Source organism: Lepidochelys kempii, chromosome 23 (genome assembly GCF_965140265.1).
Source record: "Lepidochelys kempii isolate rLepKem1 chromosome 23, rLepKem1.hap2, whole genome shotgun sequence".
Classification (NCBI taxonomy): Eukaryota; Metazoa; Chordata; order Testudines; family Cheloniidae; genus Lepidochelys; species Lepidochelys kempii.
Genome location: NC_133278.1, coordinates 8,160,226 through 8,231,097, shown reverse-complemented (window position 1 = coordinate 8,231,097; position 70,872 = coordinate 8,160,226).

Below are 70,872 nucleotides of genomic sequence, written 5' to 3'. Positions count from 1 at the left end.
CAGAGAGAATGAACTGAAAAGGGAAATTTTGAGTGATCCATCCCCTCTCATCCAGTCCCAACTTCTGGTAGTCAGAGGTTTAGGGTCATGCAGAGTCTGGGGTTGCATGGCCTAATTATCTTGAACCCAATTATACTTTTAGGCTTCACAGCATCCCACGGCAACAATTTCCACAGGTTGCCTGTGCATTGTGTGCAGAGATACCTTCTTTTCTTTGCTTTTAACTTGCTGCCTATTAATTTCAGAAAGTGACCCCTAGTTCCCGTGTTATGTGCAGGGGTAAATAACACTTCCCTATTCACTTTCTCCTCCCCAGTCATGATTTTATAGACCTCTGTCATCTCCCCCCTTAGTAAGCTCTTTTCTAAACTAAATGGTCCCAGGTCTACACTGTAGACCTATATTGTTATCACTCCATTGCTCAGGGCTGTGAAAAATCCACACCCCTGTTGGCAGAAGCACCCCTCCCACTGACATAGCTAGCGCCTCTCCGGGAGGTGGATTAAGAGCTTGTTGGCAGAGGACCATCTTCTCTTCAACACTACAGCACCGGTGCAGCTATGGCGATAGAGTGGTTGAAGTGTAGACTTGCCCCCAGTCTTTTTAATCTTTCCTCATATGGAAGCTCTTCCATACCCCTAATAATTTTTGTCGACCTTCTCTGCACCTTTTACAATTCTGGTATATCTGTTTTGAGATGGGGCGACCAGAACTACACGCGGTATTCAAAGTGTGGGCGCGCACACTGGATTTGTATCGAGGCATTATGACATTTTTCTGATTTATTATCTATCCCTTTCCTAATGGTTCCCAACATTCTGTTGGCTTTTTTAACTGCCACTGCACAGTGAGTGGATGTTTTCGGAGAACTCTTCACCATGACTCCAAAATCTCTTTCTTGAGTGGTAATTTAAACCCCATAATTGTGTATGTATAGTTGGGATTGTGGTTTCCAGTTTGCATTTATCAATAGTGAATGTCATTTGCCATTTTGTTGCCCAGTCCCCCCCCAGTTTTGTGAGGTCCCTTTGTAGCTCTTCGCAGTCTGCTTTGGATTTAACTATCTTGAGTCATTTTGTATCATCTGCAAATTTTGCGACCTCACTGTTTACCCCTTTTTCTGGATCATTGATGACTATGTTGAACTAGACTGGTGTCAACACAGATCCTTGGGGTGCCCCGCTCTTTACCTCTCTCCACTGTGAAAACTGACCATTTAGTCCTGTTGTTTGCTTCCTATCTTTTAACCACTGACCCATGAGAGAACCTTCCCTCTTATCCCATGACAGCTTACTTTGGTTAAGAGCCTTTGGTGGGGGACTCTGTCAAAGGCTTTCTGAAAGTCCAAATACATTATATCCACTGGATCACCCTTCTCCACATTCTTGTTGACCCCTTTCAGAGAATTCTAGTAGATTGGTGAGGCATGATTTCCCTTTCCAAAAGCCATGTTGACTGTGCCCCAACAAATTGTGTTTACCTATGTGTCTGATAATTCTGTTCTTTCCTATCATTTCAACAATTTGCCTGATACTGAAGTCAGGCTTGTCAGGGATCACATCTGGAGACTTTTATAAAATTCACTGTCACATTCGCTATCTCATACAGAGGCCGATTTAAACATTAGCTTACATACCACAGCACTGCACGTAAGTATGTTTGGATGTCTCGTGAGAGCTGCAACCTTTGCACCAGGCAGGCAATTTACCATGCGGTTCTCCCACTCATCACAAACCCAACTGCTTATATGTCTATTGATTGAATCCCCCATTACTATTACCTGGCTTTTCTTTGTAACTGGGCTTCCCGCCTCAGGAGGGGCAGCCTCAGTGTGAGAGGATATCCTGACTTCATCTGGCAGGTGGGTCCCAACTATGGGATCGTCTCCCTCTGCTCCAGCTCGATGTTCTCCTTCCCAGAAACTTTCACCCTCCTCAGCAGCACAGAGGCTGTCAGACTGGGGGTGGGACCACTCTACTGCATCCCTAAAAGTCTCCTCTCTGTACCTCGCTGTCTCCCTTGGCTCCACCAGTTCAGATCCTCTGGCCTCCTGGTCTCCGAGGGCAGTAGCTCCTTGGGCCAAATGCCCAGATGTGCTACCTGCCCACAGGGCTGGGAATCCTACATGCTGCGTTCAGTGCAATCAACTGGAGACCCTCACACTGCTGCTGCACTTCTGCCTGGTTTATTTTTACTCTTCCACGGGGGTTAGTTTGTTTAGTTTTGTTGGGGAGGGAGGGGGAGTTTATTGGCCTGAATTTACAGTATGTTTCTTAGATGTACTTGTCTCTAAACTTCCTTGCAAAACTCCCGTTTCCAAAGCTAACCTCTGATTTATATTGCCTGCTGTCTGTTTCCCCTCCCTGGTTCAGGCACGACGCTGGCAAAGCAGAGTGCAGAGTATCTGCAGGTCTTCAGGGAGTGGCGAGCGGAGAACACCTTCTGGGTCACCTGGTTCACCAACACCAGCAATATCGCCATGGTAACTACTTTCAATGCTTCCTGGGATTGTTGTGCCCAGAGTTATCAGGAGACAGAAATTAAGACCCTAGGAGTCAGGGGGAAGGGAGAGACCCAGGCGTGTGACTGACCCCATCCAGCTGGGCCGGAGCCCTGCCTATGGCCCACTCCACCTCACAGAATCATAGACCTCAGGAGGTATCTAATCCAACCCCAACTAAATCATCCCAGCCAGGGCTTTGTCAAGCCTGACCTTAAAAATCTCGACGGATGGAGATTCCCCACCTCCCTAGGTAATCCTTTCCAGTGCTTCACCACCCTCCTAGTGAAATAGTGTTTCCTCATATCCAACCTGGACCTCCCCCACTGCAACTTGAGACCATTGATGCTTGTTCTGTCACCTGCCACCACTGAGAACAGCCGAGCTCAAGCATCTTTGGAGACCCCCTTCAGGTAGTTGAAGGCTGCTATCAAATCCCCCCTCATTCTTCTCTTCTGCAGACTAAATCAGCCCACTTCCCTCAGTCTCTCCTCATAATTCATGTGCTTCAGCCCGCTAATCATTTTCGTTTTGCTCTGCTGGACTCTCTCCGATTTGTCCACATCCTTTCTCTTGTGGGGGGCCAGATGTGACCTCACCAGTGCCAAATAGAGGGGAATAATCACTTCCCTCAATCTGCTGGCAAGGCTTCTACTATTGCGGGCCAATATGCCTCCCTCCATGCCACATCCCAAGATGCACTGGGTCTCATCCAAACCTGATCCCAGCTCCTTGTCAGGTGTGGTGGGAGCTTCCCCAGAGATTAATGCTCTCCAAGGCATCATTGCGTCCACGCACCATTGCCAGCCCCTGCTGAGCACTAGAGAGTGTATCCGTGCTGTGCAGTATTGTGCCCCCGTGCACTGCCACGCTGGCCTGTGCCATGCACGACAGCTCCTGATTGCTGGCTGGGTGCTGTGCGTCCCAGGTGCAGTAACCCAGCCCTGTCCCGGCAGAGCGGGCTTTGCCTGCACTCCTGGCTGGGCCAGTCCTGGCTGCTCGGTCCAACTGGAACCGCACTGGGCAGCAAAAGGGGTTTCACTGGCAGGTTTGTTTCAGATGTTTGGGAAGTACTTCAACCCATCCGAGCGCATGGACGTCCTCCTCACTGCTATCGAGGGCATGAGAGACACCAGCGTCCATGACTCGGTGGCAGCCAGGCACGTGCTGCATGTGATCCTGTGGGTCCCCAGCCCAAGCTTGGAGAGGGTAAGAGCTGCAGTGAGAACAGCCTGCTGGGGGAGCCCATCTGTGGGAGACTCTGTCTCTGGGCACTCGGCATTACTGCGGGGCAGGTCCTGTGCAATGCGGGGGGTCAGTCTGGGTGATCTCCATGGCCGCTTGTGGTCTTGCAGTCTATGAATCGATAGGCCGGGAATTGGCCCTGTATTCTAGGCCTGGAGCTGGAGAAGAGGATGTGGGAGGGCAGATGGCTCTCAGGTGCGGCAGGTCCCTGGCACCCCAGATCAATAGCAGCGCGAGGAAGCCAAGGCTCCCATCTCCCCACTTCCCTTCCAGGTGTCGGAGGCTGTGACGAGCGTGTACCACAACCTGGACTCCATCAGCGAGCCGCTGGCCCAGCAGCAGCTGCTCAAGGCCCTTGTCGTGCTGGGCGACCAGTACAGCGAGGAGGTGGTCACAACCCTGCTGGGCTGCTCGCTGTCATGTGACAGGTACGGGGCTGGGGCTGCTGCCGCTTGCGCTCCAGGTCCCCCGGACTGGTCCCGCTGCCAGGGACAGGGGCGTGCAGAACCTTCCAGAGACCTCCTGCTCCCTGCAGAGCTTCTGCTTGTTCTGGAGGGTTTTGCAGGCTGACATGCCGTGGAGACAGGCCAGCCTGCAAAACCCCATATGGCAGCCCTCGGCCTCCCCCGGGGCTGACACTCAGACCCGGCCCCCATTCAGCCCGTGCCAGGCAGTGGGGGCCCTTGCTGCAGCAGGAGGGCAACAAAGGGCCGGGCGGGGGCGGGAGACCCAGCAGGGTGCGGGTGGCGGTGGGTGCAGGAGGCTGGCAGGGCTCTGGCCAGGTGAAATCGGCTCTCTCCCTTTGCAGCGTTTCTGTGGAGATGTGGAGGGTGCTGACATCCCACCCCAAGACCGCAGAAAAGGTCCTACGGGAGCTGCTCGACAGGCTGCAGGAGCGGCCGCTGCGCCAGCATCACGACATCTCTCAGCGAGAGGCTGGCGTCACCCCCTTGGCCGTAAGTTCCAGCCCCTGCAGCAAGGGAAGGAGCGCCGTGTGTCCCCACCGTGGCCTGAGGGTGTCTCTCTGTCTCCCACTGGGTATCGCCATTGGGCCGAAGAGAGAGAGCGTGACTCTAGCCAGCGCTATAGTCGAGGCAGAACACGCCGAAACCCTCTCCTGGTGCTCTGGGACACCTCTCATAGAACCGCAGGGTGAGAAGGGATCGCAAGGTCAGCTTGTCCAGCCCCCTGCCAAGATGCAGGATTTGTTGTGTCTGTCCCAGCCCAGACAGATGGCTCCAGCCTCCTTCTATAAACCTCCAGCAAAGGGGCTTCCACAAGCTCCCTAGTCGTCTGTCCCATTGTCCTACTCTTCTTACAGTTAGGAAGGTTTTCCTGAGATTTAATCTAAATCTGCAGTGCTGTCGTTTGAACCCATCCCCTCTTGTCCTGCCCTCTGTGGCAAGAGAGAACAATTTTTCGCCATCTTTTTTTTGGCAGCCTTCAAAGAATCTGAAGACCATTAGCACGTCTCCCCTTAATCTCCTCTTTTCCAAACTAAACATAGCCAGTTCCTTCAACCTTTGCTCGTATGGCTTGTGTTCCATCCCTCGGATCATCTTTGTCACTCGCCTCTGGATCCATTACAGTTTCTCCACATCTTTTGTAGACATTGGTGACCAAAAGTGGACACCTTACTCCAGCTGAGGACTAACCCTCAGGTTAGAGTAGAGTGGTACTATCACCTCCCATGACTTGCAGGCTATACCTCTGTTAATGCAACCTAAGATTGCATTTGCTTTTTTTTTTTTTTCTTTTTTTTTTCTTTGCAACACCATCGCTTTGCTGCCTCATGCTGAGGCTGTGATCCACTGCAGCTCCCAGATCCTTCTCAGCAGTACAACCGGTTATCCCCCATTCTGTTTCTGTGCATTTGCTTTTTCTTCTCTAAATGTAGCACCTCAATTTTGTCTTTGGTGAGTTTCATTTTGTTGTCTATAGCCCAGTCCTCCAATTTACCATGATCCCTCTGAATATGAGCTCTTTCCTTCAAAGTCTTGGCAACTCCTTCATCAGGGAGCTGATGCAGGGCTGGAGTCATTGAAAGCTTCCCAGGGGACCTGGCCCTGGCCTGGAGTCAGGAGCCCTGGTTTCTCTTCCTGGCTCTGCCACTGACCTGCTGGGTGACCTTGGGCAAGTCCCTGCCTGGCTTTTGTCTGTTGTTCTGCAGGGCAGGGCCTGGCTCCTGCAGAGTACATCTCTGCGTTTGTGATCCAAAGATCCCTAGCACTAGAGTAGCAGTAGAGCTGTGGACTCTAGACCTCCAGGGAATGCTGGTGACACCAGTGATCCGGGACGCCCGGACAGAGCCATTTTGCTTCAAGTGGAACCATTTTTTCCTACGAATCCCCTTTTTGAGCCTCGTAGGTTTTAACTGTTGACGTCACAGCTCTGTCCCGCAGCACTCGCTCCTCTGAAGAGCTCGAGAAAGGCCTTTTGCTGCTCAGACCTCATACCAAGTGTGATAGACACGGTATAGTGAAGGCAGAGAAAACCCTTGGGACTTAAATACACAGATCTGGCAGCCTGGTCAAAGAGGAGACCATCTGAAGGCAACTCTCCCTAATGATAATTTACTTACCCTGAGAATAGCAGGTCAGTCCGGTTTATTAAAGCCGGACGATGAATCGATCAGACATGGAGAGGGCATGACTGTAATTCTCTTTGTTATCCACCATTCCCATTGTTCCATGTCCTCAGCCTGGTTTTCACTTGCTTGTGTTTTATTTTTCCTTCTGAAACCGGTAAGTCTGTATTGGACACTTTTTCCCCTCATCCCGGTTGAGGTTTTGTGGGGCTGTCTTTGAACAGTTCAAAAGCCAAACACAGAAATGATTGAATCTGGCTTTTAGTAACAGACCAACCCTAGAAGTCGTGTACAAAATCAGCTCCCTCGCCGAGGCTGGGCTGTAAGGCCCGGGACTCAGGAGAACCCAAGTTCAGTTTTGGGCTCTGCCAGACTCCCTGGGTGACCATGGGTGAGTCACGTCGCCTCTCTGGGCCTGAGTTCCATGTCTGTACAACGGGGATAGAAATCCTTCCTTTGTGTGTCTGGCCTGTAAGCTCTAGGCCAGGGAATGTCTCTTTCTGTGCTTGGAAAGCTCCCAGCACACGCCCTGATTGCAGATAGGCACTGGAGGTGCTATTCTAACCCTTCTAACAATAATACACTTGATTTGTTTGGGGTCAAGGTGTTGTGCAGAGAAGTTTCCACAGATGATACCTGCTAATAAATACCACCCCCTGAGATCGGGGGTACAAGGAAGCAGCTGCTTATGTTGCAGGTAGCCGGCTCCGCTGCCTGCGATCCTACCTGGGGCTGTGCAAGGGCTTTGAGGCTCTAACATGTCATCTGGAGGCGGGGCGCTAGAAGACTTTTTATAGTGGAGGTGCTGAGCACCCCCTTACACCTGTCCACACACCCCACCACCCCTAGAGCTGGGGTCAGGAGCAGGGCCATGGCTCCAGGGGGGCGGGAGATGGATGGGGCAAGGGGGCCGAGGCTGGGGCCACAGCTGGGAGTTGGCGCAGGGCCGGCAGCTGGGACCTTGTGTGTGGGGCCAGGAGCAGAGCCCCGCGAAAAACCTTGGAGTGCTGCAGCACCCCCTGCACTCCTAGTTCCCGTGGCTCTGTCTGCAGGGGAGGCAGACGATGTTTTGGAAATGGCTTGTTGGGTCACCGGAGGGTGTTTCGTAAAGCAGCTCCTCCTTTCGCACAGGTGGGGAAACTCCAGCATCAACTGCCAGTCGTCGTGGAGCAGCTACACGGGGCAGACAGGGACATCATCTCCAACGCCATCACCGTGCTGAGAGACATCCTCACCGGCATGGACAGGCAGAGCGCCAGCCCCGTGGCTGTGCGAGTGGCTGAGAAACTCCTGCCGTTCTTTCATGATGTAAGGCCTGGCGGCCCGCGGGAGACCCTTCAAGCCACAGACGTGTGAATGGGGGCTGGCGGGTGGGCTAGCGGGACCTATGCTATGGCCCTAGCCAGAAAAAGGATTGTCGTAAATGATGTGACCCCATTCCCGCCTTCCTCTGCTACCCCATTCTCCATCAGAGCAAATGGCAGTAAGGGTGGGAACCCTGGTGTCCTGCAGGCCTGCTGACAAGGATCAGGGCAGCCTGGGGACGAGGCTCCCCTTGAGGGAAGAACATGCATTACTGAGCCTGCATGCAGCGAGGGGGCGTCTGCAGCACAGGGGGCCGCAATGCTCCTGCTGGCTTCCAGGGTAACAAGTGATGGTACCCTGGTGAAAATCCTGCCCCTCCCCTCCCTGGCCAGGAATCCCACAGCTGGTCTGTCAGCTCCATAAGGAAACGGCTCCATCTGTAGGTTCTGCAGCTACCGCCCTTTCCTCTCCCCTTCGTTCTCATGGCAGGGCAGCATCAAAGGAGGGGCTAGTTCTCCCCAGGCCTTTTGTAACCACAAACGAGCCCCCGCCAGCTTGTTCACCAGACTGATGTTCAGTCCCCCACTGCACGGCGAGAGCCAGCAAAGTGGGCGGGAGAAAGGGACCCATCCATGACTGCCTTCCAGGGGTAACGCCCCAGTGGGGCTCCTGGAGGGAACACCCACCTCCCCAGCTCTCACAACTCTAAATCCTACCCTCAGCCCTCCCGAACTCTGCTGGGACCCGGCCGCTCTTTATTTAGCAGTGGCACAGGCCCAGCTAAAGATCAACACCAAGAGCAGCTCCTGCATCTAGTCCAGAACCCGCTCCTGATGGAAAGACAACTGAGAACTACTGTTCCAAGAGCCTGTCTCCAAAGTGGCCAGACAGGAGAGCGCAGCCAAATCAGATAAACAGACTAAAAGAACTTATGACCACTTTTACAACAGACGTCACTCAGAGAACTGCCTGCTCTAGAACCTGGTGCCCAGAGGCGACATGTAACTGCTGATTGGGGGGGCACCATTTAAAGGTTCAGCCACTCTCAGAACAGCTCAAGTCAACCCGCCCCCCACAGGCTGTCCCCCCTTACCCTCAGCCTCACCTCCCAGAAAGCAGTGGCCCCTCCCTACAGCCCCCAGCTATTGCTCCTGGTTCTCCCTGCTGGGCACAGCTCGCCCGGCCTCCCAGGTCACTGGACTGGTCCGGCTCTGCCAGCTGCCATGCAGCGAGGGGGCATCATGTGACCAAGTGGGGCCGACCCTGAGTTAACAAGAAACCCATGTGTAGGAGTGGGGCAGCCCTTGCCGAAGCCCAAGACCCTGGAGGCTGGGTGGTTTCCAGTCATGGCTTCCAAGGCCCCCTATCTGGGAGCTCCTGCACATTTACCACCCCTTGGTCCTGGTTAAATCCCCCCCAGGTCCCTGTGCGTGGCCCGAACAAACACCAGTGTAGGAATTTGCCCCCCATGCCTGGCCCCCTTGGCCTCGCTAGAGGGTCGCTGTGGGTCAGCACCAGTATGAGTCGGGCACGCAAAACAGGAGGACAAAGTACTCACATCCCTTCGCTCTTTGAATCTTTCCTCATCGCTCCCTCTCTGCCGCCCCTGTCCTGATGCTGCTCTGCCCTGAGTGTTTCCCCTTGGCTTGACAGGCGGGTGCTGATGTCAGTGTGCCCAGAGCTGGCTGTGAGATCCCAGGGGCTGTCTCACCCCACCTTACTGCTCTCTCTGGCCAAGAAGTTACCAGGCCAGCCCCTCAGCTGGTGGAAACCTGAATCTCTATTGCCTTCAATGGCGCTATGCCTATGGGACTGCGGCCCCCAGCTGTGCCTGTAAGACTGGGGGTGAGTTAGCAATACCCCCTGCAGGGCAGACATCTCTGTCACAGTGAGCACTCACCCAGCTGGGTGGGCACGACCGTCACAGCGTCTCCTCCCCACATCCTCTCTTGCAGGAGTCCAGCAAACTCCGGGTGCTCTCCATCACCCTCTTTAAACACCTGCTGGAGCTTGTAAGGGGGCCCAGCAGGAGGAAGATGAAGGAGCACGTCCTCCGCAGCCTGGTCCCGCTGCTCCTCCTCCTGCACGATGAGCGTCCCAATGTGTCCCAGGTGAGGCCAAGAGCTGGAGCCTGCAGCTGAGATCGTTACAGAGTGACCAGGAATTTGTTGGGGGGAGCCAACATGTGACACCCCCCTTTAAAAGGTCTGGCCGGCAGAGGGCAGGTGCTCAGTGCTGTGACAATCACGTGCTCAAAACCACTTCAACGTTGAGTCCAGTAGCGCCATGACCATGGCGCCCCACCCAACTGCTGAGTCTTCCCTGCCTCCTCTGAGGCCAACACTCCCCCCCCGCAGCCAGGCTGAGAGAATGGGTGGGCGGAGGGGTCAGCTCACCACTCCTACAGCCACTGGCCTCCGCACATTCCCCTGGCTGTGCTGGTGGGAAGAGCACAACCCTGGCCATGGTCCCTACCAGGAGCAGAGCTACCCAGCCTCCGGATGGTGCCCAAGACCCAATGTGCCCTTGGCCAAGCAGCCCGGACAGCTCTTACTCGCCGTGACATGCCCAAGCCCCCCCTCCGCCCCGCCCCAGGTGCCTGTGCACACGCTCGCTCTCATGGCCCCCATCACTTGGGAGCCAAATGCCCCCAGCAGTAATGAATTCACCGTCCTACCCCCATGAGGTGGGGAACTAAGGCACAGTGTGAGGCCTAGTGCCTCAAAAGTATTGAATGCCCATGGGCATTAGGCACCTAAATCCCTTTGTAGCCCTGGGCCGAAGCAACTTGCCTGAGTTCCTGCAGGAAGAGCTGGGAATTGAGTCAGGTCTCCAGCCATGGCCTTAGCCACACCTCCGCCCTTCCGCGAGCAGCCGCGGGCCGGGAACCGTTCAGCACACACGGTCTCCAGTAACTATGTTAGTGGCTTCAAGCTGGGCTGTCCCTAGCCATTTGGGTGTCCTATCCAGCCCCCCGGCAGTGGGGCTGTGTGGGGTCCCAGGCCTCCCCCTCCCCCCCACCAGGGTCTGGGAGGCAGGAGCTGTGTGGGGCCACTTTTGGGGGGCCCACAGGCCCAGAGTGGCCTGGGGGATTAGCGGAGAGCTGGGAGTAGCCCGCTCTGCTTCCCTCGCCCCGGCTCCAGCCGTGTCGCTCGAGGGAGGGGGTTTGGGGAAAGGGATCCCTCCCACACACACACTCACTGACAGCAGCGGGAAGCGGAGCAGCCTGGCCCCAGCCCGCTCTACTCTGCCAGCTCCCAGCCGTGGCACTCCGCTTCCCACCGCCGGTGAGTGCGGGGGGCAATCGTTTTGGAGGAGAGCGGGCTGGGACCAGGTTACTCCACTTCCTGCCAGTCCCGGTGAGTGTGGGGTCGCTGGGGGAAGAGGCTTGCGGAGAAGAGGTGGAATGGGGGCGGGCTGGGGATGGAGCAGGGGGGAAGGGGAAGAGGCAGGGCGGAGGGAGTTGTCTGGGCCCCCCGCAAGGATGGTCCTGCCCTTTCTAGTGGGCGCAGCCTGCGGCGGGGCTGGCCAAGATATAGGGCGGGTCACTGGGGCTGGGGCTGCTGCATGTGCAGCATGCAGCCGCCTAGTGACACCATGAAATTTGGGGCAATTTGGTGCCCCAAATTTCATGGTGCCCTATGCAGGCGCGTCTGCCGAGGGACAGCCCTGGCTTCCAGCTCCCATAACCGTTGTCGGCTCGCCCCGGCCCCTCTTGTTTTGCAGGTGTGTTGGGACACCCTCAGGAGTGCGGTGAAATTCCTAAGGTGGAGCCAGCTCAGTGCCCTTGTCCAGAAAAAGGAGCTTTGGCGAGGCTGTGACTGCCTGGTGAGGGAGCCCTCCATTGCCCGGCTCCGTGCCCACACCGAGCCCCAGCCCCGGGACCACACCTGGCCCTGGCTGTAGTCCCTCTGCGTGATCCCCCCGGCACAGGAAGGAGGGCTGAAAGCAGGACACTCCACAGATCTGGAACCTGGCCTGCAGGATGGAAAGGCCTTTAATAACCTTGTGCTCTCTTGTTCTGGCTCCAAGGTGGCGTGCTACAAGGGGAGGGCAGAAACCTTCCTCTGCCAGGCCATGGCCTTTCTGGAAAACCCGCAGGCTCCCATTAGAGAAGCGGCCATCAGGTTTCTAGGTAACCACAGAGCAGAGGGGTCCCTTAAGCAGAGGGGCTGGATCCAGTCCCAGGCTCTCCTCAGTCCCTGCCGGCAGCGAGAAGTAACCCCTGGGCTCCTGATTGCCGAATGAAGGCTCAGGGGTGTCAGAAACCCGCAGGAGCAAGCTCACCCCAAACTGCCCTGATCGGCTGATGGGCCCCTCGAACCCCACTGCTCCCCATGCAGTCCCCATCCCCCCTCCCCCACCCCGCCATGGGCTCTTGGTAGCGGAACCTCAAGGCGCTATGCTCTCCTTTGGCAGCCAGCCCCACAGCCATCCCTGGGGCCTCGCCCTTTCCCCTGGGGACTCAGGAGTGCGTCCTGGTCAGCGAGGGGCAGGGGAAAGCCCCACTGCTTGGAGGGTGACAGACGCTTTGACACCCTCGCTGGGGACGCAGGGATGTGACGAGCTGTTTGTGTGTGTAGGGCTCACTGCCCGGCAGCTGGACCAGCAGAGCCAGGAGAAGTTGGAGGCCATCTGCAACGGTGAGCGGTGTCTGCTTTGAGCACTGAGCGCTAGAGGGACGAATGGCCCAGGGCCGCGGGCTGGGTTCAATCTCCGACGCCAGCAATGTGATCTTGGGCAAGAGCCATAAAGGGTTGCAAACTGTAGATCCCCAAACCCCTGATCAGCTTCCCCCTCACCCTGTGGTGTCTGCTGGTTGGCATGTGCCCAGGCACTTACCCTGACCTCAGAGCTGTGGCCTGGCAAATCCCCAAACTGGGCCTGAGCTGGCTGGCCTTCGCAGACGATTGCCCCCCACCCCCAACACAGCAAAGGTGGGGTCCTGCCTCCCCCCCTTGCACTCACTAGCCCAGGGTTTGTTGCAGTCACCTCCAGGTGGGGTGCCTGGTGTCAAGCCACTGCTCCAAAGGAGACTGAGGTGACGTCCGGTCATCTACCTCCCTGCTGCGTGCCCGGACCCCTGGGCCAGCGCAGGGCAGAGCAGCGTCTCCTCCACATTTGTTGGGGAAAAGGGGGAGGGGGGGTGACATAGCTCAGGCTCCTCACTCCCAGAGCAGGTTCACAGCTGGGCCCCAACCAGAGCTAGAGAATGGCTGAGCTCCCTCCTCAGCATTTCCTGGAGGGCAGCAGGGCACCGGAAGTTAGGCGTAGCCTAACAATGCCCAAGTCCCCTTTGTGAATCTCCCCTCTCTGGGCTTAAGTGCCCACCTGTGCACTGGGGGAAAGGGGGAGCATAAATACAGGCAGGGATGAGGCCAACAGATACTGCAGGGGTGGGGCAGTCCTAGAAATAGTGAGTGAATGGGGTTCATTGTGACTTCTTGCCTGTGTCTGGGGGCTCCCCCAGCTGTGAAGGGCAGCGGGGATGTTTAGTGAGGGTTGGTGGTTGTTCCTGTTAGTCCCCTGCCTCCCGCCTCCCAGCCTTGTCGCGGGCCAAGAGGTACAGCGCTGGCTTGGTTTGCCAGGGCTTTCCAGAGCACCATGGCTCTGATCTCCATTTCCTTCCTTTCAATCTTAGTCCTGAAAGGCTTGCAGCAGGACAGCAAGTCCTCCGTCAGGTGCCTGGCTTCGCAGACCATGCTCATCCTCAATGCCTGCAAGAAACACCGTCCAGCCCGCGCCAGCCTACGGACACTCTTGCACAGGATGAGACTGATGTGTACGAGGGAGAGCCCAGTCATTGAAGCTGCCCAGCTGCCCTAGTAAAAGCCAGCCTCCCTACTCTGGGGGTTTGGTGCACCAGAGCCCGCCTGGAGGAGGGTGGAACACATCATGCCGGACCATGGCTTCCTCCCCATTGGCCGCCTGCCCTGCCCAGCCACGTGAGTAGTTAACCGCTCAATAGCTTTTATCACCATGTACTTTTTGACAGGTTTCCATGCCCCGTGTAGCGTTTACGTCCCGCCCTCCGTCCCCATTTCCGGTCCTGTATATTTTTGGCACCATCAGCCCTTTTGAACCTTTATTTTGGATTATTTTTCTGTGTCTGGCCGGGGGAAGGTTGGGTGCTTGTGCTACAGTCAGGCAGCCAGAGCAGCAGAAGGCCTCCTGACGACCACAGCGGGAGGCTGCCACTCCTGACGGGGGGGTGGCAGGGATAGGGGAACCCAGGCCCTCCCGCTGCACTGCGTCCCCGCTCAGGGCCTAACAGCGTGCTGTGTTTTGACATATTTCGAGAAAAAGTATGAACAAGTAGAAAGAGAGGCTGTAGGGGGTTCGCGGCTCCCTCCCCGTCCGTCTGGGCGGGAGACCATGCCCCTGGCTACGATACTTCCGGGGTACCTTGGTTCAGGGGAAATAGCTCAGTGTTCATGGTTCTGGCCTGCAGTCAGGTCGACCAACGGTCAAGAGTCTGTTTGCCCGGGGACTTCATTCAGGGCAGGGCTGCTCTCGAGTAGGGGCTCTGGCCTACAGTCTGGCAGGCAGAGCAGCAGAAGGTCCATTTGTCTGGCCCTTGATCAGGGCAGGGCAGCAATCAAGTAGGGGGGCTCTGGCCTACAGTCCGGCAGAGCTGTCGCCGTCTAGGGGAGGTTAGCTGTCTGGTGGGAGAGTCAGCACAACCGTCTGGCGTCCTGATTCAGGCGGGTGCCAGACCAATCAGGCCTCCTGACAACCAAGTGGGGAGGCTGCTACTCCTGACGGTGGGGTGCTGGTGGTCTGGGAACCCAGGCCCTCTCGCTCCACTGCGTCCCCGCCCAGGGCTCTAACAGCTGTGGAGCGGTCCGCCACTGCGTCAGTGGGGAAAATCTGACCGCAACACGCTGGACGGCTTGTAGTCAATAACACAGCTGAACCCAATTCGGCTGCCCTGGGCTCCTTGCTACAAGCCCATTCCGTGTGTACATGGGTTCAGGGGTGGCAGGTTTGTAGAAATTTTGGTGGTGCCCAGAACCCGCCCCTACTTTGCCCCCCACCTGCCCAGGGCTCCGGGAAGGAGTTTGGGTGGGGAAGGATGTCTGGGGTGCAGGCCCTAGGTTTAGGCAGAGTATTGGGGTCCAGGCTCTGGGAGGGAGTTTGGGGATTGGAGGAGGTGCAGAGGGAGGGGGTGCAGGACTGAGGGGTTTGGGAGGGGCTCAGGCCAAGAGTAGGGGTGTAGGGGGTCAGGGCTCTGTCTGGGGCTGGGGGGTTTGAGGGGTGAGAGAGGCTCAGGGCTGAGGCAGAGGGTTGGAGTTCAGGGGGATGAGGGCTCTGTCTAGGGCTGGAGATGAGGGGTTTGTGGTGTTGGAGGGGGCTCAGGGCAGGGGCAGAGGGTTGGAGTTCAGGGGGATGAGGGCTCTGTCTAGGGCTGGAGATGAGGGGTTTGTGGTGTTGGAGGGGGCTCAGGGCTGGGGCAGAGGGTTGGGGTGTGGGGGGATGAGGGCTCTGTGGTGTTGGAGGGGGCTCAGGGCTGGGGCAGAGGGTTGGGGTGTGGGGGGGATGAGGGCTCTGGCTAGGACTGGGGATAAGGTGTTTGGGGTGTTGGAAGGGGCTCAGGGCTGGGGCAGAGGGTTGGGATGTGGGGGGATGAGGGCTCTGTCTCGGGCTGGAGATGAGGGGTTTGTGGTGTTGGAGGGGGCTCAGGGCTGGGGCAGAGGGTTGGGGTGTGGGGGGATGAGGGCTCTGTGGTGTTGGAGGGGGCTCAGGGCTGGGGCAGAGGGTTGGGGTGTGGGGGGGATGAGGGCTCTGGCTAGGACTGGGGATAAGGTGTTTGGGGTGTTGGAGGGGCTCAGAGCGAGGGTTGAGGGTGCGGTAGGGAGGTGAAAGCTCTGGCTGGGGGTGTGGGCTCTGGGCTGGGGCAGGGCTGGGGATGAGTTTGGGGTGCAGGCGAGCTGCTCCGGGATAGGGGCCAGAGAGGAGGACTCCCCCCCAGCCCTTTCCCCGCTGGCAACAGCGAGCTCTAGGGGAGGACGGTGAGTGGCAGCCCCACCAGCTCCTCGGCGTCCCCGGCGTCTGGCATCCTCTCTGGGTCTCTGTCAGGATAGCGCTCTCCATTAGCTCTGTACTTCCGCAGCAGGGAAGAGACGTGCTGCTCAGCTGGAGGGCCGGCCTTTTATAGTGCAGCTTCCAGCCCCGCCCCTCTGCTGCCATGGGTGTCCCAGTTCTGCCCACCAGGGGGCGTTCGCGGCTCCCTCCCAGGCTGTCAGGGCAGGAGACCATGCCCCCTCGCGACCCTCGCGACAGAGGCCTTAAAGGAAAGGAGTTTTAACAAAAGAAAAATTGCTTAGCCTTAGAAGAAAAAAGGAAAGAAAGGTTCTTTTAAATAGAAGGAAGAGGGGAAACTATAGAAAGCAACAAGAGAGAGGAGTGTTTTTTATAGATTAGTAAGAACATGGTAAAAGGTTATTTTTGTTGGGTCTAAAAAATAATAAGAGTCAAAAAATTGAAATAAATTTTAAAAAGCAAAGGCTCATTAAAGAAAAGAGGAAAAAGGAAGGTTGAGAAGGTCGGGTGAAAGAAATCACACGGCCGAAAAATGAGCTAGAGATCCTATGTCAGTGACACAGGGCTGTGTAAAATACAGAAAACAGAAAGAGAGAGAAAGATCCTTTTTTCTTAGTAAGCAGAACACAGAGCTGTGCAAAAGAGAGAAAGATCCTTTTTTTGGTTAGTTAGAGAAGGAGAGTATAGAAAACAGGAAAAGATCCTTTTTGGTTGGTGAGACAAGGAAAGTATAAAGAAGAGGAGTCCTTGTGGCACCTTCGAGACTAACAAATTTATCTGAGCATTAGCTTTCGTGAGCATCCGATGAAGTGAGCTATAGCTCACGAAAGCTTATGCTCAAATAAATGTGTTAATCTCTAAGGTGCCACAAGTCCTCCTTTTCTTTTTGCCAATACAGACTAACACGGCTGCTACTCTGAAACCTGTCATTATGCAAGGAAAGTAGAGCAAGCTGCAGGGGGGTGGACGGGGAGGGGGAAGAGAGCTTACCCTTGCGGCTGCCCCCCCCCCCCCCGTCCCGGGAAAAGAGGGAGCTCCCAAGGCTCACAGCCCCCAGCATGGTTATCTCCGCCTCTCGGGCGCATCAATCAGAAACTGTTCTACAGCTGCATCATAGAAGGCATTTTCCTGAACCAATCCTATCAACCCAAGATTTTTAAACAAGAGCCCTCTCCCTCCCCTCCCCGCCCCTCCCCTCACTACCCACCCCCTTTAACTGCCTTATTCTTATCTAAGAAAACGGGCCCCAAGCACCTTTCCCACTAGATAGATAGATAGATAGATAGATAGATAGATAGATAGATAGATAGATAACCCCATTGGCTTTAAGCCCTTTTAAATTTTATGGAACTTTTCCCACCGGGGCTGACAGACAGACAACAAAAATGATTTTGGGGGTTTTTAGAGAGAGTTCCCTGTTTTAAAATTTCACAGTTCAATTAGGGCTTGTCTACACTGCCACGTACAGTGCTGAAACTTGCCCCGCTCAGGGGTGTGAAAAAACACCCTCCTGAGCTGGAGCCGCGAGGACACTGCCTCCTTAAAGTGCTGTCGCGGCAGCGATTTCACGTGGACAGTGTAGACACCTTCTGAACAGTTTAAACCAGTTTGTGTTAAAAGGGGGCCTCTTTATTTCACTACAGAACAAGGGAGTTCATTTCAACGGTTAAAAAGGTGTTAAATAGACCGTGAATGGTAATATTGCTATGTCCTTACCATTAAGGTTCCTGTAAACAGGTGTTGATCTTATTAGTCTTCAGTAAAACTTGGCAGCCCTTTAGGTTTACATTTAGTTTTAGTCCTCTGCCTTTGCTGCAAAAATTTTTTAAAAGCAGAAGGGCCTGCTTCAAATAGGTCAAATCTCTTAAAAACTTTATTTGATATGATTAAACATTGTATGTTTAGCAAGTGTTAAGTGGCGGGGAAAAAGTCAGGAAAGAGGTGGGGTGGGGGTTTTCCAAAATCGCCGGCAGGCAGGCCAGCGGCCTCATCGCTGTGTGCTGGAAAACAAGTGTACCTAGTCAGAGGGCTGTTTCTTGTGCCTATCTGCTACCAGTAGATATAACAACTTATGACCACAGGCTATAAAATGTGCTGTAGTAGGGCCCTCTCCCAGTAGAAACCAGCATTCAGAGGAGAAGTACACACAGAATGCTGGATGCTTCTGTCCCAACAGTTGTGAAATTCGTGGGCTTGGACCATGAAAAAGTTCAAGGAGCTGAGTTTACAGAATCTAATTAAACTGTTTCAGAGTAACAGCCGTGTTAGTCTGTATTCGCAAAAAGAAAAGGAGGACTTGTGGCACTTTAGAGACTAACCAATTCATTTGAGCATAAGCTTTCGTGAGCTACAGCATCCGATGAAGTGAGCTGTAGCTCACGAAAGTTTATGCTCAAATAAATTGGTTAGTCTCGAAGGTGCCACAAGTACTCCTTTTCTTTTAATTAAACTGTGAAATTTTAAAACAGGGAACTCTCTCTAAAAACCCCCAAAATCATTTTTGTTGTTCGTCTGTCAGCCCCAGTGGGAAAAGTCCCATCAAATTTAAAAGGGATTAAAGACATTGGGGTTCTATAGACATCATGCTAAAGATTTAAGGGGTTTAATAAAGAGTGTGAGCCTTTTTGTAGGTTTTGTAGGTTTTTAAAAAATACAGCCTACAAAATTGGGTAGCCAGGATAAAAATTAGCATTCAATTCTATCAGGAGTTTAAAAAACCTCTGGAAAGGTTTCTTAAATTCATTAGGAATTTTCATAAGGGGCAGGAGCCACTGCATTGCTTGGTCACATATTCAAGAAATCATACAAAAGTACTCATAGGCAAATGCTTTAAAAAGAAACTAACGCTATATTTTTGTACTCTGGTCAATTGACTTGGGCAAAACTCTGAAAAGCAAATGAACACTTTAAAAAAAAACAACCTTTCATCATGTCTTTTTATGTTTCCTTTTAGCATTTTAAAACCCTTCCAAGTTTGTTTGCCTTTGGTTTCCATTTAAAAAATCATTAGAAAAGAAAAATGTGTGTGCGGGGGGTGGCGAAGGGGGGCGACAAATACCTTATCTCTGGTTTAAAAAAAAAAAGCTAACTGGTTCACATAAGCTGCTTTTTCTTGTGTTTTGTAGAAATCCATACTTTCAAAACGTGAGGTTTTTAACTGTACCCTGATTTTTAAAGCTTTCTTTACAATTTCAAGCTAACCAAACAAAAACAGCTTTCTCTTTTTGCATTCTTTGATAGATTAAGTCCATTTAAACAGTTAAAAAAGAGCTTGTACCTGGGTCTCAGCACACAGACTGCAAACATTTAGAAACAAATGCAGCAAAAAATTCAGACAAAAATCCCTAAGTCAATAAAAACTTAATTTAACTTTAACAAATTACTTTTGTAAACTGCCTGTGGTTTTAACCCCGAGGTGCTTCTTTATTTTACACTCTTAATAAGTTCAAAGGGTGTCTTTTGAAAAGCAATCTGCTGTGGGTTCTTGTTTGTTTTAAATTCATACATGTTCTGGCCATCTTTACAGTGAAACAACTTTTGTCACAGGACAGGCGAGCTAAACAGGGGAAGGGAGCTATTTTTAAATCCTGCTCCATGCAGATTTTATATAAAAGGCCTAAAGCAAACTTGTGTGTCCTGGTTTACATTTCAAAAAAACATGAGAAAAGAAGAACGTATGTGTGTGTGTATGTTGGGAACAGAACAAGCCCCTTATCTCTGTCAGAACTTTTTCACATCAGCTGCTTTTTCTTCTTTTTTGTCTAAATCCAAACCTTAAAAACATGAGGGTTTTAACTGTACCCTGATTTTTAAAGCTTTCTTGACAATTTAAAGGTAAAACTGTTTTGGTTTGGGTCTCTTTTTGTATTCTTTTATATAGTAAGTTTATTTAAACAGTTAATAAAAAGATTTTGTAAATGGTGATGTGGCCATTCACATTTCTGTAACCAGGAGGCTTTGATATCTACATGCCTGTTTCCTTTAATTAACTTTACGGCCCTGGCTTTTGCTTAATGATAGCTAGACATCTTTTGAAAACAAACTGGCTAATTCAAAAATGCCCCTGTTAAACTTATTACTAAAATGTTTTTTGTCTTCTTAGAAACACAAAGTACAAATGAAAAAAACTTTTTGTTTTTATAAAGCGTTACTTTTAATACAGCTTCTAGTCCCAAAACAAACACAGAAGCATGTATCTATGTCTCAGCCCGTGGGCTGCAAACATTTAAGAACAACAGCAGTCTGATAATGCAACAAAAATCTAAAATGTTTAATAAGCTTAATATAACTTTCATGGTGTGTTAAAACTGTTACAGCATTTTTAAAAGGTGCATTTTTATTCCACTCCAAAACACAGCCTTGTTTTTTTCCGGTGAACAGGAGGTTTAAAGTCATGGCTCTGTTTCCTTAGGTCCTGTCTACGCTGGCAAGTTGCAGCGCGGCAAAGCAGCTTTCTGCTCTGCAACTGGTGAGGTGGACGCACGGCCACGCCACTCAGGGCGCGGAAACAGGGCAGTTGCAGCGCTTTAAAAAAAGCCCTGCACAGTTTAAAAAACTTTCTGCGCCGGGGCTACAGGCTGCGGTGCCAGTGTAGACACCGAGGTCGATTACGGCGCTGCGATTGGCCTCCGGGAGGTGTCCCACAATGCCTGCTCTCGCCTCTCTGGTCATCGGTTTGAACTCTACTGCCTGGCCCTCAGGTGACCATCCATCATCCCCACTCCATAAACTCCTTTGCCATTTTGAAAGTCCCCTTCCTGTTTGCTCGGTGATGAGTGCAGCGCATCTTTCCAGGTGGCCAGGCCTGCTCCACGCACCAGGCGATCCCCCTGCTTGGAGCTATGCCGAGCTGCTGGACCTCATCAGCATTTGGGGAGAGGAGGCTGTACAGTCCCAGCTGCACTCCGGACGTAGCAATTATGATACCTACTGTGACGTTATTGACTTGAACTGGGACCATATAGATCATTGTTGCAACCAAGGTCCTGTAGTGGCACCAAATCTTGTATAAAGGGGGGTCCACTAAGGTGTCTAAGGCAAGGTTACGGTTTGCTGGTTATGACTGTGCTATCTATATGCTTGTGTCATTTTTGTATTTTAAGTTATAAGTATTGGCTCTATAGTGTCTGTGGTTCAAACTTGTATTATGCTTCTGGGAGACACCCCAGACAAGTTGGAAAGGAGGACTTGTGCCACCTTAGAGACTAACAAATTTATTTGAGCATAAGCTTTCGTGAGCTACAGCTCACTTCATCGGATGCAATGCCTAGCCTGCTTGATGGCCGATTAAGGACCATCAGCTACACAATTGACCCATTGAGAGAAGGCAGACAAGCCTTGGGACTCAGCACGGTGTGCAGGGACCTGCCTATGGACAGAACTCGGAGGTTTTTCCAGGCCACGTGATGGACAGCTTGTCTTTGGGACAAAGAAAGAAAGACCACATGGCAAGAGAATATAAAAAGCTGCTGCAGCTCCTCCATCTTGTCTTCAGTCCTGCTTCATCCCTCTGGAGGGACTTTGCTACACTGAAGCTTTGAACCAAAAACTGAAAGACGCATCCCAGCTGTGGATGTTCTCCAGAGACTTGATGTGAACCTGCAGTTTATTCTGTCGCTTCCACAAGCCTGAACCAAGAACTTGGCCATGACTGTATGTCATTGATTCCATTTCACCAATTCTAGCTCTCATCTATAGCTTTTTCCTTTTATGAACAAACCTTTAGATTTTAGAGTCTAAAGGGTTGGCTACAGCGTGATTTGGGACAAGGTCTGCTTTGTATATTGACCTGGGTCTGTGGCTTTGTCCTTTGGGATCAAGAGAACCTTTTTTCTTTTCCTGGGGTATTGGTTTTCATAGCCATTTGTCCCCATAACAAGTGGTACTGTTGGGGATCCTGGGAAACTGGAGCGTCTAAGGGAATTGCTTGTGTGACTTGTGGTGAGCCAGTGGGGTGAGACCAAAGTCTGCTCTGTTTGGCTGGTTTGGTTTGCCTTAGAGGTGGAAAAGCCCCAGCCTTCGGCTGTAACTGCCCTGCTTGAAGCAGTTTGTCCTGAACTGGCACTCTCAGTTGGGTCCCGCCAGAACCAGCATCATTACACCTACGGACAGATTTCACGATGCATGACAGAAAGGGGCGATGACCGGGACACACGGCAGTTTAGGATGAAAATGAAGGAGCTGCGGAACGCCGAGCACAGGGCGCGGGAGGCAAACCGCCACTCCGGTGCTGCGCCTACGAGCTGCCGGTTCTCCAAAGAGCTGGACATGATACTCCGCGGCGACCCCACCTCCATTGCTAACACCACTGTGGATACTTCGGTGGCTCGCATGTCAGTTGAGAGTGGACCGAGCCAGGAGGAGGAAATCTTGGACGAGGATGTGGAGGGGGACCCAGAGGCAGAAGATGACTCGGAGGTCAGAGATGCATGCTGCCAGGAGCTCTTTTCTACCCCGGATGTTGGCGAAGCGCAAAGAGGAGAGGAGGCCCCTGGTAAGTGGATTTGATTTTGGGACTCGCTGAAGTGGGTTGTTGGGGGCAGGAGGGTTGCAGAAAGCAGGCTTGTCTCCCACCGCATGCCACCCTGCCGGAAGCAGAGGGGCGGGACAGGAAGCGGAACTATAAAAGGCCGCCCCTCCAGCTGAGTTGGGAGAGAGCTGCTGGAGGAGCAGGACGTCTCTTCCCTGCTCCCCTAATGGAAAGCGCTATCCTGACAGAGAGCCAGAGGGGCTGCCGGCGCTGCCAGACGCCGGGGACTCCAAGGAGCTGGTGGGGCTGCCACTAGCCATCTACCCCAGCGAAGCGAACAACAACCCTGGAACCCATGTACACACGGAATGGGTGTGTAGGAAGGAGCCCAGGGCAGCTGAATCGGCTTCAGCTGTGTTATTGACTACAAGCCGGCCAGCATGTTGTGATCGGATTTTCCCCGCTGACCCAGTGGCGGACCACTCCGCTGCTGTTTAGGGCCCTGGGTGGGGACGCGTTGGAGCGGGAAGGCCTGGGTTCCCCGAGCACCGCCACGCCACCGTCAGGAGTGGCAGGTTCCCCACCTGGTTGTCAGGAGGCCTGATTGGTCTGGCACCCGCCTGAATCAGGACGCCAGACGGTTGTGCTGACTCTCCCACCAGAGAGCTAAGCTCCCCTAGACGGCGACGGCTCTGCCGGACTGTAGGCCAGAGCCCCGCTACTTGATTGCTGCCCCGCCCTGATCAAGGGCCAGGCAAATGGACCTTCTGCTGCTCTGCCTGCCTGACTGTAGGCCAGAGCCCCTACTCGACAGCAGCCCTGCCCTGAATGAGGGCCCTAGGCAAACAGACTCTCTACCATTGCTCAGCCTGACTGCAGGCCTGAACCATTAACACTGGGCTAATTTTCCCCTGAACCAAGGTACCCCGGAAGTATCGTAGCGAGGAGCGTGGTCTCCCACCCTGATGGACGGGGAGGGAGCCGCAAACCCCTTACAGCCTTTCTTTCTACTTGTTCATACTTTTTCTCGAAATATGTCAAAACACAAGAACGCAACCTTCCCCAGGCCAAACACAGAAAACAATACAAAAGAAATGTTCAAAAGGGCCGACGGCGCCAAAAACGTATACGACCGGAAACGGGGACGGAGGGCGGGACGTAAACCCTACACAGGGTGCAGAAACCTGTCAGAAAGTATACGGTGATGAAAGCTCTCGAGCAGTTAACTAGTCACGTGCAAACCCCCCTGTACATAGCAATCCCCCCTGTACATAGCAATCCTCTCTTTCATTTTGATGCTTTTTGATGTATTGTTCTGCCTTTATTTGATATATTAAATAACTGTATTTACTGTGATCCATTGAGGTATAAATGATCTACACGCCTTGTTCTGTACAGAGCACACAGACGGCTCCCCTGGATCCCACAACCCACACAGGGAGAAAGCTGTCGCAAGCATCGGCATCTCCAAAATCGTATCAGGGCAAGAAAAGGCACCTGCTATTTCCCACCCTCGTACAGTGTAGACACGGGGTGAGGGTGAGACCCAGTGACCCCGGTTAGTCCTGCTCCATCTCTGCCGTCTGGGTTTCCATCGACAACTGTTCACACTCGAAACGCAGGGCGGGGTGAGGTTCGCCCATCAGCCAAAGAACCTTAATGTAAAGCAACGCGCTCCTGCCAGTGCCCGTGGCAGATCCCCCATTCGAAGGGTGTGATCATTTCCACCCTGAGACGGACGAGACCTCGTGTCCTGGTGTTAGGGGGCGCTGTGCTCTGTACCCCACATATCCCCCCTCTCCCTGCCCCCCAGCCTGGTGTTAGGGGATGCTGTGCTCCGGATCCTACATATTCCCCCAGCTTCCAGGCCCCCTGGCCGGCGTTAGGGGGCGCTGTGCTCTGTAGCCTACACCCCCCATCTCTCAGCCCCCCTGCCAGGTGTTAGAGGGCGCTGTGCTCTGTATCATATGCATTTCCCAGCCCTCCTGCCTGGCCTTAGGGGGTGCTGTGCTCTGTACCCTACACATCCCCAGCCCCCAGCCTGGTGTTAGGCAGTTTCTAGTGTCTGTGAACTTACTGCATGTACCGGAGTCTATCAGTGCATGCTGGGTGCCACACGCTGTGGGTATGGACAGGGCCCGACGCTGGAACCTGACCTGAAGGTGGGATTGGCCACTGTCCTGGTGGTTAGGACACAGGCAGGAAGTAGAGGGGCTCCGTGCGGGGACCCGATTCTGCCTTTCTGTCTGGCCGATCCCTTCTAATGAGGCTGAACCTGCCCATCTCCCCAGACTCAGCATAGCACAGGACTTGGGGGGCACCTGCTGGCAAAGTGGCCTCAGTCCCCACCGTACAGGCAGGGGTCATTCAGCTGGTGATAGCCCTTCTCTCAAGCCCCCAAGCACCTGTGTGTCATGGCTGCCTGCAGGAGTTCAGGGCCAACAACTGCCTAGGGGGAAGGAACAGGGCCTGGCTAGGCAGGGGCTCAAACCGGGGAGTGTCAGTTTGGATCCCCAGCTAGCCGTAGGGGTGCAACACGCCGGGCGGGAGGGGAGATCAACTCCAGCCGGTTCATCATAAACCCTGTCCCTGAGTCCTCAGTAGAAATGGGGATGTTCCCCTGGCAGTATGCAGGTGCGAAGGACTTGAGAGGGAGGTGGCAGACGTGCTCTTTTGATGGCGGTCCCTGAGCACATGGGGAGAGCAGGGGGCAAACGTCTGTTGGCAAATGTTCGTTGGCAAACGTCTGCAACTCATGGGCCCTGGGTGCACACACCCCGACAGGGGAACGTGTACAGGCCCAGCCCAGCCTGAAGAACACCAGCTCCGGTGTAAGGGAAGTCACCGTTTTTTTCACAAGAGCGGGAAACTGACGTTGGATAAGCCAGGAACTCCTGATGGGCACTTTCGTCCCCCCCGGGAGACCAACCCATCTAGCACAGAGAACGGGGGGACATAAAGGCTGAGCTGAAGCTAGATTCCTGCTCTCCAGGATGCTGGGGTGCCCTCATGCTTGAGCTGAAGATGGCCTGGGGGTTCCCAGCATTGCCCTCCTGCCGTTTCTCTCTGGGAGCCCTCGCCCTGCACCCTGGCCTGTGTGTTCTCAGGAGGCTGCGTGCTGCCAGGTGCACATCCCCAGTGCGGAGTCCCTGGATTAATGCCAGGGAACGGGGACTGGGACTCTGCTCCTGGCTCATTCCCAGGACGCTGGGAGTGTGAGTGGTGGAGCTGCCGGCTCTTGGAACCTCCCTTCCCAGCACGGGGTTGTCTCTGGGGGAAGCCCACCCCAGGACCTGGCATTTGTTGGCCTTTTCCCCAGAGCGCTGGAGTCTCAGCCACTCCAGATCGGGGGGAGGGGCCAGCTGTGAATTGGGAGCCAGATCCGGGTTTAGATGCGAATCCGCCGGCACTGCAGAGCGTTCAGATGTGGGGAGCCAGCTCCCGCCTGCGCCAGATCACAAAGTGCCACTTCAGCCAGCCGCCTGCCAGGCTCTGGCCGCGCCCCGTGTGGAGCTGCAGCTGGGCCCTCCACAGCTGGGTGCTGCTCCTCCTCCCTGCTGGCCAACCGGCCGCAGCTCCTCAGCACCTGCCCGCTCAGCCCCACCTCAGCGCTCCTGCCTCCCCAATGTCCTCCCTGGTGCTGCGCCTGGCCCCCTGCACCTGGCCTGTCAGTGCCCAGCGGGGCCGGGAGCCAAGCGCCCCCTGGAGCCATGTGTCAGGCCCTGAGTCCCTCCTGTGCCGGGCTCCCGCCAATCCACAAGTCAGGAACAGGCCTGTGACTCCCGGAGCAAGTATTTCAGTCTCACAGCAGCAGCTCAGTCTGCTCAACACGACTCCAGGGCCAGGAACTCGCTCCTGCCTGACATTGGCAACAGTCATAGGCAGCTCTAGCCCTGCTCCTCGTCCTGCTCCAGCCCTGCTCTCGCTCCAGCCTCGCTCCACCCACGCCCCGGCCTCCTGAGTCCAGCTCCAACCCCGAGGCCTGACCACCTCCAGCACCTTCGCTGACACCATCACATCCAGAGGGAATGGCACTGAGGTTGCCGGGGGAACAGGCATTCTCCGGCTGCCCGGAGCAATTGTTCCATTCCCCAGGACAGTCCTGTTGGGGACACTGGGGCATGGCCACTAGGTAACTCGAGGGGATGGAAGACCACGAGTGTCGATGAAGCCCCCTCGTACTAGGCCCAGGTGTCCTTGGCCCCCGCTCCCGCCTGGAGGCACTCGCAGCAGCTCTGCATCCTAGGCCCAAGTGTCCTTCCCCCCCCCCCCCCCCGCCCCGCCTGGAGGCACACACAGTGGTTATGCTGAGAATCTGCAACAATATGCTGCAGAGTCAGACTGCCTGAAACTAAGCAAGGCCACACAGGGCAGATATGGAAGAACAATGCTGAATAAAGCAGCTTTATGTAGAGTTTAACAAATGATACAGAGAACCAGGGACTAGCTGGGAACTGGATTGGCTGGCTATATGGATACTTGGGGCAGCTTGCTATTGGATAAGTATGCTGGGAAAAAGGATGTATAAAAGCCTGTGTAACTTCCTGCTCTGTGTACAGGATTTGAGATTCAAATCTCCCGGTACCTATTTGAAGCTTCAAATAAACTTTTCTGCTTCTCCACCCCGTTGTGATTATTGGGTGTAGCACACCGGGAAAGGAACCATTCAAGCTGTTGTTCAGCCTCTCGGCACTGGGTGCCAGCAACAGTCCGATGCCAGGACAGTCCCCCTGAGCTCTGGAGAGGACTAGAGGTGCCTTAGGACGCCTGCCGTGCAGCTGCTGGAGAGTCAGCAGGAGACATTGGGTGAGGACTGGAGCCCCCCAGGGCAGGGGCCATTCAGGAGACCCAGCGTGGGGGGAATCAGTCCTGGGATTCTCTGCAGCGGCTCGTCCCACACAGGCCTTGGAGACAGGAGCTGCGAAACCCCCACAAAGCGCTGCCCCGGCACAGAGCTCTGTAGCACTGGGACTCCGTACGCGTGAGCTGCAATCCAGCAGGGCCTTGGGCCAGCCCCACCCTCTCCCATTGCCCCGCTCTGGGAGGCCAGGGCACAGTTCACAATTTAGCACTGACCAGCTGCAAGGATCCTGGCGGGCCCTGGTATGGTTGGAGCAGCATTTTCAATGTTCGGGAAAAGCGAGATCTATGCAATAGGCAACGTAGCTCCATCTGGGCACCAGCCAGCTCCTGTGCCCCAGAGAGCTCCCACTGAACCAGGGACGAAGGGGGCAGGAAGTTGGAAGAGAAGGTGCCATCCTGGGACCCAGGAGACCCATGTTCATTTCCCAGCTCTGCCACAGATGCTCTGTTTGTCTTCGAGCAAGTCCCTTATTCTCTCTCTGCAGCGGTTCCCTGTCTGTACAGTGTGGGTAGCAACCAGGCCCTGCCCTGAAGGGGGCAGTTAGAATAAATGCAATTGAGGTTGGGCAGTGCTCGGATGCCAGGGGGATGAGGGCCAGGATGGTGCCTAAGACAGACCGAAAGCAAGGGGGAGCTACAGAGCCGGTGGTGAGAGGGGTTTGGCCTTTGACAATCTGCTCTGAGTGCCTGGGCTGCCAGACCCCAGGCAGCCACTGGCATTGCCAGACCTCCCTGATCTATGGTGCTGCTGCTCTCCCTGCTTCTAGGAGTCAGTGCCTCCCCCGGGCCGAGACCCCCGCAGCAATCATCTCCTGGGGCTGCCGTGGCACTGAGCGTTAGCAAGGCCTGGGACTCAGTTGGGCAGGGGAGGGGCTGCTATTAAAGCAGCTTCTGCGTCGTTGCAGCGGTGGGAGAGGAAGCAGAGACGGGACCATTTTACATCCCGTGGCCAAAGCACCCGGCAGCTTGGGAAAGTGGAAAGAGCCGCTCGGGTGGGCTGGGAGCCGGGGGTGGGGAGAGTTCATGAATCCCCGTTCTGCACTGTCACGAGAAGGAGGAGCCGGGATGGAAGTGATCCTCCCACTCGGGGATCCAGAGACCCCCTGGCTCCAGTGGCATGGACGCAGGGAGGGGCTCTGGCCTGGGGTCTGCAGGAGCTGGGACTAGAGGAGCCCAGCGGTCCCTTCCGGCCTAACGTCTGTGACTGTGGGGAGCGGTGTTGGATCATATTAAAGAAGTTCTGTATTAAAATCACAAATGAGTTTGATTCCCCACAGTTTAAAGTCCAGGGTATTACTAATTAAGAGGTCTCTTGGTTTTTGGTGCTGTTTCGCTCCCTCTATGTGTGAAACTTGCAAGCTGCTAATTGTGTTCGTACATTCTAAGACTGAGTCTGTTCTCAAAGCAATTCACAGAGAGAGAGACTCAAAGCAATACTCGAACAACAGAAACAGCACCCAGAGACTCCCCGCCCTTTTGTTGTATTAACAATTGTGATTAAAATAGAGATAGAGGATGTATGTGGATGGATGCTTGGTGTGGATAATAACTGAATGATCAGGGAGGTGCCAGCCTAAGAATCCAGTGTCCATCGGCTGAAGACGGCGTCAAGTGGAAATAACCAGAGGACCCCCGGAGGGCAGACTGGAATCCACCCAACAGCCTCAAGAATGGGAGAACCAAAGAACAAGATAACATCTAGCAGCTCGGAGCCCTCAGGAATGTGCTATCTGCTGATTGATTCAGCAACCGCATGATGAAGGAATTCCCATAGACTGGCATCGGAAGAAATTCCTATAAAAATAGACTCTAAAAAGTGAGAACTTTGGAGTCTGATTCTGCAAACCAACTTCCAAGAGCATCAGATGAGCATCTGACAAGGCCCTGCTCCCTCCTCATAGATTCATAGATTCATAGATATTAAGGTCAGAAGGGACCATTATGATCATCTAGTCTGACCTCCTGCACAACGCAGGCCACAGAATCTCACCCACCCACTCCTGCGATAAACCTCTCACCTATGGCTGCACTACTGAAGTCCTCATATCATGGTTCAAAGACTTCTAGGAGCAGAGAATCCTCCAGCAAGTGACCCGGGCCCCATGCTACAGAGGAAGGCGAAAAACCTCCAGGGTCTCTTCCAATCTGCCCTGGAGGAAAATTCCCTCCCGACCCCAAATCTGGCGATCAGCTAAACGCTGAGCATATGGGCAAGATTCACCAATCAGATACCCAGGAAAGAATTCTCTGTAGTAACTCAGATCCCACCCCATCTAATATCCCATCACAGGCTATTGGGCCTATTTACCATGAATATTTAATTACCAAAACCATGTTATCCCATCATACCATCTGCTTCATAAACTCATGTCCAGGCCACCTGGCCAGTGGCTTGGCATGAGCAACTCTAAGGCTGGTAACTATGATAACAACCTTGCAGAACCTGTGTGTGTGTGTGTGTTTGTATGAATGAATGTGTGACTAAATATGAGGTTGAATGGAATGTTATAGCTATAACTAACTGCTTACTTCAGAGTAACAGCCGTGTTAGTCTGTGTTCGCAAAAAGAAAAGGGGTACTTGTGGCACCTTAGAGACTAACCAATTTATTTGAGCATAAGCTTTCGTGAGCTAAGCTTATGCTCAAATAAATTGGTTAGTCTCTAAGGTGCCACAAGTCCTCCTTTTCTAACTGCTTACTATGATTCTTTCTGTATTCACAATAAATGTGGTATTTTGCCTTTTTGCCTTTAATAAGATCCTGCTGGTTTTTATTTTATTGGTATAACAGCGGAAGATCCCTCCCATGACCCCGGTGGGGAAGGACAGGCTCTAAAGCCCCGGCGAAGCCAGAGCAAGTCTGGGCTGGGGCATCCCATGGCTGGGGAGTCACACATTGGCTGGTCTGTGACTCGCCTGCCCATTGTGACACGCCCCTGCTGGCTGGCACAGCCTCATCCCCTCACTGCCAGGCTTGGCTCTGGCAGAGCGAGAGCTGGCAGGTGCCCCTGGGGAACGCTGAGCCAGCAGATCCAGCTCCGCCACCGGCAGCAGAAAGTGGGTGGCCCATTTACGAGCAGGCTTTTGCCCACTCCTGACTCCAGGTAGGAGAATCTTCTATTGCCCACCTCTGCTTTTCCATTGCATGCAGTCTTCTGCGTGAGATCAGGTGAGTCCCCGCCGCCCCGGGCCTCAGCTAACGAGGGAGAACAGGTCCCTGCTCTGCGGGGGGGTTGAGAGCCTAAATACCACAACACCCGTGTGCTCAGCCACTGGCATGATGGGGCCAGGTAAGTGCCCAGACCGGGAGGTAGCTGGTAGCCCTGCCCCTCGTCCTACTCCAGCCCTGCTCTCGCTCCAGCCTCGCTCCACCCACGCCCCGGCCTCCTGAGTCCAGCTCCAACCACGAGGCCTGACCACCTCCAGCACCCTTGCGGACACCATCACTTCCAGAGGGAATGGCACTGAGGTTGCCGGGGGAACAGGCATTCTCCGACTGCCCGGAGCCATTGTTCCATTCACCAGGACAGTCCGATGCCAGGACAGTCCCCCTGAGCTCTGGAGAGGACGAGAGCTGCCTTAGGACACCTGCCGTGCATTTCCTGGGGAGTCAGCAGGAGATGTTGGGTGAGGAATGGAGCCCCCCAGGGCAGGGGCCATTCAGGAGACCCAGCGTGGGGGGAATCAGGCCTGGGATTCTCTGCAGCGGCTGCTGCCACACAGGCCTTGGAGAGACGAGCTGCGAAATCGCCACAAAGCTCTGCCCCGGCACAGCCTGCCTGCCTGCCGCTCTCCCGCCTTCTGCCCCAGAGAGCTCCCACAGCTCCCACTGAACCAGGGACGAAAGGGGCAGGAGGTTGAAAGAGAAGGTGCCATCCTGGGATCCAGGAGACCCATGTTCATTTCCCAGCTCTGCCACAGATGCTCTGTTTGTCTTCGAGCAAGTCCCTTCTTCCCTCTGTGCTGTAGTTCCCTGTCTGTACAGTGGGGGTAGCTGCCAGACCCTGCCCTGAAGGGGGCAGTTAGAATAAATGCTATTGAGGTTGGGTAGTACTCGGATGCCAGGGGGATGAGGGCCAGGATGGTGCGTAAGACAGACCGAAAGCAAGGAAGAGCTACAGAGCCGGTGGTGAGAGGGGTTTGGCCTTTGACAATCTGCTCTGAGTGCCTGGGCTGCCAGACCCCAGGCAGCCACTGGCATTGCCAGACCTCCCTGATCTATGGTGCTGCTGCTCTCCCTGCTTCTAGGAGTCAGTGCCTCCCCCGGGCCGAGACCCCCGTGTCACGGAGTCCACGGGTGATGCTCTGGAACTGCTCCCTACGAAGCCAGTCAGGACTCTGGGGAAGTCTCCTTTCGGTGAGCAGCCTGTCTGCAGGGCAAACAGCTCCCACAGCTTCCACCTTCCTGGGTCTGACCTCGGAGCATTCAGCCTCCTCTGCCCCTCCGTGAGCTTCCCACAGCGAGTCCGCCCAGGCGGGGTCCTGGGGAAGCCAGAGGGTCCTGCCCCCCCAACTCCGCAGTCAGACGTGACTCTCAGCCAGCCAGTAAAACAGAAGGTTTATTAGACGACAGGAACATGGTCTAAAACAGAGCTTGTAGGTGCAGAGAACAGGACCCCTCAGCTGGGTCCGTTTTGGGAGGTAGTGAGCCAGAGAACCACGTCTGTACTTCACTCCATGTCCCCAGCCAGCCTCAACTGAAACTCTCTCCAGCCCCTCCTCCTCTGGGCTTTGTCCCTTTCCCGGGCCAGGAGGTCACCTGATTCCTTTATTCTCCAACCCTTTTAGCTCTCACCTTGCAGGGGGGAAGGGCCAGGCCATCAGTTGCCAGGAAACGGGGTGTCAGCCATTCTCTCTGTCCAGACCCCTGCACATACCTGCCCTCTAGGGCTCTGCAATGATCATACACCCTTACCCCACCACCTAGAGACTTAAGAACCTCCTAGGGGAAACTGAGGCACCCCCACACTATTCAGAGGAAACATTAAGAACAGTCCCACTTCGTCACACGCCGCAGCAATCATCTCCTGGGGCTGTCATGGCATTGAGCGTTAGCAAGACCAGGCACTCAGTTGGGCGTGGGGGGGTGGGAGGGTGCTGCTATTAAAGGAGCTTCTGCATCATTGCAGCAGTGGGAGAGGAAGCAGAGACTGGGACGATTTTACACCCCATGACCAAAGCACCCAGCAGCTTGGGAAAGTGGAAAGAGCCTGCCATGTGGGCTGGGAGCTAGGGGTGGGGAGAGTTCATGAATCCCCATTCTGCACTGTCACGAGAAGGAGGAGCTGGGATGGAAGTGATTCTCCCATTCGGGGATCCAGAGACCCCCTGGCTCCAATAGCATGGCCGCAGGGAGGGGCTCTGTCCTGGGGTCTGCAGGAGCTGGGACTAGAGGAGCCCAGAGGTCCCTTCCGGCCTAACGTCTGTGACTGTGGGGAGCGAAAGGTCCGTCCCATGACCCCTGTGGAGAAGGACAGGCTCTAAAGCCCCGGCGAGGCCAGAGCAAGTCTGGGCTGGGGCATCCCATGGCTGGGGAGTCACACATTGGCTGGTCTGTGACTCACCTGCCCATTGTGACACGCCCCTGCTGGCTGGCACAGCCTCATCCCCTCACTGCCAGGCTTGGCTCTGGCAGAGCGAGAGCTGGCAGGTGCCCCTGGGGACGCTGAGCCAGCAGTTCCAGCTCCGCCACCGGCAGCAGAAAGTGGGTGGCCCATTTACGCGCAGGCTTCTGCCCACTCCTGACTCCACGTAGGAGAATCTTCTATTGCCCACCTCTGCTTTTCCACTGCATCGCCAACCACACCGAGCCTTCCCTGAGCTCCTGGCTGGGCGGCGCACGTCTGCCAAGTGCCCCGGTGCCGGCCGTCTAGCCTGGTGCCAGTGAGGAAGTGGGCAGCGGCATGCGCACAGGAGGGAGCTGCCTTAGGACACCTGCCGTGCATTTCCTGGGGAGTCAGCAGGAGATGTTGGGTGAGGAATGGAGCCCCCCAGGGCAGGGGCCATTCAGGAGACCCAGAGTGGGGGGAATCAGGCCTGGGATTCTCTGCAGCGGCTGCTCCCACACAGGCCTCGGAGAGACGAGCTGCGAAATCGCCACAAAGCTCTGCCCCGGCACAGCCTACCTGCCTGCCGCTCTCCCACCTTCTGCTCCTTCCCCTTCACGGTGGGGTCAGAGCAACTCCTGCTGCTCACCAGACCGCCCCCGGCTCCCCCACCCCGCTTCCCTCCCCCACCTGGGACCTGCCACGGCCCCAATATTCCTGGGGGAAGGGATCAGGGTAATTTCCCTGGGCAGGAAGAATCCTGAGTGGTTGGATGCAGCCTGTCTGCTGGGCAGTTTGTGAACCAGCAGAAGGAGAGGCGGGAGTGACCCGGGGGAGGCCGTTTGGCCTGCGGGATGGGCCTGGGAGTCCGGAGACCTGGGTTCTAATCCTGCCTGTACTGCTGCCTGCCTGGGTGACTTTGAGCACATCCATTGGCTTGTTTCCCTGCTGGCAGCTGTAGGCACTGGTGGAACGGCCATACGTGGACTGGCCCTGATGCTGAACGGGGCAGTCGCCTCTCACCTCTCACAAGCAATGCCTTGTCCTGGCTTCTTGCAGGATGGCTGAGGAAGTCCGCAAGGTCCCCTTGAAGCCCATCCGTGCCTGGGAGGAGACGAGACCTCCTCGAAGGAAGAGTCCGCGGAAGAGCCCACAGCAGCAGCAGGAGCTGTGTGTGCCTCAGCCCTTCCATGCTGGTGAGTGGGTGCCTCCTGGGTGGGCGGAGGGGCTGCAAAAATGGCCGGGGCCATGGCCCTGCATTGCGGTGGGGCTTGCCCCCTGGGGGTTGGGGTTGCAAGACCAGGGTGTCAGTGGCGGGAGAAGACTCCATCACCTTTGTACAACTCTGGGCTGCCATGAGATGGAGAGACAGGAAAACCCAGGCAGGGGGGAATGGCCCCTCCTGCTGGCAGCAGCTGCAGCCCCTACATCTGATCGGGGCATTCGGGGCGGCAGCAGAAGCATCAGGTGGAGACTGACTGAATTGCCCACCCCGATCCGTCACACACAGGGTCGGAAGATGTTTTCCACCAGTCGAAGGGGATGCTCTGTGCACAGTGGGTTGTTAAGCCGAAGGATTGCAGGGTGCCGGCTAAAGCATGAGATGCCCCCTGATGTTGCAGCCCCATCTGCTGGCTCCTTTGCAGGGGGGTGACGCATGGCACAGCACAGGGCATTTGGGTGGGGGGGTTGATGATGGGAGCCCAGGGCCTGCCCAGGTTACACCCGGTGGCTGTCGATGGCAGGAGAGGCAGTCAGAGGAAGCAGAACAGGCAGGCCCTGGGTCCCCGTATCCCGCGCAGACTGGGTAGCTCCTCCCTCTCCCGCAGCGGGGAGCAGAGCGATTCACTGCCATTCCCTCTGCCCCCTCCAGCAATGGCCCGGAGAACGGGGACACCACTCATAGCCTGACATCATGCCTCCTTCCAGGTGTGGTGCTGCATGCTGGGTGCGGGCAGGGAAGTGGGGTGGCTGCTGGGAACCAGGGCTCTGACTGGATCTTTGCTGGGCTGAGCAGCAAAGAGTTGGGGAAACCAGGGATGGCTGTGCCAGACCCTGCTGTGCATCGGGGCTGCTACCCTGCTGGGGTGGGAGCCGGGGGCAAGGGTCTCTGCTAAGATCTCTGTCACCCAGCCTGCAGCTTGGCAGCCCCAGGTATGACCACTGCTCTGTCTTTGATCAGATTCACCATCACCTGGGAATGCCTCCTGCTTTATGGGGCCAGACTCGCAGGAGAAAGACACCCTAGACTACATCAACGCCTTTCTCAAGGGCAATGAACAGGTACCAAGAGCCCTCCTCTGATCTGTCAGCTACTGCCCTGTCCACATGCACCATCCGTCCTTCTCCGGATGAGGCATGGATTCTAAGGCCAGACGGGACCACTGTGACCTCCTGTATAAAACAGGCCAGAGACCTGCCCCCAAATAATTCCTGTTTAAACTAGAGCATCTTAAAATCATCCTCTCTTGAGTTACAAAAGGCACCCACCATGCCCCTTGCCCACTGGATTTGGCCAGTCCCCAGCGTGATGGGTTGCCCCCCTTTGAGGTGCCACCTGATGTCCTGGCTTATCACTGAGCCCACCTGTTCTGCCAGCCTGGGCCCCCGTTACCTTGTCTTGTTGGGCTCGGCTCACAAGCCTCTTCCAGCCATACACACAGGCAGGGCCACACCCAGCTGCAGAAAGACACAGACACTGAGATCAGCTCTGGGAAGACTCAGCTGAAGGGCCTTGTCCCACTTCTCTGGTGCCCACCTCCTTTGGAGTACAGAACAAAGGTTTTATGACATGCGCCCCCTCCCTCGATGTCGAGAGAGGTATGAACAACTCTTTGCCCCTCCTCCCAGTTACTAATTTATACTGCAAAATGGGCTGTGGTATAAACAAGAAATAAGATGATTAACTACAAGAGGTAGATTTTAAGGGGTTATAAGAGATAGCAAACAGAACAAAGCAGATTACCCTAGTAAATAAACAAAACACAGAAACGAAGCTTTACACACCAGATAGATAGGATATACATTAGCAAATTCTCCCCGAGTGATAAACAGGTTGGCAGATTCTTAAGGCAGAAGCTGCCTTGGTTTTGCAGCTTGGATTTCCCAGGTTTTCTTGCACAGGCTAGGAATCTCTCTCTAGCCTAGGACCATCACTTCTCATTTTCAATCTTTGTCTCTCAGGTGTTTCCAGGTATCTTATTGCAGGGAGTCTGAGGTCCCGTCCCCCCCGCCCCCACGATGTCCTTGTTCCCCTTTTATCTTCTCTTCCCACCTGCTGGAAAACTCTTTTGCTGTGACCTGGGTCCAACAGGTCCCGTTGTGTCGCGTTATCTCGGGGAGGTTTCTATTGCACACAGTTCCTGGGGTAGCCCTAATGCTTGTGCATTTCCTCCAGGAGCCAGTGTTTGGCTTTTTTGCTGTTCTACCTGAAAGGCTGTTTTGAACCTCACAGTGTTTTTCAGGAACACATACACAGCTCAACTTCAGAACGTCACATACAACGATAGCACATGCAATCCAATGAGACATTAATGTCTAGCAGATAAAGACTTTTACACTGATACCTTACAAGACATACTTGGTACCAAACATATCCTAATTATATGACCGTGGCGAATATTGGGGTGTCAGGGTGCCACACCCAGATGTTCCTCCCACTCTCTCAAGGCCCCCAGTAAGACTGTCTGGCTGCTTAGCCCCTATGTTGCAGTTCCTCTTTGGACACCTGCCCCGTGAGATCTGCTCCCTCTCTGGTCAGGTTTCACACAGAGCTGCCGTGCCGTCCCCACATAGTCACTCCTGTTGGGAGATGAATGGCCTTCTGGCATTCGGCATATCAAAGCCTGAGCAGCGCTGGGGGGAAGCTTTCTGACATCTCTCCCACTGGCAGCTCCTTTCCACGCTAACCTTCCTGTTTTTGTCTAATCTCTGCGGGGCATAGGAGGAGGCCAAGAAACTTGAATTCTTGGATTGTGTCATCACCATCAGCAGGGCCGTCCTCAGGAGGCACCCAGAGAGAAACCTGGCAGCTTTTCTCGGCAAAGCCCTCCTTGTGAAGAAGATAAAGGTGAGTAAAACACACACTCGGGCTATGTTACTTGGCGGGTTTAGTGATTGGCCTGGAGAGCTCTGCAGATATGTCTACCTTCAACTGCCAATCGCTGGATCGTGTTGGACGTTTGTCTGTTAGACTGAAGAGCCCATTATCAAGCATTTGCTCCCTGTGTAGGTACTTACAGACTGTCATCAAGGCACCCTGTAACCTTCTCTTTGTGAAGCTGAACTGATTGATTTCTGGAGTCTCTCACTATAAGGCATGTTTCCCAGTCCTTCAGTCACTCTTGTGGCTCTTCTCTGACCCCTCTCCAATTTATCAACATTCTCCTTGAATTGTGGGCACCAGACCTGGACAGAGGATCCCAGCAGAGGTCGCACCAGTGCCAAACACAGAGGGAAAATAACCTCTCTAACAACTGGAGATTGCCCTGTTTGTAAGGCCCAGGATGGCATAAGCCCTTTGGGCCCCAGCCTCGCACTGGGCACTCCTGTGCAGCTGATTACCATGACTGCCAAGTCTTTTCCAGAGTCACCGCTTCCCAGGTTAGAGCCTCCCATGCTGTGAGTGTGGCCTGCGTTAATCATAGAATCATAGAATATCAGGGTTGGAAGGGACCTTAGGAGGTCATCTAGTCCAACCCCCTGCTCGAAGCAGGACCAGTCCCCAATTTTTGCCCCAGACCCCTAAATGGCCCCCTCAAGGATTGAACTCACAACCCTGGGTTTAGCAGGCCAATGCTCAAACCACTGAGCGATCCGTTCTTTGTTCCTGAACATGTCACTGTATTAAAATGTAGATTGTTCCCTTGCACCCAGCTTCCCAAGTCACCAGGTCGCTCTGTATACACCAGTCTCCCTGCACAGAGCCCCAACACTCCGCAGTCAGTGCCCACTAGGGAACTAGCAACAAATCTGCTCCGTAGATTTGGAAAGTCTTTGCTCTGGGGCGCTGCAGAAAGCTTTCCGGAGCTTACCTCCCTTCCCTGAACGTGGGACAGCGTGTGCTGGTGGGTGGTCCAGTGGGCTGGGGCTCAGTTCCTCAGTGAGACCCATTGTCTCCCCAGGAGCTGATTCTGGGCAAATCACTTCCCCCTCTGTGCCTCAGTTTCCCTCCCATGCCTTGTCTTATCCAGTTAGCTCGTGAGTTCTCTGGGGCAGGGACTGGCTCTCACCGTGTGTGTGCAGCGCCTGGCACAAGGAGCCTGATCTCAGGTGGAGTCCCTGGGCGCTAATGCTGATGGAGCCTTTGCAGTGCACTGGTGCGTGACGCTGGGGCACTGACCACAGGCCCTGCACTGCGCTCCCCAGCTGGAGCCCCGTACACCGTCAAGCCCACAGCAGGACGACCTGTCTGCCGAGGCCACGTGTTGCAGGCCCTGCGCTTTGCTCCCCAGTCGGAGCCTTACGGGAGCTCGGAGCCCGGCTGGCACTTCCCCACATTGTCTCCCCAGGAGCTGATTGATCTTGAGTCCGTCGACTCCCTGACCAGCGGGGTGCGTCAGCAAGCGATGCTCGCCGTCATGGAGCTGAGGTACCCGGCCTGCCCGCCCAGCCCCAGCTAGTTCTGTGTGCAGCCAGACACGCCAGCCTCTTGGCATGGCCAGTTCTCCAGGGCATTGCCCCCTCTGCTCCTCCCCCGTCTTCCGATTCCCCCGGGCACGTGGCACCCGTGGGTTGGTGGTGGAGGATCCTTCGGTGCCTGGCGACCTCTCCAAGTGGCCGTGTGAAGATGTGGGGGAGGGAGCGAGGGGGTTGGACCGGTCCCCTCTGGGACCCGCAGGTGATGGCTCCAGGGGGAGAGGGGCAGTTGGGCACTGCCGGAGCGGAGCCACCGGAGTCGCTGCCAGCTGTGCCAGCTGCATCCCACCGGCAGCTCAGCGACTCCCTGTGGCTCAGAAGCTGGGCAGGCTGAGCCCTGGCACGTGGCACAGCCTGCGCCAGGGGGGGCTCTCTCTCAGTGCCGCTGGCGCCCTGCTCTCAGCTTCCCAGAAGCCTGCCCATCATGTCCTGGGAGCCTGAGGCCAACATCAGTGCATCAGTCTCGCCTCAGCCCTCCAATCCACGCGTGTCTCTTCTCTTAGCAAAGTGAAGCCACTGCTGCGGGGAATGGAGCTATCCAGCCTGCTCACCATCTGCTTCTCCAGCGTCTTCTGCCTGCCTCCAGCAGAGACCAACCCGGGCGTGGAGGCTGCTCTATACAACAACGTAAGCCCCAAACTAGCCATGAGGAGCCGCCCCAAACCGAGGGGGAATCCTGCAAGTCGCTCGTGTCCCTGCCCCCTGGGTTATCTGGCGCTGGCATAAGAGTGTAATGATCACAGCTCCTTGGCAGCGCTTCAGCTCAGGACCTGCACTACCAAAGCACAAGCCCCACCGCCGCAGATAAAGGAGTAACTCCCTCATAGAGCAGCAGTAGTAGGCATTTATCCTACACAGGCACTGGCAATTCGTGAGGAACAGACACTCCCTTCACAAGCACATTCATCCCCAGTGCATGGTTGGGGGCACAGGCCTGAGATCGATCGGCTGCTTGAGAAGCACAAAGGCTAGGGGAAGTGAAGCTTGGCTGGAAATCTCCCCTCCCCCTCAAATGCAGAGTCCTTCCTGACTCTTCTAATGCGTTAGACTGTGTGCAGTGGCCTCCCTGGGGACAGCAAAAGCGGGTGGGGTCCTGTTGCCAGGAGGAGTTTGCAGTAAGTCCCCTGCAGGTACAAGTGAGTGGGTGAGCTGGAATAGCAGGGGCTGCCATGGCCTGGGGCATGTCACACACCAGGGCATTGGTTTGTCGCCTGGCTGGGTAACGCCACTTGCTATGGTTTCTCCTCTGCTCTGCACGCAGACTCTGAACACCATGGATGAGCTGCTGAAGGCCTTGGTGTGCGAGGATGAGAAGCCGAACCTTGTGGTGCTGCAAAACATCGTGGAGGTGTGGAGGCATGGGAGCAGGAAGGGGACGAGTCCTGTAGCTGGGGTGGGGCTCTGGGATCAAGGCTCCATTTAATCCCAAGCATGGGACACCCCCGTGCCTTCTGCTCCTCAGAGTACGTTCTCGACAAAGGTTCTTGGGCTGGAGGACCAAGTGCCCCCACTATATCTGAAAAACGTCTGCATGGCGTGGGGGTGGAGGAGGGCGGGATCTGCTGTGTTCTCCACTGAGCCTCATCTGAGCCCGGGATTCATTTGTGTTCACCATGGGCCGCACCAATACTGGCCAGAGCCCAGAGCTACATTCCCCCAACGTTCTAGTTCTAGGGCCACAGGAAGTCGATTCTGTGGGTGGTTTGTGCTGCAAAAAGAGGGAAATGTCCTCAGCAGATATTTGGTCTTCTTGATCCCAGAGCTTGGGAAGAGGGAATCACAGAAGTGCAGGGCTGCAAGGGATCGCAAGAGGTCATCTACTCCACCCCCTGCACTGAGGCTGGGTCAAGCATTCCTCGACCGTCCCTGAGGAGTGTTTGTTCAGCCTGTTTTTTTAAAACGTCCATGATGGGGAGTCCACCACTTCCCTAGGTCACCTGTTCCAGTGCTTAGCCACCCTTAGACTTTTTCCGAATATTTAACCTCAATCTCCCTTGCTGCAGATTAAGCCCACTACTTCTTGTCCTACCTTCAGGGGACGTGGAGAACAATTAGTCACCATCCTCTGTAAAACAGCCCTTAATGTATTGGAAGAGTGTTAGGAGGTGCCCCCTCCGTCTTCTCAAGACGAAACATGCCCAAGTCGTTCACCCTTTCTTCATAGGTCAGGTTTTCTAAACCGCTGATCATTTTTGTCGCTGTCCTCTGGACGGGCCCCAGTTTGTTCACATCTTTCTTCAAGCAGGGTGCCAAGAACTGGACACAGTGCTCCAAGCCAATACACCTCAGAATGACATTTCCCTCTTCCACAACAGCATCACACTCTTGATTCCTATTCAGTGTGAGATTCGGGATAACCCCCAGATCCTTTTCTGCAGTCCTGCCACCTAGCCGGTTATCCCCCACTTTCTTTTTATGCATTGGGTTTTTCCTTCCTAAGTGCATTACGTCACATTTGTTTTGACTGAATTTCATCTTGTTGACTTCAGACCAACTCTCCAATTTGGCAAGCTCATTCTGAATTCTAATCTGTCCTCCAAAGTGCTTGTAACTCTCCCCAGCTTGGTGTCATCCGCCAACTTGACAAGCATACTCTCCTCTCTGTTAACCAAGTTCTTCATGAAAATATTGACCAGTCCTGGACCCAGGCACACCCCTGGGGGACCCCACTTCAGACACCCTCCCAGTTTGCCAGCGAGTCAGTGATAACTCCTCTTTGAGGATTGCCTTGCCATCAGTTGTGCGCCCACTTTCGAGTAGTCTCATCTGGAGCATATTGGCTTAGTTTGCTTATGAGAATGTCTTGTGGAACTGTGTCAAAAGCCTTACGAAACTTCATATACATCATCATATACTGCCTCCCTCCATCCACTAGGCAAGTAACCCGGTCAAAGAAGGAAGTTAGATTTGTTTGGCATGGTTTGTTGTGGACAAATCCATGGTGCTATTCCTTATCACCCTATTATCTCCTCTAGGTTCTTACAAACTCTTTAATAATTTGTTCAATAATCTTTCTGGGTACCAAAGATAGGCTGACAGGTGGATAATTCCTTGGGGCCTCCTTGTTTCCCTTTCTGAAGATAGGCTCTGTGGCTGCCCTTCTCCAATCCTCTGGGACCTTCAGCCCTCCTAAAGGTTCAGAGATTGCTTTGTCTAGCTCCATCTCATGTGAATATCATGAGGCTCTGCCAACTTGAATACATCTAACTGACCTAAATTGTCTTTTATCTGTTCTCTCCCTAGTCTGGCCTGTATTCCTTCCCCCTTGTTAATATTGTGGTCATCATCTAGTCGCCATTAACCTTTTTAGTGAAAACTGAAGCAAAAAAGGCATTAAACACCTTGGCTTTGTCTGTATCATCCATTATTTGCTCTGCTTCCCTGCTGAGTAGTGGCCCCACACTTTCCTTTGTCTTTCTCTTGCTCCTAATGCATTTACAGAGCTGCTTCTGATTGCCTTTTATGTCCCTAGCCAGTTCGAACTCATTTTTGCCTTAGCCTTTCTGATTTTCACTCTATGTGCTTGTGCTATTTTTTGGTCCTTCTCCTTCACAATTTGTCCCAATCTGTTTCTCTCAGGTCCTGCTCCCCTGGACCGCATCCAAGGAGGTGCATGTGCGGCTGAGGGCAGTGGGAAGAATCACCTGGCTGACCAAATTCATCTCTGGTCAACACAAATTCAAGGTGAGCAGACTGTGACTCTGGCCGTCTCCTAACTGCATTGAGCAGCCTCGCGGTGCAGCGCTCCCTGGTAGGGAAAACCCGGGCCTGGAATAGTGATTCAGCAAGATCCTCGGTAGGAGTCCAATCTAATGAGGCGTGATGTGGACGGGTCTGTCCTCTGACTCCAGTGGGCCTTGGGTGGAGCCCCATCATTCTATCTCCAAGGACTCTCCCCGCTGTTCCCCTAGGACCAAAGTCTGCTCCGCAGGGTCAGCGGATTTACACAGGATCACCCTGAGAGCACCCTCTGAACCCAGGTGTCTGTTCACCCCCTTTGTCAGTTGCCCCTGGGATGCTTTGTCATCAGCTTCTGCCAGGCTGCCAGATGAAGACCCCCTGCTCTGGGTGCTCAGGGCCATTGAGCTGCTGCAGCTGCTCCATCCCCCCTGTGGCAGGGCCTCCCCTCCGGCAGCTGGAGGGGGGCGCTTGGATGATATGCCCCCAGAGGCTGGGGCAGCAGAAGAGAAGGAGGGAGGTGGGAGGGGACACAGTGAAAGGGATGGGAGGGGCCAAAGGAGCCAGAGCAATGGGGAGTGGGTCAGGGGAGGCCGTGCAGACCCCAGGAGAGGAGGGCAAGGGGCTTGGTGCGACGTGGGGAAGAGCAGGGAGCGAGCGCAGGGGATGCAGGAGGGGCAAGGGAAGGTCTGGCAGGAGGGGGAGGCTAGAGGACAGGCTGCAGGAGAGAGCCGGCAGGAGAGAGCCGGCAGGCTGGGTGCGGCGCAGAAAGTGGGGGTTGTGGGGAGCTCCAGGATGGAGTGAGAGAGGCGGAATGCAGAGAAGAGGAGGCCAAGGTGACCTCACGCTCCTGGACCTGAGGTCAGTGGAGGGAGGGGGATGGGAGAAGGCGCTGGGATTAGGAGCTTGCCCTTGAGATGGAGACTGGACGTTAGTTCATTCCTTACCCAGGTCCCCACTCGAGGGCAACGTTTGCTGACTTTGCTACCCAGACTTCCCGTCCCTGTGGAGCTTCCCTCAGTCCCTAGTGATGGGTCCCATGGCTCCTCCTGCTCTCATTGTCCCCAGTCTCTCTGCGCTGGGCTCTGCCTCCCCCGGTTCTAGCCCGTTGCTAGTGCAATGCCAGGGGGACATGCTGCGCTGGGCCTGCAGGGGCGAGTGACTCCCCTTGCTCCCTCTCTCCGTCAGGGAGTGGAGGAGTTCAGAGTCCTGGGCCAGCTGGTGGGCTGTCTCACTCTGTGCAGTGCTGAGCAGGAGCAGGAGATCTGCCGATTGGCTATGGAGGGACTTCACCACCTCTACGCCTTCATGCTGCGTCAAAAATGTAAGAGCACTGGAGACTCTTGTCCTTCCTAAACACATTGACATGGGGTTTCCAAACATGGGAAACATATTTTGTGAACACTTCTGCCTTTTCTGCATCCTTTTAAACAGTCTCCATCTAGTAATGAGCCTACACCATTGCTCGGATTTCTTTTGTTCCTAATACACTTTTTAAAAAAAACCTCCTTAGGATCCATAGTCCTTCAAGCCATGGACTTTCCCCTGATGTCTTTAGCTTCCCCTGTCCGTATTCTGCTCTTCATAACTCACATAAGAATGGACATACTGACTCAGATCAGTTCATCTTGCCCAGTATTCTGTCTTCTGATAACGGCCAGTGCCTCATGCTTCAGAGAGAATGTACTGAAAAGGGAAATTTTGAGTGATCCATCCCCTCACATCCAGTCCCAGCTTCTGGTAGTCTGAGGTTTAGGGACATGCAGAGTCTGGGGTTGCATGCCCTGATTATCTTGAACCCAATTATACTTTTAGGCTTCACAGCATCCCACGGCAACAATTTCCACAGGTTGCCTGTGCATTGTGTGCAGAGATATCTTCTTTTCTTTGCTTTTAACTTGCTGCCTATTAATTTCAGAAAGTGACCCCTAGTTCCCGTGTTCTGTGCAGGGGTAAATAACACTTCCCTATTCACTTTCTCCACACCAGTCATGATTTTATAGACCTCTGTCATCTCCCCCCTTAGTGAGCTCTTTTCTGAACTAAATGGTCCCAGGTCTACACTGTAGACCTATATTGTTATCACTCCATTGCTCAGGGCTGTGAAAAATCCACACCCCTGTTGGCAGAAGCACCCTCCCACTGACATAGTTAACGCCTCTCCGGGAGGTGGATTAAGAGCTTGTTGGCAGAGGACCAGCTTCTCTTCAACGCTACAGCACCGGTGCAGCTATGGTGATAGAGTGGTTTAAGTGTAGACTTGCCCCCAGTCTTTTTAATCTTTCCTCATATGGAAGCTCTTCCATACCCCTAATCATTTTTGTCGCCCTTCTCTGAACCTTTTACAATTCTGGTATATCTGTTTTGAGATGGGGCGACCAGAACTGCACGCGGTATTCAAGGTGTGGGCGCGCACACTGGATTTGTATCGAGGCATTCTGACATTTTTCTGGTTTATTATCTATCCCTTTCCTAATGGTTCCCAACCTTCTGTTTGGCTTTTTTAACTGCCACTGCACGGTGAGTGGATGTTTTCGGAGAACTCTTTACGATGACTCCAAAATCTCTTTCTTGAGTGGTAATTTAAACCCCATAATTGTGTATGTATAGTTGGGATTGTGGTGTCCAGTTTGCATTTATCAATAGTGAATGTCATCTGCCATTTTGTTGCCCAGTCCCCCAGTTTTGTGAGGTCCCTTTGTAGCTCTTCACACTCTGCTTTGGATTTAACTATCTTGAGTCATTTTGTATCATCTGCAAATTTTGCGACCTCACTGGTTACCCCTTTTTCTGGATCATTGATGACTATGTTGAACTAGACTGGTGTCAACACAGATCCTTGGGGTGCCCCGCTCTTTACCTCTCTCCACTGTGAAAACTGACCATTTAGTCCTGTTGTTTGCTTCCTATCTTTTAACCACTGACCCATGAGAGAACCTTCCCTCTTATCCCGTGACAGCTTACTTTGGTTAAGAGCCTTTGGTGAGGGACCCTGTCAAAGGCTTTCTGGAAGTCCAAGTACACTATTTCCACTGGATCACTCTTCTCCACATTCTTGTTAACCCCCTTCAAAGAATTCTAGTAGATTGGTGAGGCATGATTTCCCTTTACAAAAGCCATGTTGACTCTGCCCCAACAAACTGTGTTCACCTATGTGTCTGATAATTCTGTTCTTTCCTATCGTTTCAACAATTTGCCTGGTACTGAAGTCAGGCTTACCAGGGATCACATCTGGAGACTTTTATAAAATTCACTGTCACATTCGCTATCTCGTACAGAGGCTGATTTAAACATTAGCTTACATACCACAGCACTGCACATAAGTTTGTTTGGATGTCTCCTGAGAGCTGCAACCTTTGCACCAGGCAGGCAATTTACCATGCCGTTCTCCCACTCATCACAAACCCAACTGCTTACATGTCTATTGATTGAATCCCCCGTTACTATTAACTGGCTTTTCTTTGTAACTGGTGTTCCCGCCTCAGGAGGGGCAGCCTCAGTGTGAGAGGATATCCTGACTTCATCTGGAAGGGGGGTCCCAATTATGGGATCGTCTCCCTCTGCTCCAGCTCAATGTTCTCCTTCCCAGAAACTTTCACCCTCCTCAGCAGCACAGAGGCTGTCAGACTGGGGGTGGGACCACTCTACTGCATTCCTAAAAGTCTCCTCTATGTAACTCGCTGTCTCCCTTGGCTCCACCAGTTCAGATCCTCTGGCCTCCTGGCCTCCGAGGGCCAGTAGCTCCTTGGACCAAATGCCCACATGTGCTACCTGCCCACAGGGCTGGGAATCCTACATGCTGCGTTCAGTGCAATCAACTGGAGAGCCTCACACTGCTGCTGCACTTCTGCCTGGTTTATTTTTACTCTTCCAGGGGGGTTAGTTTGTTTAGTTTTCTTGGGGGGGGGGAGGTTATTGGCCTGAATTTCCGGTATGTTTCTTAGATGTACTTATCTCTAAACTTCCTTGCAAAATTCCCGTTTCCAAAACTAACCTCTGATTTATATTGCCTGCTCTCTGTTTCCCCTCCCTGGTTCAGGCACGATGCTGGCAAACCAGAGTGCAGAGTATCTGCAGGTCTTCAGGGAGTGGCGAGCGGAGAACAGCTTCTGGGTCACCTGGTTCACCAACACCAGCAATATCGCCATGGTAACTACTTTCAATGCTTCCTGGGATTGTTGTGCCCAGAGTTATCAGGAGACAGAAATTAAGACCCTAGGAGTCAGGGGGAAGGGACAGACCCAGGCGTGTGACTGACCCCATCCAGCTGCGCCGGAGCCCTGCCTATGGCCCACTCCATCTCATAGAATCATAGACCTCAGGAGGTATCAAGTCCAACCCCCTTCTCCAAGCAGGACCAACCCCAACTAAATCAGGGCTTTGTCAAACCTGACCTTAAAACTCTCGAAGGATGGAGATTCCCCACCTCTCTAGGTAAGCCATTCCAGTGCTTCTCACCCTCCTAGTGAAATAGTGTTTCCTCATATCCAACCTACATCTCCCTCACTGCAACTTGAGACCATTGCTCCTTGTTCTGTCATCTGCCACCACTGAGAACAGCCGAACTCCAGCCTCTTTGGAACGCCCCACCCCAACCCCCGCAGGTAGTTGAAGGCTGCTATCAAATCCCCCCTCACTCTTCTCTTCTCTTCTGCAGACTAAATAAGCCCACTTCCCTCAGTCTCTCCTCATAATTCATGTGCTTCAGCCCCCTAATCATTTTCGTTACCCTCTGCTGGACTCTCTCCGATTTGTCCACATCCTTTCTCTTGTGGGGGGCCAGATGTGACCTCACCAGTGCCGAATAGAGGGGAATAATCACTTCCCTCAATCTGCTGGCAAGGCTTCTACTAATGCAGCCCAATACGCCTCCCTCCATGCCACATCCCAAGATGCACTGGGTCTCATCCAAACCTGATCCCAGCTCCTTGTCAGGTGTGGTGGGAGCTTCCCCAGAGATTAATGCTCTCCAAGGCATCATTGCGTCCACGCACCATTGCCAGCCCCTGCTGAGCACTAGAGAGTGTATCCGTGCTGTGCAGTATTGTGCCCCCGTGCACTGCCACGCTGGCCTGTGCCATGCACGTCAGCTCCTGATTGCTGGCTGGGTACTGTGCGTCCCAGGTGCAGTAACCCAGCCCTGTTCCGGCAGAACGGGCTTTGCCTGCACTCCTGGCTGGGCCAGTCCTGGCTGCTCGGTCCGACTGGAACCGCACTGGGCAGCAAAAGGGGTTTCACTGGCAGGTTTGTTTCAGATGTTTGGGAAGTACTTCAACCCATCCGAGCGCCTGGACTTCCTCCTCACTGCTATCGAGGGCATGAGAGACACCAGCGTCCATGACTCGGTGGCGGCCAGGCACATGCTGCATGTGATCCTGTGGGTCCCCAGCCCAAGCTTGGAGAGGGTAAGAGCTGCAGTGAGAACAACCTGCTGGGGGAGCCCATCCGTGGGAGACTCTGTCTCTGGGCACTCGGCATTACTGGGGGGCAGGTCCTGTGCAATGCGGGGGGTCAGTCTAGGTGATCTCCATGGCCGCTTGTGGTCTTGCAGTCTATGAATCGATAGGCCGGGAATTGGCCCTGTGTTCTAGGCCTGGAGCTGGAGAAGAGGATGTGGGAGGGCAGATGCTCTCAGGTGCGGCAGGTCCCTGGCACCCCAGATCAATAGCAGCGCGAGGAAGCCAAGGCTCCCATCTCCCCGTTTCCCTTCCAGGTGTCGGAGGCTGTGATGAGCATCTACCACAACCTGGACTCCATCAGCGAGCCGCTGGCCCAGCAGCAGCTGCTCAAGGCCCTTGTCGTGCTGGGCGACCAGTACAGCGAGGAGGTGGTCACAACCCTGCTGGGCTGCTCGCTGTCATGTGACAGGTACGGGGCTGGGGCTGCTGCCGCTTGCGCTCCGGCTCCCCCAGACTGGTCCTGCTGCCAGGGGGGACAGGGGCGTGCAGAACCTTCCGGAGACCTCCTGCTCCCTGCAGAGCTGCTGCTTCTTCTGGAGGGTTTTTCAGGCTGACATGCCGTGGAGACAGGCCAGCCTGCAAAACCCCATATGGCAGCCCTCGGCCTCCCCTGCGGCTGACACTCAGACCCGGCCCCCATGCAGCCTGCGCCAGGCATTGGGGGCCTTTGCTGCAGCAGGAGGGCAACAAAGGGCCGGCCGGGGGCGGGAGACCCAGCAGGGTGCGGGTGGCGGTGGGTGCAGGAGGCTGGCGGGGCTCTGGCCAGGTGAAATCGGCTCTCTCCCTTTGCAGCGTTGCTGTGGAGATGTGGAGGGTGCTGACATCCCACCCCAAGACCGCAGGAAAGGTCCTACGGGAGCTGCTCGACAGGCTGCAGGAACGGCCGCTGCGCCAGCATCACGACGTCTCTCAGCAAGAGGCTGGCGTCGCCCCCTTGGCCGTAAGTTCCAGCCCCTGCAGCAAGGGAAGGAGCGCCGTGTGTCCCCACCATGGCCTGAGGGTGTCTCTCTGTCTCCCACTGGGTATCGCCATTGGGCCGAAGAGAGAGAGCGTGACTCTAGCCAGCGCTATAGTCGAGGCAGAACACGCCGAAACCCTCTCCTGGTGCTCTGGGACACCTCTCATAGAACCGCAGGGTGAGAAGGGATCGCAAGGTCAGCTTGTCCAGCCCCCTGCCAAGATGCAGGATTTGTTGTGTCTATCCCAGCCCAGACAGGTGGCTCCAGCCTCCTTCTGAAAACCTCCAGCAAAGGGGCTTCCACAAGCTCCCTAGCCGTCTGTCCCATTGTCCTACTCTTCTTACAGTTAGGAAGGTTTTCCTGAGATTTAACCTAAATCTGCCGTGCTGTCGTTTGAATCCATCCCCTCTTGTCCTGCCCTCTGTGGCAAGAGAGAACAAGTTTTCGCCATCTTTTTTTGGGCAGCCTTCCAAGTATCTGAAGACCATTAGCACGTCCCCCCTTAATCTCCTCTTTTCCAAACTAAACATAGCCAGTTCCTTCAACCTTTGCTCATATGGCTTGTGTTCCATCCCTCGGATCATCTTTGTCACTCGCCTCTGGATCCATTACAGTTTCTCCACATCCTTTCTAGACATTGGTGACCAAAACTGGACACCGTATTGCAGCTGAGGCCTAACCAGCACTGAGTAGAGTGGTACTATCACCTCCCATGACTTGCAAGCTATACCTCTGTTAATGCAACCTAAAATTGCATTTGCTTTTTTGCAACAGCATCGCTTTGCTGACTCATGCGGAGGCTGTGATCCACCGCAGCTCCCAGATCCTTCTCAGCAGTGCTGCTGCCAAGCCGGTTATCCCCCATTCTGTATCTGTGCATTTGTTTTTTCTTCTCTAAATGTAGCAGCTCACATTTGTCTTTGGTGAAGTTAATTTTGTTGTCTATAGCCCAGTCTTCCAATTTACCATGATCCCTCTGAATTTGAGCTCTTTCCTTCAAAGTATTGGCAACTCCTCCTCGCTTTGTGTCATCTGCAAACTTGACCACTCTGCTCTCTCTATCTACATCCAGGTCATTAATAAAGATGTTAAACAACACCAGACAACAATGTTGTAGTCGATCCAGAACGTACACAGTAGCTAAGCTAAATCACAGGATTCACATCTCCGGCACAACTGACTGTTACAGCCAGCAGCCCTCTGATGCAGTGAAAAGAGAATTAGGAATTCTTCTATTCCTAACTACTTCTTTGGGAAGGCTAAAGACGCTGACCAAGACAGCAGCAGCCGTGCATCGACTGCAGACACAAACACAAAAACAGAGCTCTTCCTGGAATGGAGTTCACTGAGGTGGCTATTGCAGTGAAAGCGAACCGTGAAGATTACCCTTCAACAGCCAAAGATCAGCTGGCATGAAGTCTGGTTAGTGGATACTGAAGAAGAGGGCTTATCCTTGGTTGTCCTGCCATGATAGTAAGCTTGGATGCCTTGTCTGTAGCAAAGTTTCACCAAGGTCTCTCCATAGCAGTCGGGTGGTGGTAGTTTTCTGTTTCTCCTTATGGACCTAGCTGAAAGTCCAAATTAACATCTCTGCCCATGAAGATAAAGGAAGAGAAAGATTCAGCTGCCTCTGCATTAGCTTTACAGCTTTCAGAAGAAGCAGAAACCACAACTTTTGAAGTTGAAGTGGTGGTTAACATGAGAAAACCAGAACCTGACACAACGGTGCAGGTAAAGCAAATGGCATATTACATTGCTAAACGTAGCAAACCCTACGCTGATCACCCCGATTGAACTGAATTCCAGATACTACATGGTGTAGATGTTGGTATCAGTCATAGAATCATAGAATATCAGGGTTGGAAGGGACCTCAGGAGGTATCGAGTCCAACCCCCTGCTCAAAGCAGGACCAATCCCCAATTTTTGCCCCAGATCCCTAAATGGCCCCCTCAAGGATTGAACTCACAACTCTGGGTTTAGCAGGCCAATGCTCAAACCACTGAGCTATCCCTCCCCCAAAAGTGCTCATAATTCAGTGCTACAAACATGCTAGACCCTCTCTCGTCTGCAATGCACCGAAAGCATTGCAAACGACGAATGTGTGCTCAGATGCCGGAGAGAGACGGAAAGATTGCCATGTCTATTGATGAATCAACTACTCTGAGCAATGAATCAACAATTAGAATCTATTGAAAATGTGACACTTTGAAGACGATGATCCTCACTTCATGTTTCTTGATCTGATTGCACTTCCACATTCGGCGGCTTCAGGCACTGTAGATTGTGGGCTGAAATGTCTCAAGAAATAGAATTCCGATCACAATGACTCTTGTAGCATTTGCGAGTGATGGTGCTGGTGTTATGCTTGGCAAGAACTCTGGCGTAGCGAGCTGTATTGTGAAGAAGTACCCAAATGGTCTAGCGAGGTCGTGTTTGAACCACAGGTTGGATTTGGCAGCTGCTGAAACGTTAACTGAAGTAAGAGCTGTAAATCACTTGGAAATCTTTGACAAACTGTATACGCTTTACAGCCGCTCACCTAAAACCAAGACAGAACTAAGTGGCTGAGCAGCTGAGAAAGATTGGGGGTGTCAGATTCATATTGCACTGTATTTGCTGTCTGACATAATCGCAGTCATTGGGCCTTCCCCTTCAGGCTGCATCTCATGACACACCAAGAGAGGCCCAGTTTGTTGGGCTGCTGAAAAGAAGTCAGTCCCCTGAATTCTTGATGGATCTTGACATAACGTATGACACGTTGTTTGAGCTGTCGTCTCTCTGAATTGCTTCAGCATTGAGATACTTTGTTGGCATCTGCAGATAAACTGACACACCATACCATCCACATGCTGGAATCCATGAGAGAAAAACCTGGCACAAAGTCATTCCAAGCCAACCGCGCAGCTAAAAACCTGAAGCTCAGGACCAGCACACTGGCTGAAAACATGAAGCTTGTGAAAAGGAATGACAACTAATTTCTGACAAGTTGGATCAATAATATGAACGCCCCATTATTCTGCAGCACCTCGTCAAAGTATAGAAACCCCGGTGATGGTGTTGCTACTAAGGGAGAGAGGCGTGTGATAAAGCGGGACTGTTCTTAATGTTTCCTCTGAATATTGTGGGGGTGCCTCAGTTTCCCCTAGGCAGTTCTTAAGTATCTAGGGGGTGGGATAAGGTGTATGATCGTTGCAGAGCCCTAGAGGGCAGGTGTGTGCAGGGGTCTGGACACAGAGAATGGCCAACACCCTGTTTCCTGGCAACTGATGGCCTGGGCCCTTCCCCCCTGCAAGGTGAGAGCTAAAGGCTTGGAGAACAAAGGAATCAGGTGACCTCCTGGCCCGGGAAAGGGACAAAGCCCAGAGGGGGAGGGGCTGGAGAGAGTTTGGGGCTGGCTGGGGACATGGAGTGAAGTGCAGACGTGGTTGTCTGGCTCACTGCTCCCCAAAATGGACCTGGCTGAGGGGTCCTCTTCTCTGTACCTACAAGCTCTGTTTTAGACCATGTTCCTGTCGTCTAATAAACCTCTGTTTTACTGACTGGCTGAGAGTCACGTCTGACTGTGGAATTGGGGGCAGGACCCTCTGGCTTCCCCAGGAGCCCGCCTGAGCGGACTCGCTGTGGGAAGAGCATGGAGGGGCAGAGGATGCTGAATGCTCCGAGGTCAGACCCAGGAAGGTGGAAGTTGTGTGAGCTGTGTGTCCTGAAGACAGTCTGCTCGCAGAAAGGAGACTTCCCCAGAGTCCTGCCTGGCTTCGTAGGGAGCAGTTCCAGAGTATCGCCCGAGAACTCCGTGACAAGGCAATATGCCAATTGGGCTGAAGCAGTTCTCCATTGCTGACAAAGAGAACCGGAAACTAGATAGGTTTCAGAGTGGTAGCCGTGTTAGTCTGTATCAGCAAAAACAACGAGGAATCCTTGTTGCACCTTAGAGACTAACAGATTTATTTGGGCATAAGCTTTCGTGGGCTAAAACCCACTTCATCAGATGCATGGAGTGAAAAATACAGGAAGGAGAATAGATATATATATATATAGCACATGAAAGGATGGGAGTTGCCTTACCAAGTCGGGGATCAGTAGTAACAAGCCAATTCAATTAAGGTGGAAGTGGCCTATTCTCAACAGTTGACAAGAAGGGGTGAATACCGAGGGAGGGAAAAATTACTTTTGTCGTGCTAATGAAGCCAATGCAATCAAGGTGGCCCATTTCCAACAGTTGACAAGAAGGTGTGAGTATCAGCAGAGGGCAAATTACTTTTTGTAGTGACCCATTATTCTTGGATAAAGTGAAAAGGAGGTAGGGCAGCTGTTCAACCGATGTGGTCTACCAGGGACAGGAATGATCAATGCCTAGTGTGACTTTCTTGACTATACTAAATATTTATTCCTCAGGGAGATACCTATAGGCAGTAATCAAGGCACTCCTCAACCTTCTCTTTGTTAAGCTGAATAGATCGAGCTTCTTGAGTCTCTCACTATAAGACATGGTTTTTAATCCTTTAATAATTCTCAGGACTCTTCTCTGGACCTTTTGCAATTTATCAACATTGGTCTTGCATTGTGGGCACCGGAACTGGACCCAGGATCCCAGCAGTTGGTCACACCAGTGCCAAATACTCCCACTCCAGATTCTTCTGTTATTTATCCCAGGATCACATGAGCTCTTTTGGCCACAGCGCCACACTGGGAGCTCCTGTTCAGCTGATTCTTCACCAGCACTCCCAAGTCCTTTTCAGAGTCTCTGCTTCCCAGGACAGAGTCCCCCATCCTGTTCCTAGATGTATTCATTTACAATGAGCCATATGAAAACACATACTGTTTGCTTGCCCCCCCAGTTTACCAAGTGATTCAGATCGCTCTGTGTCAGTGACTTGTCCTCTTCATTATTTACCACTCACCCAATTCTTGTGTCATCTGCAAACTTTATCAGTGATGATTTTATGTTTTCTTCCAGGTCATTGATCAAAATGTTAAATGGCATAGGGCCAAGACCCAGGCCCTGCAGGGACCACACTGGAAACACACCAGTGTAATGCTGATTCCCAGCTTACAAGTACATTTTGAGACCTATCAGCCAGTTGATAATCCAACTGTTGTGGGCCACGTTACTTTTCTATCGTTCTAGGTTTCCGATCAAACTGCCGTACGGGGCCAACTCAAGCGCCTTACAGAAGTCTGTATACACTATGCCAATGCTCTTTCCTTTAACTACCAAACTTGTAATCTCATCCAAAAACAGATAGCAATTATCTTGGCGGGAAATATTTTCCATACACCCATGTTGATTTGCATTAATGAAATTATCCTCTTTAATTCTTTATGAATTGAATCTTACACCAGCCGCTCCATTATCAACGGTTAAAATGTACGAGGCTTAAAAAGGGGATTCGTAGGAAAAAATGGTTCCTAATTGAAGGAAAATGGCTCTGTCCGGGCATCCCTGATCACTGGTGTCGCCAGCATTCCCTGGGGGTCTAGAGTCCGCAGCTCTGCTGCTACTCTAGTGCTAGGGTTCTTTGCATCCCAGAGACCCCAGACACAATCAGGCCCAGCTGTGCCAGGTGCTGCACACACCCAGAGACGCACCCCGCAGGAGCCAGGCCCTGCCCGGCAGAACAAGAGACAAAGGCCAGGCACCCCCTGCACTCCTACTTCCCATGCCTCTGTCTGCAGGGGAGGCAGACGTTGTTTTGGAAATGGCTTGTTGGGTCACCGGAGGGTGTTTCGTAAAGCAGCTCCTCGTTTCACACAGGTGGGGAAACTCCAGCATCTGCTGCCAGACTTCGTGGAGCAGCTACACGAGGCAGACAGGGACGTCATCTCCAACGCCATCACCGTACTGAGAGACATCCTCGCCGGCATGGACAGGCAGAGCGCCAGCCCTGTGGCTGTGCAAGTGGCTGAGAAACTCCTGCCGTTCTTTCATGATGTAAGGCCTGGGGGCCCGCGGGAGACCCTTCAAGCCACAGACATGTGAATGGGGGCTGGCGGGTGGGCTAGTGGGACCTATGCTATGGCCCTAGCCAGAAAAAGGATTGTCGTAAATGACGTGACCCCATTCCCGCCTTCCTCTGCTACCCCATTCTCCATCAGAGCATATGGCAGTAAGGGTGGGAACCCTGGTGTCCTGCAGGCCTGCTGACAAGGATCAGGGCAGGCCAGGGATGAGGCTCCCCTTGAAGAAGGACATGCATTCCTGAGCCTGCATGGAGCGAGGGGGCGTCTGCAGCACAGGGTGCCGCGATGCTCTTCCTGGCTTCCAGGGTAACAAGTGATGGTACCCTGGTGAAAATCCTGCCCCTCCCCTCCCTGGCCAGGAATCCCACAGCTGGCCTGTCAGCTCCATAAGGAAACGGCTCCGTTTGTAGGTTCTGCAGCTACCGCCCTTTCCTCTCCCCTTCGTTCTCATGGCAGGGCAGCATCAAAGGAGGGGCTACTTCTCCCCAGGCCTTCTGTAACCACAAAAAAAGTAGCCCCCGCCAGCATGTTCACCAGACTGATGTTCAGTCCCCCACTGTACGGCAAGATCCAGCAAAGTGGGTGGGAGAAAGGGACCCATCCATTACTGCCTTCCAGGGGTAACATCCCAGTGGGGGCTCCTGGAGGGACCACCCACCTCCCCAGCTCTCACAACGCTAAATCCTACCCTCAGCCCTCCCGAACTCTGCTGGGACCCGGCCGCTCTTTATTTAGTAGTGGCACAGGCCCAGCTAAAGCTGTTCCCAGGGTCTCCTGGATCCCCAGCTGACCGAAGGGACAGGGCAGCCCAGACCGAAGATGCAGGATCTCGCCCTGGCGTGAGCCTTTAAACCAAAACCCTGTGGGGCCCGGGGGGAACAGAACAGGTTCTCTGGCCAAGAAGATACCAGGCCAGCCCCTCAGCTGGTGGAAACCTGCATCTCTATTGCCTTCTGTGGCGCTATGCCCATGAGACTCTGGCCCCAGCTGTGCCTGTAAGACTGGGGGTGAGTTAGCAATACCCCCCGCAGGGCAGACATCTCTGTCACAGTGAGCACTCACCCAGCTGGGTGGGCACGACCGTCACAGCGTCTCCTCCCCACGTCCTGTCTTGCAGGAGTCCAGCAAACTCCGGGTGCTCTCCATCACCCTCTTTAAACACCTGCTGGAGCTTGTAAGGGGGCCCAGCAGGAGGAAGATGAAGGAGCACGTCCTCCGCAGCCTGGTCCCGCTGCTCCTCCTCCTGCACGATGAGCATCCCAATGTGTCCCAGGTGAGGCCACGAGCTGGAGCCTGCAGCTGAGATCGTTACAGAGTGACCAGCAATTTGTTGGGGGGGCCAACATGTGACACCCCCCTTTCAAGGGTCTGGCCGGCAGAGGGCAGGGGCTCAGTGCTGTGACAATCAGGTGCTCAAAATCACTTGAACGTTGAGTCCAGTAGCACCATGACCATGGCGCCCCACCCAACTGCTGAGTCTTCCCTGCCTCCTCTGAGGCCAACACTCCCCCCTGCAGCCAGGCTGAGAGAATGGGTGGGTGGAGGGGTCAGCTCACCACTCCTACAGCCACTGGCCTCCGCACATTCCCCTGGCTGTGCTGGTGGGAAGAGCACAACCCTGGCCATGGCCCCTACCAGGAGCAGAGCTACCCAGCCTCCGCATGGTGCCCAAGACCCAGTGTGCCCTTGGCCAAGCAGCCCGGACAGCTCTTACTAGCCATGACATGCCCAAGCCCCCCCTCCGCCCTGCCCCAGGTGCCTGTGCACACGCTCGCTCTCATGGCCCCCATCACTTGGGAGCCAAATGCCCCCGGCAGTAATGAATTCACCCTCCTACCCCCTGTGAGGTGGGGAACTAAGGCACAGCGTGAGGCCTAGTGCCTCAGAAGTATTGAATGCCCATGGGCATTAGGCACCTAAATCCCTTTGTAGCCCTGGGCCTAAGCAACTTGCCTGAGTTCCTGCAGAAAGAGCTGGGAATTGAGTCAGGTCTCCAGCCATTGCCTTAGCCACACCTCCGCCCTTCCGCGAGCAGCCGCGGGCCGGGAACCGTTCCGCACACACGGCCTCCGGTAACTAGGCTAGTGGCTTTCAGCCAGGCCGTCCCTAGCCATTCGGGTGCCCTATCCAGCCCCCCCGCAGTGGGGCTGTGTGGGGTCCCAAGCCTCCTCCTCCCCTCCACCAGGGTCTGGGAGGCAGGAGCTGTGTGGGGCCACTTTTGGGGGGCCCAGAGTGGCCTGGGGGATTAGCGGAGAGCTGGGAGTAGCCCGCTCTGCTTCCCTCGCCCCGCATCCAGCCATGTCGCTCGAGGGAGGGGGTTTGGGGAAAGGGATCCCTCCCACACACACACTCACTGACAGCAGCGGGAAGCGGAGCAGCCTGGCCCCAGCCCGCTCTACTCTGCCAGCTCCCAGCCGTGGCACTCCGCTTCCCACCGCCGGTGAGTGCGGGGGGCAATTCTTTTGGAGGAGAGCGGGCTGGGACCGGTTGCTCCACTTCCTGCCAGTACCGGTGAGTGTGGGGTCGCTGGGGGAAGAGGCTTGCAGAGAAGAGGTGGAATGGGGGCGGGCTGGGGACGGAGCAGGGGGGAAGGGGAAGAGGCAGGGTGGAGGGAGTTGTCTGGGCCCCCCCCAGGGATGGCCCAGCCCTTTGTAGTGGGCGCAGCCTGCAGCGGGGCTGGCCGAGGTATAGGGCGGGTCACTGGGGCTGGGGCTGCTGCATGTGCAGCATGCAGCCGCCTAGTGGCACCATGAAATTTGGGGCAATTTGGTGCCCCAAATTTCATGATGCCCTATGCAGGCGTGTATGCCGAGGGACGGCCCTGGCTTCCAGCTCCCATAACCGTTGTCGACTCACCCCGGCCCCTCTTGTTTTGCAGGTGTGTTGGGACACCCTCAGGAGTGCTCTGGAATTCCTAAGGTGGAGCCAGCTCGGTGCCCTCCTCCAGAAAAAGGAGCTTTGGCGAGGCTGTGACTGCCTGGTGAGGGAGCCCTCCATTGCCCGGCTCCGTGCCCACACCGAGCCCCAGCCCCGGGACCACACCTGGCCCTGGCTGTAGTCCCTCTGCGTGATCCCCCCAGCACAGGAAAGAGGGCCGAAAGCAGGACACTCCAAAGACCTGGAACCTGGCCTGCAGGATGGAAAGGCCTTTAATAACCTTGTGCTCCCTTGTTCTGGCTCCTAGGTGGCGTGCTACAAGGGGAGGGCAGAAACCTTCCTCTGCCAGGCCATGGCCTTTCTGGAAAACCCACAGGCTCCCATTAGAGAAGCGGCCATCAGGTTTCTAGGTAACCACAGAGCAGGGGGGTCCCTTAAGCAGGGGGTGGATCCAGTCCCAGGCTCTCCTCAGTCCCTGCTGGCAGCGAGAAGTAACCCCTGGGCTCCTGATTGCCGAATGAAGGCTCAGGGGTGTCAGAAACCCGCAGGAGCAAGCTCACCCCAAACTGCCCTGATCGGCTGATGGGCCCCTCGAACCCCACTGCTCCCCATGCAGTCCCCATCCCCCCACCCCCACCCCACCATGGGCTCTTGGTAGTGGAACCTCAAGGCGCTGTGCTCTCCTTTGGCAGCCAGCCCCACAGCCATCCCTGGGGCCTCGCCCTTCCCCTGGGGACTCAGGAGTGCGTCCTGGACAGCGAGGGGCAGGGGAAAGCCCCACTGCTTGGAGGGTGACAGACGCTTTGACACCCTCGCTGGGGACGCAGGGATGTGACGAGCTGTTTGTGTGTGTAGGGCTCACTGCCCGGCAGCTGGACCAGCAGAGCCAGGAGAAGTTGGAGGCCATCTGCAACGGTGAGCGGTGTCTGCTTTGAGCACTGAGCGCTAGAGGGACGAATGGCCCAGGGCCGCGGGCTGGGTTCAATCTCCGACGCCAGCAATGTGATCTTGGGCAAGAGCCACAAAGGGTTGCAAACTGTAGATCCCCAAACCCCTGATCAGCTTCCCCCTCACCCTGTGGTGTCTGCTGGTTGGCATGTGCCCAGGCACTTACCCTGACCTCAGAGCTGTGGCCTGGCAAATCCCCAAACTGGGCCTGAGCTGGCTGGCCTTCGCAGACGATTGCCCCCCACCCCCAACACAGCAAAGGTGGGGTCCTGCCTCCCCCCCTTGCACTCACTAGCCCAGGGTTTGTTGCAGTCACCTCCAGGTGGGGTGCCTGGTGTCAAGCCACTGCTCCAAAGGAGACTGAGGTGACGTCCGGTCATCTACCTCCCTGCTGCGTGCCCGGACCCCTGGGCCAGCGCAGGGCAGAGCAGCGTCTCCTCCACATTTGTTGGGGAAAAGGGGGAGGGGGGGTGACATAGCTCAGGCTCCTCACTCCCAGAGCAGGTTCACAGCTGGGCCCCAACCAGAGCTAGAGAATGGCTGAGCTCCCTCCTCAGCATTTCCTGGAGGGCAGCAGGGCACCGGAAGTTAGGCGTAGCCTAACAATGCCCAAGTCCCCTTTGTGAATCTCCCCTCTCTGGGCTTAAGTGCCCACCTGTGCACTGGGGGAAAGGGGGAGCATAAATACAGGCAGGGATGAGGCCATCAGATACTGCAGGGGTGGGGCAGTCCTAGAAATAGTGAGTGAATGGGGTTCATTGTGACTTCTTGCCTGTGTCTGGGGGCTCCCCCAGCTGTGAAGGGCAGCGGGGATGTTTAGTGAGGGTTGGTGGTTGTTCCTGTTAGTCCCCTGCCTCCCGCCTCCCAGCCTTGTCGCGGGCCAAGAGGTACAGCGCTGGCTTGGTCTGCCAGGGCTTTCCAGAGCACCATGGCTCTGATCTCCATTTCCTTCCTTTCAATCTTAGTCCTGAAAGGCTTGCAGCAGGACAGCAAGTCCTCCGTCAGGTGCCTGGCTTCGCAGACCATGCTCATCCTCAATGCCTGCAAGAAACACCGTCCAGCCCGCGCCAGCCTACGGACACTCTTGCACAGGATGAGACTGATGTGTACGAGGGAGAGCCCAGTCATTGAAGCTGCCCAGCTGCCCTAGTAAAAGCCAGCCTCCCTACTCTGGGGGTTTGGTGCACCAGAGCCCGCCTGGAGGAGGGTGGAACACATCATGCCGGACCATGGCTTCCTCCCCATTGGCCGCCTGCCCTGCCCAGCCACGTGAGTAGTTAACCGCTCAATAGCTTTTATCACCATGTACTTTTTGACAGGTTTCCATGCCCCGTGTAGCGTTTACGTCCTGCCCTCCGTCCCCATTTCCGGTCCTGTATATTTTTGGCACCATCAGCCCTTTTGAACCTTTATTTTGGATTATTTTTTCTGTGTCTGGCCGGGGGAAGGTTGGGTGCTTGTGCTACAGTCAGGCAGGCAGAGCAGCAGAAGGCCTCCTGACGACCACAGCGGGAGGCTGCCACTCCTGACGGGGGGGTGGCGGGGATAGGGGAACCCAGGCCCTCCCGCTGCACTGCGTCCCCGCTCAGGGCCTAACAGCGTGCTGTGTTTTGACATATTTCGAGAAAAAGTATGAACAAGTAGAAAGAGAGGCTGTAGGGGGTTCGCGGCTCCCTCCCCGTCCGTCTGGGCGGGAGACCATGCCCCTGGCTACGATACTTCCGGGGTACCTTGGTTCAGGGGAAATAGCTCAGTGTTCATGGTTCTGGCCTGCAGTCAGGTCGACCAACGGTCAAGAGTCTGTTTGCCCGGGGACTTCATTCAGGGCAGGGCTGCTCTCGAGTAGGGGCTCTGGCCTACAGTCTGGCAGGCAGAGCAGCAGAAGGTCCATTTGTCTGGCCCTTGATCAGGGCAGGGCAGCAATCAAGTAGGGGGGCTCTGGCCTACAGTCCGGCAGAGCTGTCGCCGTCTAGGGGAGGTTAGCTGTCTGGTGGGAGAGTCAGCACAACCATCTGGCGTCCTGATTCAGGCGGGTGCCAGACCAATCAGGCCTCCTGACAACCAAGTGGGGAGGCTGCTACTCCTGACGGTGGGGTGCTGGTGGTCTGGGAACCCAGGCCCTCTCGCTCCACTGCGTCCCCGCCCAGGGCTCTAACAGCTGTGGAGCGGTCCGCCACTGCGTCAGTGGGGAAAATCTGACCGCAACACGCTGGACGGCTTGTAGTCAATAACACAGTCAATAACCCAATTCGGCTGCCCTGGGCTCCTTGCTACAAGCCCATTCCGTGTGTACATGGGTTCAGGGGTGGCAGGTTTGTAGAAATTTTGGTGGTGCCCAGAACCCGCCCCTACTTTGCCCCCCACCTGCCCAGGGCTCCGGGAAGGAGTTTGGGTGGGGAAGGATGTCTGGGGTGCAGGCCCTAGGTTTAGGCAGAGTATTGGGGTCCAGGCTCTGGGAGGGAGTTTGGGGATTGGAGGAGGTGCAGAGGGAGGGGGTGCAGGACTGAGGGGTTTGGGAGGGGCTCAGGCCAAGAGTAGGGGTGTAGGGGGTCAGGGCTCTGTCTGGGGCTGGGGGGTTTGAGGGGTGAGAGAGGCTCAGGGCTGAGGCAGAGGGTTGGAGTTCAGGGGGATGAGGGCTCTGTCTAGGGCTGGAGATGAGGGGTTTGTGGTGTTGGAAGGGGCTCAGGGCTGGGGCAGAGGGTTGGGATGTGGGGGGATGAGGGCTCTGTCTCGGGCTGGAGATGAGGGGTTTGTGGTGTTGGAGGGGGCTCAGGGCTGGGGCAGAGGGTTGGGGTGTGGGGGGATGAGGGCTCTGTGGTGTTGGAGGGGGCTCAGGGCTGGGGCAGAGGGTTGGGGTGTGGGGGGGATGAGGGCTCTGGCTAGGACTGGGGATAAGGTGTTTGGGGTGTTGGAGGGGCTCAGAGCGAGGGTTGAGGGTGCGGTAGGGAGGTGAAAGCTCTGGCTGGGGGTGTGGGCTCTGGGGTGGGGCAGGGCTGGGGATGAGTTTGGGGTGCAGGCGAGCTGCTCCGGGATAGGGGCCAGAGAGGAGGACTCCCCCCAGCCCTTTCCCCGCTGGCAACAGCGAGCTCTAGGGGAGGACGGTGAGTGGCAGCCCCACCAGCTCCTCGGCGTCCCCGGCGTCTGGCATCCTCTCTGGGTCTCTGTCAGGATAGCGCTCTCCATTAGCTCTGTCCTTCCGCAGCAGGGAAGAGACGTGCTGCTCAGCTGGAGGGCCGGCCTTTTATAGTGCAGCTTCCAGCCCCGCCCCTCTGCTGCCATGGGTGTCCCAGTTCTGCCCACCAGGGGGCGTTCGCGGCTCCCTCCCAGGCTGTCAGGGCAGGAGACCATGCCCCCTCGCGACCCTCGCGACAGAGGCCTTAAAGGAAAGGAGTTTTAACAAAAGAAAAATTGCTTAGCCTTAGAAGAAAAAAGGAAAGAAAGGTTCTTTTAAATAGAAGGAAGAGGGGAAACTATAGAAAGCAACAAGAGAGAGGAGTGTTTTTTATAGATTAGTAAGAACATGGTAAAAGGTTATTTTTGTTGGGTCTAAAAAATAATAAGAGTCAAAAAATTGAAATAAATTTTAAAAAGCAAAGGCTCATTAAAGAAAAGAGGAAAAAGGAAGGTTGAGAAGGTCGGGTGAAAGAAATCACACGGCCGAAAAATGAGCTAGAGATCCTATGTCAGTGACACAGGGCTGTGTAAAATACAGAAAACAGAAAGAGAGAGAAAGATCCTTTTTTCTTAGTAAGCAGAACACAGAGCTGTGCAAAAGAAAGAAAGATCCTTTTTTTGGTTAGTTAGAGAAGGAGAGTATAGAAAACAGGAAAAGATCCTTTTTGGTTGGTGAGACAAGGAAAGTATAAAGAAGAGGAGTCCTTGTGGCACCTTCGAGACTAACAAATTTATCTGAGCATTAGCTTTCGTGAGCATCCGATGAAGTGAGCTATAGCTCACGAAAGCTTATGCTCAAATAAATGTGTTAATCTCTAAGGTGCCACAAGTCCTCCTTTTCTTTTTGCCAATACAGACTAACACGGCTGCTACTCTGAAACCTGTCATTATGCAAGGAAAGTAGAGCAAGCTGCAGGGGGGTGGACGGGGAGGGGGAAGAGAGCTTACCCTTGCGGCTGCCCCCCCCCCCCCGTCCCGGGAAAAGAGGGAGCTCCCAAGGCTCACAGCCCCCAGCATGGTTATCTCCGCCTCTCGGGCGCATCAATCAGAAACTGTTCTACAGCTGCATCATAGAAGGCATTTTCCTGAACCAATCCTATCAACCCAAGATTTTTAAACAAGAGCCCTCTCCCTCCCCTCCCCGCCCCTCCCCTCACTACCCACCCCCTTTAACTGCCTTATTCTTATCTAAGAAAACGGGCCCCAAGCACCTTTCCCACTAGATAGATAGATAGATAGATAGATAGATAGATAGATAGATAGATAGATAGATAGATAGATAACCCCATTGGCTTTAAGCCCTTTTAAATTTTATGGAACTTTTCCCACCGGGGCTGACAGACAGACAACAAAAATGATTTTGGGGGTTTTTAGAGAGAGTTCCCTGTTTTAAAATTTCACAGTTCAATTAGGGCTTGTCTACACTGCCACGTACAGTGCTGAAACTTGCCCCGCTCAGGGGTGTGAAAAAACACCCTCCTGAGCTGGAGCCGCGAGGACACTGCCTCCTTAAAGTGCTGTCGCGGCAGCGATTTCACGTGGACTGTGTAGACACCTTCTGAACAGTTTAAACCAGTTTGTGTTAAAAGGGGGCCTCTTTATTTCACTACAGAACAAGGGAGTTCATTTCAACGGTTAAAAAGGTGTTAAATAGACCGTGAATGGTAATATTGCTATGTCCTTACCATTAAGGTTCCTGTAAACAGGTGTTGATCTTATTAGTCTTCAGTAAAACTTGGCAGCCCTTTAGGTTTACATTTAGTTTTAGTCCTCTGCCTTTGCTGCAAAAATTTTTTAAAAGCAGAAGGGCCTGCTTCAAATAGGTCAAATCTCTTAAAAACTTTATTTGATATGATTAAACATTGTATGTTTAGCAAGTGTTAAGTGGCGGGGAAAAAGTCAGGAAAGAGGTGGGGTGGGGGTTTTCCAAAATCGCCGGCAGGCAGGCCAGCGGCCTCATCGCTGTGTGCTGGAAAACAAGTGTACCTAGTCAGAGGGCTGTTTCTTGTGCCTATCTGCTACCAGTAGATATAACAACTTATGACCACAGGCTATAAAATGTGCTGTAGTAGGGCCCTCTCCCAGTAGAAACCAGCATTCAGAGGAGAAGTACACACAGAATGCTGGATGCTTCTGTCCCAACAGTTGTGAAATTCGTGGGCTTGGACCATGAAAAAGTTCAAGGAGCTGAGTTTACAGAATCTAATTAAACTGTTTCAGAGTAACAGCCGTGTTAGTCTGTATTCGCAAAAAGAAAAGGAGGACTTGTGGCACTTTAGAGACTAACCAATTCATTTGAGCATAAGCTTTCGTGAGCTACAGCATCCGATGAAGTGAGCTGTAGCTCACGAAAGTTTATGCTCAAATAAATTGGTTAGTCTCGAAGGTGCCACAAGTACTCCTTTTCTTTTAATTAAACTGTGAAATTTTAAAACAGGGAACTCTCTCTAAAAACCCCCAAAATCATTTTTGTTGTTCGTCTGTCAGCCCCAGTGGGAAAAGTCCCATCAAATTTAAAAGGGATTAAAGACATTGGGGTTCTATAGACATCATGCTAAAGATTTAAGGGGTTTAATAAAGAGTGTGAGCCTTTTTGTAGGTTTTGTAGGTTTTTAAAAAATACAGCCTACAAAATTGGGTAGCCAGGATAAAAATTAGCATTCAATTCTATCAGGAGTTTAAAAAACCTCTGGAAAGGTTTCTTAAATTCATTAGGAATTTTCATAAGGGGCAGGAGCCACTGCATTGCTTGGTCACATATTCAAGAAATCATACAAAAGTACTCATAGGCAAATGCTTTAAAAAGAAACTAACGCTATATTTTTGTACTCTGGTCAATTGACTTGGGCAAAACTCTGAAAAGCAAATGAACACTTTAAAAAAAAACAACCTTTCATCATGTCTTTTTATGTTTCCTTTTAGCATTTTAAAACCCTTCCAAGTTTGTTTGCCTTTGGTTTCCATTTAAAAAATCATTAGAAAAGAAAAATGTGTGTGCGGGGGGTGGCGAAGGGGGGCGACAAATACCTTATCTCTGGTTTAAAAAAAAAAAGCTAACTGGTTCACATAAGCTGCTTTTTCTTGTGTTTTGTAGAAATCCATACTTTCAAAACGTGAGGTTTTTAACTGTACCCTGATTTTTAAAGCTTTCTTTACAATTTCAAGCTAACCAAACAAAAACAGCTTTCTCTTTTTGCATTCTTTGATAGATTAAGTCCATTTAAACAGTTAAAAAAGAGCTTGTACCTGGGTCTCAGCACACAGACTGCAAACATTTAGAAACAAATGCAGCAAAAAATTCAGACAAAAATCCCTAAGTCAATAAAAACTTAATTTAACTTTAACAAATTACTTTTGTAAACTGCCTGTGGTTTTAACCCCGAGGTGCTTCTTTATTTTACACTCTTAATAAGTTCAAAGGGTGTCTTTTGAAAAGCAATCTGCTGTGGGTTCTTGTTTGTTTTAAATTCATACATGTTCTGGCCATCTTTACAGTGAAACAACTTTTGTCACAGGACAGGCGAGCTAAACAGGGGAAGGGAGCTATTTTTAAATCCTGCTCCATGCAGATTTTATATAAAAGGCCTAAAGCAAACTTGTGTGTCCTGGTTTACATTTCAAAAAAACATGAGAAAAGAAGAACGTATGTGTGTGTGTATGTTGGGAACAGAACAAGCCCCTTATCTCTGTCAGAACTTTTTCACATCAGCTGCTTTTTCTTCTTTTTTGTCTAAATCCAAACCTTAAAAACATGAGGGTTTTAACTGTACCCTGATTTTTAAAGCTTTCTTGACAATTTAAAGGTAAAACTGTTTTGGTTTGGGTCTCTTTTTGTATTCTTTTATATAGTAAGTTTATTTAAACAGTTAATAAAAAGATTTTGTAAATGGTGATGTGGCCATTCACATTTCTGTAACCAGGAGGCTTTGATATCTACATGCCTGTTTCCTTTAATTAACTTTACGGCCCTGGCTTTTGCTTAATGATAGCTAGACATCTTTTGAAAACAAACTGGCTAATTCAAAAATGCCCCTGTTAAACTTATTACTAAAATGTTTTTTGTCTTCTTAGAAACACAAAGTACAAATGAAAAAAACTTTTTGTTTTTATAAAGCGTTACTTTTAATACAGCTTCTAGTCCCAAAACAAACACAGAAGCATGTATCTATGTCTCAGCCCGTGGGCTGCAAACATTTAAGAACAACAGCAGTCTGATAATGCAACAAAAATCTAAAATGTTTAATAAGCTTAATATAACTTTCATGGTGTGTTAAAACTGTTACAGCATTTTTAAAAGGTGCATTTTTATTCCACTCCAAAACACAGCCTTGTTTTTTTCCGGTGAACAGGAGGTTTAAAGTCATGGCTCTGTTTCCTTAGGTCCTGTCTACGCTGGCAAGTTGCAGCGCGGCAAAGCAGCTTTCTGCTCTGCAACTGGTGAGGTGGACGCACGGCCACGCCACTCAGGGCGCGGAAACAGGGCAGTTGCAGCGCTTTAAAAAAAGCCCTGCACAGTTTAAAAAACTTTCTGCGCCGGGGCTACAGGCTGCGGTGCCAGTGTAGACACCGAGGTCGATTACGGCGCTGCGATTGGCCTCCGGGAGGTGTCCCACAATGCCTGCTCTCGCCTCTCTGGTCATCGGTTTGAACTCTACTGCCTGGCCCTCAGGTGACCATCCATCATCCCCACTCCATAAACTCCTTTGCCATTTTGAAAGTCCCCTTCCTGTTTGCTCGGTGATGAGTGCAGCGCATCTTTCCAGGTGGCCAGGCCTGCTCCACGCACCAGGCGATCCCCCTGCTTGGAGCTATGCCGAGCTGCTGGACCTCATCAGCATTTGGGGAGAGGAGGCTGTACAGTCCCAGCTGCACTCCGGACGTAGCAATTATGATACCTACTGTGACGTTATTGACTTGAACTGGGACCATATAGATCATTGTTGCAACCAAGGTCCTGTAGTGGCACCAAATCTTGTATAAAGGGGGGTCCACTAAGGTGTCTAAGGCAAGGTTACGGTTTGCTGGTTATGACTGTGCTATCTATATGCTTGTGTCATTTTTGTATTTTAAGTTATAAGTATTGGCTCTATAGTGTCTGTGGTTCAAACTTGTATTATGCTTCTGGGAGACACCCCAGACAAGTTGGAAAGGAGGACTTGTGCCACCTTAGAGACTAACAAATTTATTTGAGCATAAGCTTTCGTGAGCTACAGCTCACTTCATCGGATGCAATGCCTAGCCTGCTTGATGGCCGATTAAGGACCATCAGCTACACAATTGACCCATTGAGAGAAGGCAGACAAGCCTTGGGACTCAGCACGGTGTGCAGGGACCTGCCTATGGACAGAACTCGGAGGTTTTTCCAGGCCACGTGATGGACAGCTTGTCTTTGGGACAAAGAAAGAAAGACCACATGGCAAGAGAATATAAAAAGCTGCTGCAGCTCCTCCATCTTGTCTTCAGTCCTGCTTCATCCCTCTGGAGGGACTTTGCTACACTGAAGCTTTGAACCAAAAACTGAAAGACGCATCCCAGCTGTGGATGTTCTCCAGAGACTTGATGTGAACCTGCAGTTTATTCTGTCGCTTCCACAAGCCTGAACCAAGAACTTGGCCATGACTGTATGTCATTGATTCCATTTCACCAATTCTAGCTCTCATCTATAGCTTTTTCCTTTTATGAACAAACCTTTAGATTTTAGAGTCTAAAGGGTTGGCTACAGCGTGATTTGGGACAAGGTCTGCTTTGTATATTGACCTGGGTCTGTGGCTTTGTCCTTTGGGATCAAGAGAACCTTTTTTCTTTTCCTGGGGTATTGGTTTTCATAGCCATTTGTCCCCATAACAAGTGGTACTGTTGGGGATCCTGGGAAACTGGAGCGTCTAAGGGAATTGCTTGTGTGACTTGTGGTGAGCCAGTGGGGTGAGACCAAAGTCTGCTCTGTTTGGCTGGTTTGGTTTGCCTTAGAGGTGGAAAAGCCCCAGCCTTCGGCTGTAACTGCCCTGCTTGAAGCAGTTTGTCCTGAACTGGCACTCTCAGTTGGGTCCCGCCAGAACCAGCATCATTACACCTACGGACAGATTTCACGATGCATGACAGAAAGGGGCGATGACCGGGACACACGGCAGTTTAGGATGAAAATGAAGGAGCTGCGGAACGCCGAGCACAGGGCGCGGGAGGCAAACCGCCACTCCGGTGCTGCGCCTACGAGCTGCCGGTTCTCCAAAGAGCTGGACATGATACTCCGCGGCGACCCCACCTCCATTGCTAACACCACTGTGGATACTTCGGTGGCTCGCATGTCAGTTGAGAGTGGACCGAGCCAGGAGGAGGAAATCTTGGACGAGGATGTGGAGGGGGACCCAGAGGCAGAAGATGACTCGGAGGTCAGAGATGCATGCTGCCAGGAGCTCTTTTCTACCCCGGATGTTGGCGAAGCGCAAAGAGGAGAGGAGGCCCCTGGTAAGTGGATTTGATTTTGGGACTCGCTGAAGTGGGTTGTTGGGGGCAGGAGGGTTGCAGAAAGCAGGCTTGTCTCCCACCGCATGCCACCCTGCCGGAAGCAGAGGGGCGGGACAGGAAGCGGAACTATAAAAGGCCGCCCCTCCAGCTGAGTTGGGAGAGAGCTGCTGGAGGAGCAGGACGTCTCTTCCCTGCTCCCCTAATGGAAAGCGCTATCCTGACAGAGAGCCAGAGGGGCTGCCGGCGCTGCCAGACGCCGGGGACTCCAAGGAGCTGGTGGGGCTGCCACTAGCCATCTACCCCAGCGAAGCGAACAACAACCCTGGAACCCATGTACACACGGAATGGGTGTGTAGGAAGGAGCCCAGGGCAGCTGAATCGGCTTCAGCTGTGTTATTGACTACAAGCCGGCCAGCATGTTGTGATCGGATTTTCCCCGCTGACCCAGTGGCGGACCACTCCGCTGCTGTTTAGGGCCCTGGGTGGGGACGCGGTGGAGCGGGAAGGCCTGGGTTCCCCGAGCACCGCCACGCCACCGTCAGGAGTGGCAGGTTCCCCACCTGGTTGTCAGGAGGCCTGATTGGTCTGGCACCCGCCTGAATCAGGACGCCAGACGGTTGTGCTGACTCTCCCACCAGAGAGCTAAGCTCCCCTAGACGGCGACGGCTCTGCCGGACTGTAGGCCAGAGCCCCGCTACTTGATTGCTGCCCCGCCCTGATCAAGGGCCAGGCAAATGGACCTTCTGCTGCTCTGCCTGCCTGACTGTAGGCCAGAGCCCCTACTCGACAGCAGCCCTGCCCTGAATGAGGGCCCTAGGCAAACAGACTCTCTACCATTGCTCAGCCTGACTGCAGGCCTGAACCATTAACACTGGGCTAATTTTCCCCTGAACCAAGGTACCCCGGAAGTATCGTAGCGAGGAGCGTGGTCTCCCACCCTGATGGACGGGGAGGGAGCCGCAAACCCCTTACAGCCTTTCTTTCTACTTGTTCATACTTTTTCTCGAAATATGTCAAAACACAAGAACGCAACCTTCCCCAGGCCAAACACAGAAAACAATACAAAAGAAATGTTCAAAAGGGCCGACGGCGCCAAAAACGTATACGACCGGAAACGGGGACGGAGGGCGGGACGTAAACCCTACACAGGGTGCAGAAACCTGTCAGAAAGTATACGGTGATGAAAGCTCTCGAGCAGTTAACTAGTCACGTGCAAACCCCCCTGTACATAGCAATCCCCCCTGTACATAGCAATCCTCTCTTTCATTTTGATGCTTTTTGATGTATTGTTCTGCCTTTATTTGATATATTAAATAACTGTATTTACTGTGATCCATTGAGGTATAAATGATCTACACGCCTTGTTCTGTACAGAGCACACAGACGGCTCCCCTGGATCCCACAACCCACACAGGGAGAAAGCTGTCGCAAGCATCGGCATCTCCAAAATCGTATCAGGGCAAGAAAAGGCACCTGCTATTTCCCACCCTCGTACAGTGTAGACACGGGGTGAGGGTGAGACCCAGTGACCCCGGTTAGTCCTGCTCCATCTCTGCCGTCTGGGTTTCCATCGACAACTGTTCACACTCGAAACGCAGGGCGGGGTGAGGTTCGCCCATCAGCCAAAGAACCTTAATGTAAAGCAACGCGCTCCTGCCAGTGCCCGTGGCAGATCCCCCATTCGAAGGGTGTGATCATTTCCACCCTGAGACGGACGAGACCTCGTGTCCTGGTGTTAGGGGGCGCTGTGCTCTGTACCCCACATATCCCCCCTCTCCCTGCCCCCCAGCCTGGTGTTAGGGGATGCTGTGCTCCGGATCCTACATATTCCCCCAGCTTCCAGGCCCCCTGGCCGGCGTTAGGGGGCGCTGTGCTCTGTAGCCTACACCCCCCATCTCTCAGCCCCCCTGCCAGGTGTTAGAGGGCGCTGTGCTCTGTATCATATGCATTTCCCAGCCCTCCTGCCTGGCCTTAGGGGGTGCTGTGCTCTGTACCCTACACATCCCCAGCCCCCAGCCTGGTGTTAGGCAGTTTCTAGTGTCTGTGAACTTACTGCATGTACCGGAGTCTATCAGTGCATGCTGGGTGCCACACGCTGTGGGTATGGACAGGGCCCGACGCTGGAACCTGACCTGAAGGTGGGATTGGCCACTGTCCTGGTGGTTAGGACACAGGCAGGAAGTAGAGGGGCTCCGTGCGGGGACCCGATTCTGCCTTTCTGTCTGGCCGATCCCTTCTAATGAGGCTGAACCTGCCCATCTCCCCAGACTCAGCATAGCACAGGACTTGGGGGGCACCTGCTGGCAAAGTGGCCTCAGTCCCCACCGTACAGGCAGGGGTCATTCAGCTGGTGATAGCCCTTCTCTCAAGCCCCCAAGCACCTGTGTGTCATGGCTGCCTGCAGGAGTTCAGGGCCAACAACTGCCTAGGGGGAAGGAACAGGGCCTGGCTAGGCAGGGGCTCAAACCGGGGAGTGTCAGTTTGGATCCCCAGCTAGCCGTAGGGGTGCAACACGCCGGGCGGGAGGGGAGATCAACTCCAGCCGGTTCATCATAAACCCTGTCCCTGAGTCCTCAGTAGAAATGGGGATGTTCCCCTGGCAGTATGCAGGTGCGAAGGACTTGAGAGGGAGGTGGCAGACGTGCTCTTTTGATGGCGGTCCCTGAGCACATGGGGAGAGCAGGGGGCAAACGTCTGTTGGCAAATGTTCGTTGGCAAACGTCTGCAACTCATGGGCCCTGGGTGCACACACCCCGACAGGGGAACGTGTACAGGCCCAGCCCAGCCTGAAGAACACCAGCTCCGGTGTAAGGGAAGTCACCGTTTTTTTCACAAGAGCGGGAAACTGACGTTGGATAAGCCAGGAACTCCTGATGGGCACTTTCGTCCCCCCCGGGAGACCAACCCATCTAGCACAGAGAACGGGGGGACATAAAGGCTGAGCTGAAGCTAGATTCATGCTCTCCAGGATGCTGGGGTGCCCTCATGCTTGAGCTGAAGATGGCCTGGGGGTTCCCAGCATTGCCCTCCTGCCGTTTCTCTCTGGGAGCCCTCGCCCTGCACCCTGGCCTGTGTGTTCTCAGGAGGCTGCGTGCTGCCAGGTGCACATCCCCAGTGCGGAGTCCCTGGATTAATGCCAGGGGACGGGGACTGGGACTC